General features: G+C 43.8%; 2 protein-coding genes across 3 annotated transcripts; both read right to left on the bottom strand.

Annotated features, from left to right (window-relative positions):
- Positions 1-1696: 1696 nt before the first annotated feature.
- LOC123765018 (zinc finger protein 85) lies at positions 1697-35902 on the bottom strand. 2 transcript variants are annotated; one of them, XM_069339362.1, is made up of 4 exons: positions 35763-35899; positions 28690-29069; positions 16428-16705; positions 1697-3171 (listed from the first exon to the last, which is right to left on the bottom strand). In XM_069339362.1, exons 2-4 carry the CDS (start codon positions 28713-28715, stop codon positions 2216-2218), a joined length of 1260 nt encoding a protein of 419 aa, XP_069195463.1. In that variant the 5' UTR covers positions 28716-29069; positions 35763-35899; the 3' UTR covers positions 1697-2215. The 2 variants fall into 2 exon arrangements, with proteins under 2 accessions (XP_069195463.1, XP_069195467.1); XM_069339366.1 differs by lacking the exon at positions 28690-29069 and having other exon boundaries at positions 35763-35902.
- A 16102-nt stretch (positions 35903-52004) lies between these two features.
- On the bottom strand, positions 52005-53808 carry LOC123766871 (mediator of DNA damage checkpoint protein 1-like). Its single transcript, XM_069337590.1, has 2 exons — positions 53720-53808; positions 52005-53571 (listed from the first exon to the last, which is right to left on the bottom strand). Exons 1-2 carry the CDS (start codon positions 53806-53808, stop codon positions 52005-52007), a joined length of 1656 nt encoding a protein of 551 aa, XP_069193691.1.
- Between the last annotated feature and the right edge of the window lie 7140 nt (positions 53809-60948).

Genomic DNA, 60948 nt, shown 5'->3' with positions numbered 1-60948 from the left:
GTGCACACAGGCAATGGAGAGAAGACTGTTCGGTGTAACGGAAGGAACTGTCCAGCAGCTCATTAATGGCTTCATTTAACACGCGCAGATCGTAAGGGAAATTTGCGGGAGAAATTGGACATTTGTCACATTGTTTTATGTAAGCTAGCTAGCCCACCTTAATTGTGGCATCTTTAGCCACAACTTTATGTATAAAATAAGCAAGTAACCATCCATAAGACTATCCAGCCTACAGATCCAGCAACATTTGCACAGGCTGTATACACAAATACCGTAGTATGGTTACCCCTCAAAAAAAAAAAAAAAAAAAAAAGTTGAATTATTGCACTAAAAAAATTACCATATAACAAATTTTGAAGACATACTGGTGACGAACATACGAACATTCTCTAGCACACATTACATAGGGTAAGAGAGTTTATGCCGTGCTATGTATATTCAGTGGTGCCTCGATTAACGAGTTTAATCTGTTCCGGCACCGAGCTCATCATGCAGAAAACTTGTCTTGTGAAACAACAACAAAACTGTCGTCGGAGATGTCCGAGAACCAGCAGGAACGCTCGTTAATCGAGGGAAAGCTCGTCAGTCGAGACATATTTTCTGCGAGTGGCTTGCTCGTCAGTCGAGACATATTTTCTGCGAGTGGCTTGCTCGTTACTCGAGGTTCCACTGTATACTGTATTATATTTATATATTACTGTATATATATTACTGTATATATATATATATATATATATATATATATATATATATATATATATATATATATATATATATATATATATATACATACACACACACACATATACACACACACAGGTATATGTATTTATTTATAATTTTATGTATTTATTTATTCATTTGAGAATGAAGTGCAACAGCGCACTAATCGATGAAAATATTAACCCACATTTTGAAAACACGAGGAAATGTAGTGGTTATATTTGGAGCTCAAGCCAGGATGCTCTTCAACAGTCACGGCTCAAGAGAATCCCGGCTTGGGATAGAAAAATAGTCTACATTTCCTCATATTTTCAAAATAGTTGGTTATTATTTCCATATATTTATTTATTTATTTGACACACACTATATGCCTATCAAAGGCATATTCCCAAGACATATTGCGAGCTGAAACATTTTACCTTAAGATATGGTACTAATATACTTCAGCACCGAAGCATCCTATAGTGGCCGAACATTAGCATCACAGTTCTCCACAAAACGTTGCTTCTGGCAAAAGGTAAATTCAATGGGCTGTCCAATACATCTGGCAATGAATAAAATCCTTCACCCCGAGACCACAGACCATAGCTGTAGGAGATAATCGTAAGTGTAGGAGATAGTGTGTGTAGTATGGGAGATGATAAAATGTAAAATAATGATAATCTCCTCCAGCTGTCTGTGCTCTCGGGAAAAATTCTTTCACCTCAAGACCACGGACCATAGCTGTAGGAGATAATCATTATTCATTGTACAATATTTAACCGATATGAAATGATTTTACATTTTATACACTTGTCCTTCAATTTAAAAACATATTATATTTCTTTCTTCAACCAGAACACAATGTATACACCAGGATATTTTTGTGAAAAGTAATTTATTACAATATTTTTAAACTACCCTTCTCATTCTATTCTCACTTCTTAAGTCTATTCTAATGCACTTTTCAAGTCTATTCTTATTCACTTTGCAATTTTTTTTCTAAACTTTGCAATTTTTTTTTAATTATTCAACATCAGGTAAAGAAGGTCCATGTCGCCCTTATTTCAATGAAGAGAACGAACCAGAGTCACTCGACACGTCTATTTCACTGAACCGTATCAAAATATTAACCTTTGTTTTAACAATGCTACTAGTACTTATAAAATGCAATAGCAGATTTATGTTAAGAAAGGTTTATAAATATGCATGCATATAAATTATTACACTTATATTTTTAATTAAAAGCTAACAGAGACGCATACACTATAGTTCCACTGTTGTTTTTCTCAAGCAACACGCTTACAATGGTCAGGCTTCTGTATGTATTATTGGCCTATGTTAAATATGAAATTATAAAAATATTTCTGATTATTCTAATCTGGACTTCCCCCTCCATGGCAATTGCAACAAATTCATTTTATGTATTACAATTTAATGCAAAACTTGAGTTTGTGCTCATGCTAATCACAAAATGAACTCCTCAAAACTGAATGGATAAGGAGCAAAACATTCACTTGGTGTGGATTTTCCGGTGTTTTTTCATATGGTCCCTCCTTGCAAAAGCTTTGCCGCAAAAATCACAAACATAAGGCTTCTCTCCGGTGTGGTATCTCAAGTGGACGGTGAGCTTGTATCCAGCCTTGAACTCCTTGGCACAATACTCGCATGTATAAATTCCATCCGATTTCATAATTTTTGGCTTCTTAACCTTCGGTTTTGGAGCAGCCGGTGCCGCCTGCTGGACCTCGGTACTGGCAGGGTGCTCATAAACCTCCGTACAATAAGGTATGTGTTTGGACTTTTGATGGATGCGAAGAACATCAGAGCGGCTGAACCGATCTCCACAGAAACACACATACGGCTTTTCTCCCGTGTGAGTACGCAAGTGTCGAGAGAGCTTGTAGATGGACCCAAACACTTTCTGGCATATATTACACTCTTGCTTGTTAGGATCTTCGAAGCCTTGCACATTGAGCTGCTCGGCACTGTCCATTGGCTCTTCTTTCACATTAAGACCCTCTTCCACTTTCACTTGAATTGCTGCGTCAACACACTGTTTTTCAAAAAAGTTAGGTTCCTCACTAATTATTACTGGAGTACCCATCTGCTTATTATTTTTGGCTTCCAACAACATTGCCCGGCGAACGTCTGGGTTAATCTTGTGCTTCATAGAGTGAATTTTCAAGTGATCACTTCTTGCAAATCTCTTACCACAAAAGCAGGCATACGGTTTTTCCCCCGTGTGTGTGCGTCGATGAAGAGTCAGTTTATCAGAGCGCGAGAAGGATTTTGTGCATATCTCACACACATGACGCTTTCCCTGGTCTTGGGCCACAGGGCGTTTCACGGGGTCTTGTATTACTTTAATGGTCGGCAAAATTTTCGGCACTGTCGGTGTGCGTGCTGGTACCTGTACTGTAGCGAGGGGAGCAGCCATTGGATATGTCTTGAACACCTGTGGTTCACCTGTGCGGGGGAAAAAAAAAAAGGTGATAAAACTAAGGTTTTCACTTCTTAGTTTGATGGGTACAAAAGATACATTTTTAAAGCTTACATCCAAAACATTCACACAATACCTCATATCTCCTTCACTGCCAGTCAATTACTTCAAGCTGACACTTTTCTTTTTTTTTTTTTTTAGATATATACAAGAGTTGTTACATTCTTGTACAGCCACTAGTACGCGTAGCGTTTCGGGCAGGTCCCTGGAATACGATCCCCTGCCGCGAAGAATCGTTTTTTCATCCAAGTACACATTTTACTGTTGCGTTAAACAGAGGCTACAGTTAAGGAATTGCGCCCAGTAAATCCTCCCCGGCCAGGATACGAACCCATGAGATAGCGCTCGCGGAACGCCAGGCGAGTGTCTTACCACTACACCACGGAGACTTCAACCCGAGCCTAGTCTATTCCAGTCAAAACCCGTTTTTGGCATGCATCAAGAACAACCACATTTTCTTTCGGTCTTCTCCCCTCCAGGGGATACCTGCTTGATACCTGCTTGATGGGGTTCTGGGAGTTCTTCTACTCCCAAAGCCCAGCCCAAGGTCAGACTTGACTTGTGAGAGTTCGGTCCACCAGGCTGTTGCTTGGAGCGGCCCACAGGCCCACATACCCACCACAGCCCGGTTGGTCCGGAACTTCTTTCAGAAAACAGTCTAGTTTTCTCTTAAAGATGTCCATGGTTGTTTCGGCAATATTTCTTATAGTCGCTGGTGATCCCAACAATGAAAAAAAAATGAACTACTCTCAGCCCTAATGAAGGGAACCCCCACGAACACACACAGGGTAAATCCCTACACCTTAGGCAATGACAGAGACCGAAGAGCGTACACGCCTACCAACGTAACAAGACCCGAAGACAAAACTAAGCTACAACAATCCCCATGGAAAGACAAAAGATGTGCCGTGTTACCTCAAAAATACCGAAGGCCGTGTTTTTGTAAGTGGCAGGTTACATAAACGCACATTTTCAAGACCTACGAAATCGGTCAAGAAGACACTCCAACAAGGTAAGTCAAAGTTTCTGTTTTAAACTATATTTTGGAGTATGTTCACATTTGGACTTTACAGGTAAGCATTCCCACTTATCCGGATGTCCAGCATATCCGGTGAGGGCTCCTTCCCCTATAGTCCAGATAAACGAGAGTATTGTAGGCAGTAGTGTTCCGGCACTGTGAGGGGCAGTAGTGTTCCGGCACTGTGAGGGGCAGTAGTGTTCCGGCACTGTGAGGGGCAGTAGTGTTCAGGCACTGTGAGGGGCAGTAGTGTTCAGGCACTGTGAGGGGCAGTAGTGTTCAGGCACTGTGAGGGGCAGTAGTGTTCAGGCACTGTGAGGGGCAGTAGTGTTCAGGCACTGTGAGGGGCAGTAGTGTTCAGGCACTGTGAGGGGCAGTAGTGTTCAGGCACTGTGAGGGGCAGTAGTGTTCAGGCACTGTGAGGGGCAGTAGTGCTGCACAATGACAACCCCCTCACAAAGCTGGAGAAATTGATGACCTGGAGAGCATGCAGATCCTTTACTGCTAGAATCTACTCGTTAAAAGATCTAAACTATTGGGACTGACTAAAATGCCTAAATCTGTATTCTCTGGAGCACAGGTGGGAGAGATACATAATAATTTACATGTGGAAAATAGTAGAGGGGGCTGGTCCAAAACCTGCACACAGAAATAACACCATACGATATTGTCGCATTAACAGAGACGAAACTTGAAAAAATAGTTTAAATGAGGTCGTATTCCCAAGGGGCTACTCAGTTTGGAGACGTGACAGGAAAACTAGGAAGGGGGTAGGAGTGGCTGTGCTGATGAAATAACACCTGAAATAAGAGAATTAATACCCTTGAGATATTGACATAATGGCGTTGCAGGTCTGGAATCAAGATGATCAGCCGATAATTTTAAATTACAGCCCACCTACAAACAACATATGGACAAAAGAAGAACCGGATGACAAACGAGAGGGCCTCACAATGGTCATGAGAGAATTATTGTATGAGCTGACAAAGATAAATCCGAATTGCTGGTACTGGGGTACTTCAACTTTAAGGCAATAGACTGGGAGGCCTACGAGGCAAGAACAGAGGACATTTGGACAGGCAGATTTGTAAACCTCATCTTGGAGACATTCATGTATCAACACGTCAAGCAGGCCACAAGAATGAGGGAAGGGGATGTTCCGTCAGTACTGGATCTAGTATTAATCAGGAAAGAAGAGGTATTTGACATCCAGTACCTTCCTCCCTTGGGAAAGAGTGATCACGTCCTCTTGGACATTAAATACGCTATGCGATATAATCTGGTAGAGAATGGGGGACAGTGAAACAGTTGTTAAACTCTATTTCAAGAGAGAACGCTATGGGGAACTTAAAAAAAATTTTCATGGGTATAATTGGACAGACTTGTTGCTAGGCAAGGACGTAAATGAGATGTATGCATAATTTTGCAAAATATACAATGAAGGCACACAAACATTCATAGCAAAACAAACATGCAGAACTAGGAAACAGGGTTGGTTCAACCGAAATTGCGAGAGGGCCAGAGATCAAAAGACAAAGGCATGGAATCATTATAGGAAGAGGCCAAACCTAAAAACATACCAGCGATACAAAGATGCGAGAAACAACTACACGTCAGTAAGGAGAGAGGCAGAGAGGAAATTTGAGAACAGTATAGCAGACATAACATAGATCCAGGCCTTTTCTATAAATTCATTAAAAGCAAGCCACAGGTAAAGGATAATATTCAGAGGTTGAAAATGGGGGGACAGATACACAGAAAATGAAAAGGAAATGTGTGAAACATTAAACGAAAAGTTTCAAAGTGTGTTTGTACAAAATGAGATCTTCAGAGAACCAGACACATTAAGAATTCCAGAGAACAACATAGAGCACATAGAGGTGTCTAGAGATGAAGTGAAACAAATGGTCCTGGAGCTAAGTAAGAACAAAGCAGTTGGCCCAGATGGAGTTTCATCATGGGTTCTGAGAGAATATGCACCTGAGCTTAGCATTCCACTTCAGCTGATTTTTCAGACATCCCTGTGTACAGAAGTCGTAGCAAATGTGTGGAAACAGGCTAACATAATTCCAATCTACAAAAGTGGCAGCAGGGAAAGACCCCCACAATTATAGACCTGTATCATTGACAAGTGTAATAGTCAAAATATTGGAAAAAATAATCAAAACTAAATGGGTAGAACACCTGGAGAAAAATGATATAATATCAGACAGACAGTATGGTTTTCCATCAGGAAGAATCTGTGTATCGAATTTACTCAGTTTCTATGAGCGAGCCACAGAGATATTACAGGAAAGAGATGGTTGGGTTGACTGCATCTATCTGGACCTAAAAAAGGCTTTCGACAGAGGTCCACAGAAGAGGTTGTTCTGGAAATTGGAACATATTGGAGGGGTGACAGGTACGCTTCTAACATGGTTGAACAATTTTCTGACTGATAGAAAAATGAGGGTAGTAATTAGAGGCAATGTATCGGACTGGAGAAATGTCACAAGTGGAGTACCACAGGGTTCAGTTCTTGCACCAGTGATGTTCAGTGTCTACATAAAGGATCTACCAGATGGAATACAGAATTGTATGAACAAGTTTGCTGATGATGCTAAGATAATAGGAAGGATAAGAAACTTAGATGATTGTCATATCCTTCAAGAAGACCTGGACAAAATAAGTATATGGAGCACCACTTGGCAAATGGAATTTAATGTGAATAAGTGCAATGTTATGGAATGTGGAATAGGTGAACATAGATCCCACACAACCTATAAATTATGTGAGGAATCTTTAAAGAATTCTGATAAAGAAAGAGATCTAGGGGTGGTTCTAGATAGAAAACTTATCACCTGAGGACCACATAAAGAACGTTGTGTGAGGAGCCTATAACACGCTTTCTATCTTCAGAATTACTTTTAAATACATGGATGGCGATATACTAAAGAAATTGTTTACGACTTCTGTTAGGCCAAAGCTAGAATATGCAGCAGTAGTGTGGTGCCCATATCTTAACACTTTCGTCCGGTGATGACGCAGCATTGCATCATCCGTTTACTGTCGGTAATCTCGGTGATGACGCAATGCTGCGTCGTCCACTAAAATAATTGCCAAAAATCAGGTTTTTATCCGATTTTTTGGGGACTGGTTTTAAAATGCGCGCCTATCGTGATGGAACAACCTCAGTGCAGCTGGTAGCTGTCAACAAGCCGAATGCAATCTGTGACTACAATACAAACATGAAAGGTGTTGATCACTTTGACCAAATGATCAAATATTATCACTTCACAAGGAAAACTCACAAATGGGCGAAGAAAATGACCTTCTATTTTGTGCAAATGGCTATCTACAATGCTTATGTGATGTACAACTACTACACAACAGATAGAAGGAAACTGACATTACTCCATTTCCATGAACAAGTCATTGCTGCACTATTGTTCTATAAGTCTAGTAACTGGCCTGAGGAAGATGATGACATCCCACATGCTGCTGATGTCAATGCCACCGGAGCCAATGTTGCAACACCAGTACCATCAATACCCAGACCTTCAACAGCAGGACCTTCAGGTGTGAGGCGCCCACTATTCACTTCACCTGAACCACTATTCACTTCATCGTCTGAGTCAGAAGACAAGGCTGTGATTATCCCTAGTGGTGCTTCTGCTGCAACAAGACCCCGTATTGTGGATAATCCAGACCGCCTCAACAAAAACTTGTCCCATACCCAAGTAAAGATACAGAAGCGTCTGAGGTGTCGTGTGTGCAAAATGTCGGGTAAAAGGAAGGACACACACTATAAGTGCAAGACGTGTGATGTGGCATTGTGTCCTGCACCGTGCTACACCAGATACCATCGAGAGAGAAAATTCTGGGCCGATAAGCAGTAATGCTTGCCCACCATCCACTCCACCTATACAAATACATCTGTGGGCAGGAATTGGGAGTGTGGCTGGAAGGCGTCTGGGCGCTCGCTCGCGGCTAACGCGTGGCCCGTCTTCAACAAGTCGGCAGGTGGAGCATGACCAGGTTTTTTATTTTATATGCTAATATCCCTCTAGAGAATTCTATTGCAAACCCATTGATACCAAAATGAAAGACCTAGGACGAAAATTGAGGTGACCACAGTGAAAAGAGTGGACACATTTTATCGCTTTTGCACGCTCCTGGGTAACTCGTTCACACTTTCTGTTTGTTGCGGGTAATTAGCCAGGCTTTTGGAGTTTAAATGCACTTAGTGCTGTAGAGAATTCTATTGCGAACACAATGATACCAAATTTAATCTCGTAGGATGAGAACTGAGGTGACAAAGTTGGAGAGTATACACTTTTCAGAATTAACGCGCGCTCCCGTGAAACGCTGGGACCCACTACGCACAGTTGAGGGGTGGCGCGCTGGGTGCACGAAAGTGTTAAGACGCACATCAACAAACTGAAAAAGGTGCAAAGACATGCTACTAAGTGGCTCCCAGAACTGAAGGGCAAGAGCTGCGAGGAGAGGTTAGAGGCATTAAATATGCCAAAACTAGAAGACAGAAGAAAAAGAGGTGATATGATCACTACGTACAAAATAGTATCAGGAATTGATAAAATTGATAGGGAAGATTTCCTGAAACCCAGAACTTCAAGAAGAAGAGGTAATAGATTTAAAATAGCTAAACACAGATGCCGAAGAAATATCAGAAAATTCACTTTCCCAAACAGCGTGGTAGACAGTTGGAACAAGTTAGGTGCGAAGGTGGTGGAGGCCAAGACCGTCAGTAGTTTCAAAGCGTTATATGACAAAGAGTGCTGGGAAGACGGGACACCACCAGCATAGCTCTCATCCTGTAACTACATTTAGGTAATTGCGAGAACAGAAGGCATGGCAGGATGTGCAGAATACCCCTGTTGAAAAGCAGAGGTGCAATAGGTACTCTGAGAGAGAACTCTATCAACATCAGAGGCCCGAGACTGTTCAACTCGCTTCCACTACACATAAGGGAGCATAACTGGCCAATCCCACACAGTGTTCAAGAGAGAACTCGATAAACACTTCCAAAGGATACCTGATCAACCAGGCTGTGACTCGTACGTCAGGCAGCGAGCAGCTGCGCCCAACAGCCTGGTTGACCAGTGCAGTAGCAAGTAGGCCTGGGCGATGACCGGGCTGCGGGGACGCTAAGCCCCGAAACCTACTCAAGGTAGGTAAGGTAGGTACATGTACTGTGATGGTCGAGTAGAATATACAATGCACTTAGGTTTGACTAAACAGTCTTACATTGTCTCAGTCAATCAAAGATTCAATGGCGTCAGATTCCATTAATTCCTCCTGTTGCATGATTTTTCAGTGAAATACGCAATCCATGAATGATCTATTCTACATATTAGTTTTTGTTTTTTGCAGCACTGTGGAGTTAACCAACGCAGCTTCAGTGACCAAGTGCAGTACTTGTACCAGTTAATTTTTTTTAATTCAAAGAACACATAGAGCATAAGTGATTCAGATTATGTCACCTGTACAACCTGTCCTCCCACTTCATACATTACAATTCTTGGAGGGGCTGCAGGTGGCTCCCTGCAGCTGGGATAGTCTACCAGAAACCAGTTTTTATTATTATTATTATTATTATTTTCTACCACAGACGTGGCCACACATTTACAATGCTAAGCAGCATATACAGTATATATTTTTTTCTGTCCTCCATGGACAGGGTTAGAAATGTGTTAAACATATAATTAAGGGATTTATTGAACAATCGACCACAGAAGGTGATTCGGTACATTTAAAATGCTAAGCTAACCTATATATGTAAATACATAGATACACAGATTTACGTATGCCCTACATACCGGTGCCAGAACCCAGTCCTGGAGGGCCTGCAGCTGGCTCCCTACAGCTGGCACTGCGATAGTCTACCAGAGACCAGAACCCAGTCCTGGAGGGCCTGCAGGTGGCTCCCTACAGCTGGCACTGCGATAGTCTACCAGAGACCAGAACCCAGTCCTGGAGGGCCTGCAGGTGGCTCCCTACAGCTGGCACTGCGATAGTCTCCCAGAGACCAGAACCCAGTCCTGGAGGGCCTGCAGGTGGCTCCCTACAGCTGGCACTGCGATAGTCTCCCAGAGACCAGAACCAGAACCCAGTCCTGGAGGGCCTGCAGGTGGCTCCCTACAGCTGGCACTGGGATAGTCTACCAGAGCCAGAACCCAGTCCTGGAGGGCCTGCAGGTGGCTCCCTGCAGCTGGCACTGGAATAGTCTACCAGAGACCAGAACCCAGTCCTGGAGGGCCTGCAGCTGGCTCCCTGCAGCTGGCACTGGGATAGTCTACCAGAGACCAGAACCCAGTCCTGGAGGGCCTGCAGGTGGCTCCCTGCAGCTGGCACTGGGATAGTCTACCAGAGACCAGAACCAGAACCCAGTCCTGGAGGGCCTGCAGGTGGCTCCCTGCAGCTGGCACTGGGATAGTCTACCAGAGACCAGAACCCAGTCCTGGAGGGCCTGCAGGTGGCTCCCTGCAGCTGGCACTGGGATAGTCTACCAGAGACCAGAACCAGAACCCAGTCCTGGAGGGCCTGCAGCTGGCACTGGGATAGTCTACCAGAGACCAGTCCACTCAAAGAGGCACAGGAAGCCAATGATTGTTACGATCTTCCTCACAAAAGAAACATAACATAAATTAGCGAAGCAAAACATACAGCTGCATGCTTCACAGAGAAACGAGAAGTGCAGCAGCGAATAACACTACACACACAGTGTTCAGTAGTCCGTTCAAATCCAATCTCGGCTGACCACCGGGACCTGCCAGCTCCCACGTCAACCCACCCCAATTGTTTTGTTGCTGCCTACCACTACCCGAGGAGGGGTCAGTGTCAGACCAGGAGGGGTCAGTGGCAGACCAGGAGGGGTCAGTGGCAGACCAGGAGGAGTCAGTGGCAGACCAGGAGGGGTCAGTGGCAGACCAGGAGGGGTCAGTGGCAGACCAGGAGGGGTCAGTGGCAGACCAGGAGGGGTCACTGGCAGACCAGGAGGGGTCAGTGGCAGACCAGGAGGGGTCAGTGGCAGACCAGGAGGGGTCAGTGGCAGACCAGGAGGGGTCACTGGCAGACCAGGAGGGGTCACTGGCAGACCAGGAGGGTCAGTGGCAGACCAGGAGGGTCAGTGGCAGACCAGGAGGGTCAGTGGCAGACCAGGAGGGTCAGTGGCAGACCAGGAGGGTCAGTGGCAGACCAGGAGGGGTCAGTGGCAGACCAGGAGGGTCACTGGCAGACCAGGAGGGGTCACTGGCAGACCAGGAGGGGTCACTGGCAGACCAGGAGGGGTCACTGGCAGACCAGGAGGGTCACTGGCAGACCAGGAGGGGTCAGTGGCAGACCAGGAGGGTCAGTGGCAGACCAGGAGGGGTCAGTGGCAGACCAGGAGGGGTCAGTGGCAGACCAGGAGGGGTCAGTGGCAGACCAGGAGGGGTCAGTGGCAGACCAGGAGGGGTCAGTGGCAGACCAGGAGGGGTCAGTGGCAGACCAGGAGGGGTCAGTGGCAGACCAGGAGGGGTCAGTGGCAGACCAGGAGGGGTCAGTGGCAGACCAGGAGGGGTCAGTGGCAGACCAGGAGGGGTCAGTGGCAGACCAGGAGGGGTCAGTGGCAGACCAGGAGGGGTCAGTGGCAGACCAGGAGGGGTCAGTGGCAGACCAGGAGGGGTCACTGGCAGACCAGGAGGGTCACTGGCAGACCAGGAGGGTCACTGGCAGACCAGGAGGGTCACTGGCAGACCAGGAGGGTCACTGGCAGACCAGGAGGGTCAGTGGCAGACCAGGAGGGTCAGTGGCAGACCAGGAGGGTCAGTGGCAGACCAGGAGGGGTCAGTGGCAGACCAGGAGGGGTCAGTGGCAGACCAGGAGGGTCAGTGGCAGACCAGGAGGGGTCAGTGGCAGACCAGGAGGGGTCAGTGGCAGACCAGGAGGGGTCAGTGGCAGACCAGGAGGGGTCAGTGGCAGACCAGGAGGGGTCAGTGGCAGACCAGGAGGGGTCAGTGGCAGACCAAGAGGGGTCAGTGGCAGACCAGGAGGGGTCAGTGGCAGACCAGGAGGGGTCAGTGGCAGACCAGGAGGGGTCAGTGGCAGACCAGGAGGGGTCATGTACTACTATATGAGTACTGGAACACTTGATGATATATTGGACTTGTACCCTAGACTGACCATGTAATGTATCAATTATAAAATGTATGTATGTGATGTAACTATATAACCTGAGCTTGTAAAAGCACCTTAATCACCTTCAGTGATTAAGTGCTTAATTGCACACCAGTTTATCAGCTATCTCACCCTGTCAGAGTAAGAGAGAGAAATGTATGTGTATGCATGTGTGTGTGTGTGTGTGTATATATATATGTATGTATACGTATGTGTGTGTGTACGTGTGTGTGTGTGTATATGTATAAAATATATGTGGAAGCTGATCAGAATTACATTTCACCTTTGTAAATGCACATTAATGACACTATGTAAAAGACACATCGAACACTTTATATAGGGCATACATAAATCTGTGTATTTATGTATTTGCATATGTAGCTTAGCCTAGCATTTTAAAAGCACTACAATCACATTCTGTTGTTGAGTGTTCAATAAACCCCTGAACTATATGTTTAACAAATCTCTAACCCTGTCCATGGAGGACAGAAGAAAATGTATACTCTATATGCTGGTTAGCATTGTAAATGTGTGGCCACGTCTGTGGTAGAAAATAATAATAATAAAAAAAAATACTTCCCGAGTCACCAGCTTTAGCGGGTCTCAAGCTTTTCTAGATCTGTCTTGGCCATCATTTGAACTCTCCTGTGGGGCCCATGTGTTGGTGTATTATTGTTTGTTGTTTCAAAGTTCATTGTTTGTTGTTTCAAAGTTAATTGTTTGTTGTTTCAAAGTTCATTGTTTGTTGTTTCAAAGTTAATTGTTTGCTTTATGTGCATGTGTTTACACTCCTCACTTGTAGTGTGGAATCTGGTAACTGTTCACTTCGAGCTGCATGCGCTTAGGGCATCCTGTCTGTAGGTACTTCTCTTGTACCCTGCCCTGATTTTGTGACTTTCCTGGTGGGTTCAGAGGTTTGTCCCATTGAGGCCAGACTTCTATGTAAGATGTCTCGCCCTAAGTAGTACAAGAGTTATTGACTCCTCTGCGAGGCACTGAGGTTGCAAAGTGTTCTTGGGGATAATTGCTTGAGAAGTGCACAAGGATCTCCTAAAGGCCTCGACCAGGTGGAAGGTGGCCGAGGCCACCTTCTTATGGACTGGGCTGCGAGGACGCTAAGCCCCAAAACCATCGCAAGGTAGGGTTTACATTCCTGTTCATACAGCTTGCAGCCGATGCACTTCGTAGCTGCGTTTCTCCTGAAGACCACATTTCGGGTCAATTCTTTTGCCGAGCAAAACATGGCAGGATGTGCAGAATACCCCCGTTGAAAAACAGAGGTGCAACTGGTACTCTGAGAGAGAACTCTATCAACATCAGAGGTCCGAGACTGTTCAATACGCTTCCACTACACATAAGGGGCATAACTGGCCGACCCCTCACAGTGTTCAAGAGAGAACTGGATAAGCACCTCCAAAGGAAACCTGATCAACCAGGCTGTGACTCATACGTCAGGCTGCGAGCAGCCGCGTCCAACAGCCTGGTTGATCAGTCCGGCAACCAGGAGGCCTGGTCGACGACCGGGCCGCGGGGACGCTAAGCCCCGGAAGCACCTCAAGGTAACCTCAAGGTAACCTCAAGAGCATTCCTAGTCCCTCCACCCAAGGCACAGTGCCTGGGTGTCCTAGTGCCTGGGTGTCCTAATGCTTAGGCATCCTGCTTCGCTCTAACCTTTAGGCCAATCCAATGCAAATCCAGCAGGTCTTTGGCGAGTCCTCAGGGCAGGTCATGGATCGATCCGCCAAGCTTGCATTCACTATTTATAAGTTTGAGGGATAGTCTGTAGGGGTTTACTACATACTGCTGGTCATCTGTACTCTCTTCCCTGCCTCTTGGGTCCTAGTTACCCCTCTTTCCTGAGGATTGCAACTTTAGGTTCTCTGGTCCTCTTGTTATAGGTCAAGCCTCTGTCTTTTGGCTCGTTGTGATGAGGCTCCACAGGTAGTGCCCACTTCTAGGTGTTTTGTCCATTTTTGTGGTGCTAATGGTTGCCATGGAGTCAACCTGCTGTGATCTTTGAGGTTTAGGGGTTAGAGTGGCTGGTATTTCTACTGGTGCTTTGTTCACAGCTTCTCCTCCTATTGTCTATCCGACTTTGTTGTACAGAACCCTTGTATATGCAAATCCTCAAACTCAAGCTTGGATATCTTTAGGGTTTTGGAGTCTGGGCTGCTCTTAGCTGTAAATGCCTTCAGCCTTCTGCCTCAGCCTTCTCTGGTGATGGCCTCTTCCATGTCGCCGCCAGAGACAGTCGAGCCATCATTTTCTCTGTGGAGTATTGAATTCTCTCAGAGTTTACAGATCCAACATGTATCCAATCTTTATGACATCAGGCACAGAACTTGGCTCTGCCCTGGGTTCTTCATTTCCAACTTCCAGGAATGGAGAAGAGCCCGAAGGCTGATCCCTGGCTGCCCTACAACCTTTCTTGGTTTCTGCTTCTCTTTCCCTGGGAGGGGAGGGGAGGGGTGGGTCAGCTCGGGTGGAGGATATTCTCTATCCTTTTTGAACTGGATTCCTTGGCTGCTCCTACCCAGGTTTGCTTCTGTGTACCATTAGCATCTTGAGACATCTTATGTTTCAGGGGAAAATTCCAATGAGGATTGGTGGGCATAGGTAAAGTTAGTAAATAAGAATGGGTCATAAGAGGCAAGGAAGAGAGCACCAGCAAACAGTCTGCCTAGAGAGAGAAGGCAGCCCACAGATTGATACCTGGAGAGGGTTTAGGGAGCTCTACTCCCCAAGACTAGCCTGGGGCCAGGCTCAACTCAACTTGTAATAACCTGGTCCAACAGGCTGTTGCTTGGAGCAGCCTGCAGGCCCCCATATCCACTACAACCCAGTTGGTTGTAGGTTTGTGATAGGGACACTAACCCCAGTGCCTGCTGGTTGCAAACCTGCCTGCCCTCCCTCCCTACTTGGCCCACAGCCATTGGGTAGCTCAACCACCAAATACAGGAATAATGGGGAACATACATGCCTCCATGCACAGCCAACGCACGGTTGGTGAAGCCACACGTGCGGATTTCACTTGTTATTACTCATTCACTTATTGTTGCAGCAAGCAGGAGAGTGAAACAGAAGCTTCCACCCATCTGCTCGTGGATGGCACAAGTGCCCCTCACCACATCAAGGAAGTACCCTTAAGGGGGTTTATAGAACAAGGAAAATAGGATACTGAGATTTCCATCCAGACGTATTACCAATAAGACGCCTTATGTTATTCTCTGCCTTTATCTTGTCCCTCCTTATATATAGGCACTGCAGCTTCGGCCATCTGGATAAACACTGATAATTGATTTTCAGAACAAATTAGTGTAACATAACAGATAACTAAAGATAGTCCAGAATGGACCGAAACTCTGTTAATTCTTCATTTAGAAATTTGTGTGTTGGGGTGTCTAATCTGCAGTCAGGTTATTACGACTCATTGTCTGCACGCAAGATTTCTGGAGGTTTAGAGCGAAGAATACACATACCATATACGAGGTGTTTATAATAATAAAGTAAACCACCAGATAACCTTTTGCAGTTTACTTTATTATTATCATCATCTTATGCCCTTGGAATTTTGTGCAAGTGTTCCACTCTCAAGATGTTATAGTTTCACCTCTTAGGTGTCAAAATTGAAATACAATACCATACTAGAAAGTCTTATAATAAGACTTCAGAAACAAATACAGTAATAGAGCCCTACATTAAGGCTTCAGAAACAAATACTGTAATAGAGCCCTACATTAAGACTTCAGAAACAAATACAGTAATAGAGCCCTACATTAAGACTTCAGAAACAAATACAGTAATAGAGCCCTACATTAAGACTTCAGAAACAAATACAGTAATAGAGCCCTACATTAAGACTTCAGAAACAAATACAGTAATAGAGCCATACATTAAGACTTCAGAAACAAATACAGTAATAGAGCCATACATTAAGACTTCAGAAACAAATACTGTAATAGAGCCCTACATTAAGACTTCAGAACCCAACGTGGTTTCAGTAATAACTTCAACTACTACTTGCGTCACAGTCCTGTATGATCTTACCCATTGTGTTATTGGGGTTATGCGACACTAAAGACATGATGCTGAAATCCGAATCCCTCGACGGTGCCGGTGCGGATTCGCCGGCACCGAAGACGCTGTGTTGCATCACCTGGCCTGCCGGAGTTGCCATCTGCCGCCCCTCCTGTAGTGCCAGGCTGTCCTCCTCCGACATGTATATACTGAGGAACTGCGCTATGTCTGGAAGCTCCGTCGAAGGTTGGGGCAGGGGCAGGGTCAGGGGTCCCAGATCGCCATCCATCTCGCCTACGAATAGGGGCCTGTAAGATCAAATATATATACACATAAAAATGGGGCTTCAGTTGCTCACATTTTGTCTTAATGGATGTGAATATAAGTGAAAGCCCAAATAAAAAAGAAGCTACAGTAAATACAATTAACACGACAGAGCAAGGGGTCTCGGACCGTCGTAAATCTTAACTATGAATAGGGGACGGGAGGGAGTAAGACCAAATAAGTATGTGAAAATAATGCTTCAGTTGCTGGCATTTTGTCTTGGGGGATTAATAATAATATGTTGTGTTGGGGACGGGACAGGCAGCCAGTATATACACACGGCCAGTATATATAACAGGAATTGATAAAATCGATAGGGAAGATTTCCCAAGACCTGGAACTTTAAGAACGAGAGGTCATACATTTAAACTAGCTAAACACAGATGCCGAAGAAATATAAGAACATTCACTTTTGCAAAGAGTGGTAGACGGTTGGAACAAGTTAGGTGAGAAGGTGGTGGAGGCCAAGACCGTCAGTAGTTTCAAAGCGTTATATGACAAAAAGTGCTGGGAAGACGGGACACCACGAGCGTAGCTCTCATCCTGTAACTACACTTAGGTAATTACACTGTACATGTTAGGCTTATATCCAGGTCTCCCCCCCCCCTTCTTCCCCAGGGAGAAACTACTGACCCTTCCCAGGATGCAACCCCACAACAGTGACTAGTCCGCGGTTGCAGTGTAAGCGCTCTTGGATATTGTGAAATTATGCTCAACTGCTACATTTGTACTGTACATCTGCGTGTAGGGGAAATGGCAGTGGCGGTCTGCTTCAGTGATGGACAATCCTGCACTGGGACTGTCGATTGTGAGAGCGAGGATTAATTTTCAAGTGCTGGATGGTGCCAGGCCTTACCAAGTTGCAATGTCCAAAAAGAAACGGCGTGCTTTTCACAGACAGCGAGATGGTGAGAGTGAGGATGAAATGAAAAAGAGACAGAAAAATTGCTGTGATCCACGATGGGAGAGTCTAATGATGCAAACTCCCAGGAATTGTCAACAGGAAACCCTAACCAGCAGGACGCAAGACACACACATTAATAGAAGAAAGTAGCTGTTATTCCCTACAACATGACAGCTGAACTTCCATCAAAAGCTGGAGTGGACGGTACGTCTGGCTAAGGAGTGTTTGGAATATGAACCACTATTCAAGGAGGGTCTTCACCGGCCCGACATAACAGTTGGGACAGAAAAGGCCGTGGAACACCTAACGACGGTGGGTTTTGAGAATATTGTGATGGTTACTCCAGAAGAAGGTATGATGCACACCAAGATCATAGTTTTTAAGTATCCAACTTATTTGGATCCTGATTATCTTCTTAACAATGATAGTATTTGGGCAAAGAGGAACAGTGTTCGTGGTGACAAACAAAGCCAGGTTGTTGCCTTGGTGAGGCTCCGGAAAGAATTTTTGTGCAAGGACTAGGCTACAGGAAAGTTGTAAAATATATTGAGGAGCCCATATTATGCATGAAATGTTCTCGTTGGGGACATATGGCATGGAAATGCCAATTTGACCCCAAGTGTCGGCATTGTGGCAAGAAACACGACTCGCAAGAGTGTAGTCAAGATTGAAAAAAAGTAAAAAAAATCGTCCCATTTTGTTGCAATTGTCGAGGCAGCCACACTGCTGGTTCCTATGTATGCCCCATGAAGCCTCATCTGAGAGACTCCAGGACGGGTCCTACAAGCAGGACAGATGTATCCTCGCAGCAAGGAAAGATTGTACAGCAGGAACATGGAGGAAACAGCTGGAAGCCAATGGCAGCGCCTATGAACAATGTGTGGGAGAAAGGAACGGAGATAATTAAGGCGAGCCTAGGGAAAGTAGGTAATGCAGTTGAAAAACTGAAACCTTGTGAGGACAAGGTTCAGGACAATATGGTGAACTTGGAGGTTGGTAATCAAATTTTGGAATATCTAAAAAAACTAGACAAGAGGATTGAGGCATTGGAAAAATTGGCTATGGAGGGTAGACGGGGTGAAGATGGTGCTGAAACAAGACATGTAATTGAAAGTGAAACAGGACGTGAAATGAAAAGTGAAACGTGCGTAGCAGAAAGTAAGGAAGCTCATGACGTATGGATGATAGAGGATAGTGTCAGGAAAATACACTTTCTAGTAGTGTTAGCGGTGTTCAACCATCTGTAGTGACAAATGTTGAAACAAAGGTTAAAGTAAAATGGTATACAGAAATAAAAAAAAATAGATATGAATAATATTACCTTCGATGTTAGTAGTAGTTGTGCAAGCGAGGAGAAAGCAAAAAATGTTACGATGTTGTGAGGAAGTCTCTAAGGTACTCTCGTATCTCATGGAATGTGACGGACAGGGCAAAGGTAGTTTTATAATTAATCATGGATGAAAGTAGATTGAAAACATTATCTTGGAATGTTAATGGATTAAAAATCTAGAGCGGTTAATGTGCACTATTATACTCTTAAGAGAGAATACTGACATAGTAGCACTCCAGGAAACTGGAGATGGTAGCATTCTGAGGCTAAATGGCTATACAGGTTTTCACTTATATGCTGATGGAGGAACTAGGGGGTCTCATGTTATGTCAAAAGTATCATACCTGCCGAGATAACTGGAATCCCTCAGAGATATGGAGGTATTGAAAGTATTAGCTTGTGGATACAATTACAAGAAAGAGTTAAATTTCATTAATCTATACATCTCTAATAGCTCCCTTCATTTAAGATACTTGCCAGATTCCTTCTTTTCTGAAGATACACTTGTGGTAGGGGATTTTAATGCCAGACATCCAGCTTTAGGATCAAGGGGTAAAGCAAATAGGAATGGTTGCAGATGGTACCAGTTTTTGCAGGAACATGAAGATGTTCAACTGCTAGGCGAGCCCTCTCCTACTCATTTGAGGGGAGGGAGATTAATTATGCTTGTTTGATAAATGCTGAGGACATAGAGGGGAATTGTCTTACTGCGGATGAAATGCTAAGTGATCATTTTGCATTACAAATACAGCTAGATAAAAAGAATGCCTGCCTTCAGAGGAAAAGGTTAGAGTTTAATGAGGGAGAATTAAGGGGTCTTGTTGGTCATATTAAGTCTTGGTATGATACTTATAAGCCAGTTTCGGCAGAAGCATTTTATGAAGATCTAATTACGGAGGTAGATGTATTTAATGCAACATTGAACCGGAAAATATCTAGTATAAAAAAGCATCCCCCCAGAAAAGAAAATTATACACATGACAAGATGTGACAGTGTCAGACCATCTTGTCTCCTTCTGAAGATGTATTAATATATGAAAGTACTTAAGGAAATTCCCGTTTCAATTTTCGATTAAAGCTGGGAAATCTACCGCCCCTGGGGAGGATGAGGTAACTTATGAAATACTTAATGAACTTGCCATTATGACAAAAAGCCCACTGTTAGACCTCTTTTAATATTAGTTATAAAGAGGGCAGTATTCCCAAAAAATGGAAAATAAAGCTATGATCATCCCTATCCCTAAAGCCAATGTTGAGTATAGACCTGTGTCCTTAACCTTGTGATTTTTGTAAAATGATGGAGAGGATCATTTTAAATAGACTTTTATATATAATAGGTGATCAGCTGTCTAGTAATTTGTTCGGGTTCCTCAGAGGCAAAAGCACCTCTGACTATATTATTAAATGTCTAGCTAATGATAATGATTATTTTAGAATTTTTATTGATTTACAAGGAGCCTTTGATGAAGCCAACAAAGAGGTTATCTTATATGAATTAGCTGGTTTTGATGTTTAAGGGAGATTATTGTGCTGGATAGGGGATTATCTTTACGAAAGGAAGGCTCAGGTGTGGTATCAAGGTTGTATGTCAGGTGAGAGATCTTTTGAACTTGGCACACCTCAGGGAGGAGTGTTGAGTCCCACCCTGTTTAATGTACTAATGAATAAGATAGCATCTGAGAGATACTCAAATGGGGTAACTCCGATCATATATGCCGATAATATTTTGTTTCAGGGCAAAGATATTTCAAAGGTTCAAACGGTGTTGGATAATTTCATAATTTCGAAAAACTGTGTCACCATATGGGACTGGTGGTTAATAAAGACAAAACTAAGTTTGAATGTAGTAGTCGGAGGCCCATTATATTGAAAATAAACGGTAAAAATAAAGAGAGTTAATATATATAAATATTTGGGCATATATGTTGGATATACCCATGAGAGTTTGGAAGCTGAGAAGAACAGACTGTTGTTCATCTCAGCCTCTGCCTCAGATTACAACCTCTGAAGGCCTTGGCATGCTGTGGAAAGGGAGTGGGAGTCCCTGTGCTACGAATGATATACTTGAGTACTGTAAGATCTCTTATTGATTATGCTGCACCTGTCATTTCTTGTTTTGGTAAAGGTAGGATGGGCAGGTTGGAGAAGGTACAAAATGAAGCCATGAGAATTATCTTAGGACGCCCAAGAAATGCTATGATTGAGATAATGAGGATGGAGTTGAATCTGAAGAGTATTAGGGATAGAATTTCAGAGATAAATGTAGCCTCTGCCATTAGATTAATGAGATGTGGGGGAGCTAATGAATTGATCCTCTTGGTTCAAAAGGTGGGAAGTAATGAACAATGTATGATAAAGAAGAGAGCATATATGAGTACCTTATGTTCTAATGTTATAAAGTATGATGTTATTACAGAGTGTATTGCTCTGCCTAAGAGACAATTCACACCACCATGGGAGGATTGTAATGTACATGTAGTAATTATTCCCTTGCAAAAGAAAAAAGTATGTATGAAATAGGAGAGCTGAGGGTAACATATGATTGTATAATTAGAAAATTACCTACAGAAAACACTCTACATGTATATTGTGATGGGTCAGTAGCTAGGGATGGGAAGGCAGGATGATCATCCAGGCAGGATGATCAGGTCTTGATCAGGAAGTACACCGACATCGATCGGCACTGTAGATACTGTTATTGGACGCCGCTCAACTGACTGTCTCTTCAACGCAGGCTGAACTCCAAGGTGTATTAGCAGGATTACAGGAAGTAGTCAAATGTGGTAAAAATGCTTGCTTCTTTATTGACAGCAGAGAAGCGTTAGAGTCTTTAAATAGCAGACGCCCAGTATATCAGAATATTGTGATAGAGTGTAAAGACAATGTTAAGAAATTAGATAAAAACTGGGTATAAAGTAAGATTCATGTGGATCCCTTCACATGTGGGAATACTGTTGAATGAGGTAGTTGATGAGATTGTGAAGAGAAAAAACTCTTGTTGATGTTGTATGTCAGATAACCTTGAAACAAATAAAAACAAGAATCAAGATGATCCAAGAGGGTGAAGAAATGGTAAAGAGAATGGCAATGGTGGACAGTAGTAACACACTTAAGAATTATTCAATAATAAATACAAATTCGTTCTTCACCTATGGTAGAGGGAAGTCTACTTGGAAGGATTCAATTTACATGAGATTAAGAATTAGGATACAAATATATCTGGCAATACAGTGTTGATGTCAGTGAAAAAGATAAGGAGTGTAAATTATGTAGTAGAAATATTGCCGGAACAACCGTGGACATCTTCAAGAGGAAACTAGATTTATTCCTGCAAGGAGTGCCGGACCAACCGAGCTGTGGTGGGTATGTGGGCCTGCGGGCCGCTTCAAGCAACAGCCTAGTGGACCAAACTCTCACAAGTCAAGCCTGGCCTCGGGCCGGGCTTGGGGAGTAGAAGAACTCCCAGAACCCCATCAACCAGGTATCGTATCATGCCGCACGCCCACACCTTAGAACATTATGTATTAGAGTGTCAACTTATTGATAACTACAGAAATAAGGAAATAAGTGGTGTACCACATCAAATTGTTTGGATGTGTGATAATGGTATGATAGACAGTATACTTAGGAGCTACAAGAATTTTGCCCCAAGAGTGTAACAATTATATGCTGTGCTTACTGTATTAACCTGCAATGTTAAATGGGATTCTTGTATTGTGATTTGTGTATTTGTACTCACTGAATTTGTGCGCCCCTTGAGGGACTTGAAGTAGAGGGAGGGGGGGGGGTAGAAATAGCCTAAGCTTATCTATCCTTTTGAGATGTATTTTTTCTTGACTCAATAAACATACTTGAACTTGAACCCCACAACAAGCTAACTCCTGAGTACCTATTTACTGCTAGGTGAACAGGAATATTAGGCGATAAGAAATGTGCCCAACCATTTCCTGTCCGGGATTCGAACCCAGAATTCTTAACCGAGTTGAGAACGAACCCGTCAGTACTATCGAGACCCTCTTTGAACGCGAACGGGAATATGAACACGAGTGAAAGCGTTCTTAAAAAAAAAAAAAAAAAAAAAAGGAAGATATTGTATATTAAGAAGATAAATTAGACTGGAACCTCCAAAAGGTATCCAAAAGCGGTCCGTCTAATTACCATAAGCTACACAAGCTTCAGAAAGCTTATGTTAGTAATGAATAAATATGATATATTTACTCATTATAATGTTGGTGCTGAATGTACAACACGAGAAAACATAATTTTAATCTGAAAAAGTATATTTTTATTAAGAAATTAGACGAAAATAAAGAGCTGATGACGCCAAATAAAGTCGACGATCCAAGTGTCGGTTAGGTTAGGTTAGGTTTGGTTAGGTTAGGTTAGGTTAGGTTAGGTTAGGTTAGGTTAGGTTAGGTTACGTCAGCCTAACCTAACATATCATATTTATTCATTACTAACGTAATGCCAGGAAGCTTTGTGAAGCTTGTGGTAATTAGACGGACCCTCCAAAAGGTAGGTAGGTCATCAGACATGATTATTCCCAGATCCTTCACATGTTGCTTTCCTAGTACATATGGCCAGATTTGAGTGTGTTTTATATCTGGAATTTTAAGGTCTTCATTTTTACTATTCCTAAATACAGTACCTGGAATTTATCACTGATAAATATCATGTTATTTTCTGCGGCCCAGTCAAAATCTTAATAATATCAGCTTGAAGTTTGTGAATGTTTTCTACACAAGTAATTTTCATGCTGATTTTTGTGTCATCTACAAAAGTTGGCCAATCACAATGCTCATTAAATATATGATAAAATACAAACAAAAGAGTGGTGCAAGGACTGTGGCCTGAGGTATAGAGTTTATCGCTGTGCTTGGACACTATTTTACCTGACTTTCCGTTACTCTTTGCATTCCGTTTGACAGAAAATCTAATATCCATTACCCACCTTTACCTGTTATTCCATTGACATTTTGTGGGCTCTCACTTCATGGTCACATTCATCAAATGTCTCTGCAAAGTCTGTGTATTCCACATCTGCATTCTGCAGTTCTTCTAATGCATCAGTGACCAAAACTATACATTAACCCTTGGAATGCGAGTACAGTATCGTCATAGCTTGATTAACTAGGTAATGCAGTTAGCATCCTACAACGATTTAAACAATTATTGTCTTTGTTTTATATTTATGATGCAAATAGGGATAAAATGATGCAAATATTGTATGGGATGTAATGGCATTTACCTTGTCTCATGAAAAAAAATCCTGCTACCATTTCATGGTTATATGTACAAGGTTGTTATCTTGAGATGATTTCGGGGCTTTAGTGTCCCCACGGCCCGGTCCTCGACCAGGCCTCCACCCCCAGGAAGCAGCCCGTGACAGCTGACTAACACCCAGGTACCTATTTTACTGCTAGGTGACAGGGGCATAGGTTGAAAGAAACTCTGCCCATTGTTTCTCGCCGGCGCCCGGGATCGAACCCGGGACCATAGGATCACAAGTCCAGCGTGCTGTCCGCTCGGCCGACCAGCTCCCTAGAGCCTGCTCGATACCTGCTTGATGGGGTTCTGCCATCATGTGTAGATGCACACTGGTGGATTATGCCTTTCTTTCAGTCTCATGCATATGGTGCCAATTAGGCTGTATGTCATCACCCAGACCCCAACATTACTGAATATAATGTTCATATCCTTTTCACTACTCTACGGTTGTAACACCCAGGTAATTCAATCATCAACTGAAACATGTGTTATCGAAACAATTGTGTTACGTGAATTATGTAATTTATAAAGTTATTTAACACACATACATAGAGAGAAATACAGAGAAACAAGTGTAAACAATCGGTGAAAATCCAAAGATAAAAGAGGAAGCGTCAGCAGAGACGGGCACCAGGTGTTGCCAGACATAGCCACCATGTAACCTTTCAGAGCCCCTCCACACGGTGAAACCATAAATATTCATTCATTTTCATGTTTTTCTTAAATTTTTGCATACAAATTAATAATTCTACAATGAAAAATTATTTTGTTGATTTTTTTTTATTTTTGGCTCACAGGCAGGTATGCCCATTTCTTCACAGCCGCTGTCCAGAATTTAAATAAATGACAAAAATCCCCATAAATTTTGAATATTGTCACCAAAAATTGTATGTTACTAATCCACTCATGTTCTCAAACATTTTGGTTGATAGACACAACACTAAATGAACAGTTGGAGTCTTGTGTAAGACATCAAGCATATTAATACTTTCATAGGGCGGTGACGCATGTTGCGTCCGTAAATAACTTTACGGATGTGCGGTACAGATGCTTCGGTGCGTCCAAAATTAAATTTTTTTGGTGAAATTCAAGTTTTTATCCGATCTTTATGAGACTGGTTTTAAAATGTGCTCCAACGTCTGTGTCCCCTCCTGTCCAAAACGTGTGTATGAGTCGGTGGCTGAGTGGACAGAACACTGGACGCGTGATCCTGTGGTCCCGGGTTCGATCCCGGGCGCCGGCGAGAAACAATGGGCAGAGTTTCTTTCACCCTGATGCCCCTGTTACCTAGCAGTAAATAGGTACCTGGGAGTTAGTCAGCTGTCACGGGCTGCTTCCTGGGGGTGGAGGCCTGGTCGAAGACCGGGCCACGAGGACACTAAGCCCCGAAATCATCTCAAGGTAACCTCAAGAAGATGTTCCGGCTATTTTCTTCGGCTATATTTGTTACTGTGGCTTTAAACACACTACATTTACTCCAAGATGGATAGTGATCAAGAACAGAGCCATTCAAGGACGAAAACAGTAAAAAAAAACACATCGGAGGGATAAGCCAAGTAGTGTTTGCGAAAAGTACAGCCGAGTTAGACTCGCATCCCTCAAATTCCAGGCTATACCTGACGAATTATCTGATCTTGAAAGTGCCAAAAGTGACAGTGATGTAGATAGTGAAGTCGTTGAAACAGAAACAGCAAGCGAGGTGAAATTGAAAGTGAGGAGAGTGATGATTCTGATGTTGATCCCGCCACACGTGCTGGGCATGGTATTGGAACTCGTACTGCACGTACCACTCGTACCCAACATATCCCGTGCAGAAGTTCTGGTGAAGCCTGGTCTACCACCAGGCATCAGGCCAACATGGTTTTCGAGCGGGAAGATCGTGCTTCTCACAGGTACTTGAGCACTACGACAAAGTCACTGAGGCATTACAAGAAAAACAGAATGCTGATGTGATATACACGGACTTCGCAAAGGCTTTCGATAAATGTGACCATGGCGTGATAGCACACAAAATGAAGTCAATGGGAATAACCGGTAAAGTAGGACGCTGGATACTCAGTTTTCTGTCAAACAGGACTCAGCGAGTAATGATCAACCACATAAAATCTAGTTCAAGTGCAGTTAAAAGCTCTGCACCTCAGGGTACAGTCCTTGCACCGCTGCTTTTCCTTATTCTCATATCAGATATAGACAAAAATACAAGTCACAGCTTCGTATCATCCTTTGCAGATGACACAAAAATCAGTATGAAAATTATCTCAGCTGAAGACACTGAAAAACTTCAAGCTGATATTAATAAAGTTTACAACTGGGCATCAGAAAATAACATGATGTTTAACAGTGATAAATTCCAGGTACTCAGGTACGGTAAAAATGAGGACCTTAAACATAATACAGAGTACAAAACACAATCAAATGTACCCATAGTAGGAAAACAGCATGTAAAGGATTTGGGAATAATAATGTCTGACGACCTAACGTTTAAGGAGCATAACCAAGGAAATATTGCGACAGCCAGAAAAATGATAGGATGGATTACGAGAACTTTCAAATCCAGGGATCCCATCACAATGGTTGTACTCTTCAAGTCACTTGTGTTGTCCGTCTTGAGTACTGCTCAGTACTCACTTCCCCCTTCAGAGCAGGAGAGATTGCTGAAATAGAGGGAATACAGAGAACATATACCGTACGCATAGACGCAATAAAGCACCTAAATTATTGGGATCGTCTCAAAGCCCTCCAAATGTACTCACTAGAAAGAAGACGAGAGAGATAAAATAATATACACCTGGAAGATACTGGAGGGCCAGGTCCCAAATCTACACAATAAAATAACAATGTACTGGAGTGAATGATATGGAAGAAAATGCAGAATAGAACCAGTGAAGAGCAGAGGTGCCATAGGCACAATCAGAGAACACTGTATAAACATCAGAGGTCCGCGGTTGTTCAACGTCCTCCCAGCAAGCATAAGAAATATTGCCTGAACAACCGTGGACATCTTCAAGAGGAAACTAGATTTATTCCTCCAAGGTGTGCCGGACCAACCGGGCTGTGGTGGGTATGTGGGCCTGCGGGCCGCTCCAAGCAACAGCCTAGTGGACCAAACTTTCACAAGTCAAGCCTGGCCTCGGGCCGAGCTTGGGGAGTAGAAGAACTCCCAGAACCCCATGAACCAGGTATCAACCAGGTAACTGACAACACTACAACATTTTTAGACAGTTTTACAGGAATACCAGGCTTGACTGTACCTGTACCTAGCACTCCTCTGGGATTTATACAGTTATTTCTGATGTGAAATAAGAGCTTGCCAGATATTTGGGACTGACAATGTTGATGGCCATTGCGAAGTTGCCAACGATGAGAATGTACTGGCAAACAGGTCAATTTTGGCATGTACTTTCTTTCAATACTTTTATGACTTCGAAACGACATAAATCGATTTCAAAACATTTTTATATTCATAACAATAATGCCATTTTCAAAGACAATCAAGACAGACTAATCAAAGTAAGAACATTCATGCAATATCTCTCACAAAAATTCAAAACATTATACATTCCTCAGAAACATTTGAGTTTGGATGAATGCACATGAAGGTCATCGTGTGGCCGTCTAGCTTTCAAGGTTTATAATCCAAATAAGCCTGATAAGTATGGATTAAAGCTCTACATTCTAGTTGAATCCCAGACTGGTTACATCTATGAGTTTGAGGTGTATGCCGGAATTGGGAAGACAACGATTCAAACGGTTATGGGCTTGATTGAACCACTGAAAAACAAAGGTTATTTATTATTTATATATGGTTTCGGTTCGACTGAGTGAAAACCTGCTTGAAGGTGGTATATACACCTGTGGTACTCTCAGATTGCAGTGTGGTGCACCTAAAGATCTTCAGCTCGAAGCAAAGGGTAAACTTGCAGTAGATAAAACTGTATTCCGACGGAAGGACAATACTTTTATACCTGTGAAGAAAGATAAGCGAGTTGTTTCACTCATCACAACTTGCCATAATGCAGATACACAACAAGTGCAACGAAGGACACGAGTACGCAAACCTGACGGAACATCTTCATTGCAACAGGTCACTGAACAAACCAAAGGCAATCTGTGCCTACAATAACCACATGAAAGGTGTTGATCACTTCAACCAACTGATCAAATACTGTACTATCAGTTCACACAGAAATGTCACAAGTGGACAAAGAAAATCACGTTCTACTTTCTGCAAATGGCTATCCATAATGCTTTTGTGTTATACAAGTACTACCTGGTTGATGGGGTTCTAGGAGTTCTTCTACTCCCAAAGCCCTTCCCAAGGCCAGGCTTGACTTGTGAGAGTTTGGTCCACCAGGCTGTTGCTTGGAGCGGCCCGCAGGCCCACATACCCACCACAGCCCGGTTGGTTCGTCACTCCTTGGAGGAAACAATCTAAATTTCCACACAACTGATACAAAGAAACTCACTTTACTCCATTCCACGAAGTAGTCATTTCATCACTATTGAACTTTGAGCCTAAGAATTGGTCTCAGCAAAATAATATCACACATGCTAGTGATGCATATGCGAGCGAGCACATCTACTGGCACATCATATGCGAGCACATCTACTAGCGATAATGTTGCAACACCCGGACCATCAGATGTGAGGCAGCCACTTTTCCCTTCTTCACCTCCAGTTGAAAATTCATCATCTGACTCAGAAGACGAGAGTCAGATTATTCCTTGTGGTGTATCTGCTTGAAAAAGCGCTCGCATTGTGGATAATCCAGAACATCTGAACAGGATCTTGCGCCATTCCTTAATTTGCATACAGAATCGTCTGGAGTGTCTTGCTTGCTTCAAGTCTGGTAAAAGGAAGGAGACCAGGTATAAGTGTAAGTTGTGTGGTGTGGCACTGTGTGCTGCACCGTGCAACAGCACGTACCATCGCAAGAGACAATAGGGTGGATAAGCAGTAATGCTTACCCACCATCCACTCCACCTATAAAACATGAGAAGCTTCAGAAAACTTTTTCCTGGAGGAGGTGGAGTGGATAAAACATAATGTTCAACTCATGCTCTACAAACATCATTGAGTTGTAGAGTATGAGTTTGTTTTATATATATATATATATATATATATATATATATATATATATATATATATATATATATATATATATATATATATATATATATATATATATATAACTGAAAACTCACACCCCAGAAGTGACTCGAACCCATACTCCCAGATGCCACGCAACTGGTATGTACAAGACGCCTTAATCCACTTGACCATCACGACCGGACATAATGAGGTGATAGCCGAGGCTATTTGAACCACCCCACCGCCGGCACTCGGATAGTAATCTTGGGCATAGCATTTTACCAAATCACCTCATTCTTTGGGGCACACGTGAGGAACACAAATGCGAACAAGCCTGAATGGTCCCCACGCAACTGGTCTTGTACATACCAGTTGCGTGGCATCTGGGAGTATGGGTTCGAGTCACTTCTGGGGTGTGAGTTTTCAGTTGCATATTGTCCTGGGGACCATTCAGGCTTGTTCGCATTTGTGTTCCTCACGTGTGCCCCAAAGAATGAGGTGATTTGGTAAAATGCTATGCCCAAGATTACTATCCGAGTGCCGGCGGTGGGGTGGTTCAAATAGCCTCGGCTATCACCTCATTATGTCCGGTCGTGATGGTCAAGTGGATTAAGGCGTCTTGTACATACCAGTTGCGTGGCATCTGGGAGTATGGGTTCGAGTCACTTCTGGGGTGTGAGTTTTCAGTTGCATATTGTCCTGGGGACCATTCAGGCTTGTTCGCATTTGTGTTCCTCACGTGTGCCCCAAAGAATGAGGTGATTTGGTAAAATGCTATGCCCAAGATTACTATCCGAGTGCCGGCGGTGGGGTGGTTCAAATAGCCTCGGCTATCACCTCATTATGTCCGGTCGTGATGGTCAAGTGGATTAAGGCGTCTTGTACATACCAGTTGCGTGGCATCTGGGAGTATGGGTTCGAGTCACTTCTGGGGTGTGAGTTTTCAGTTGCATATTGTCCTGGGGACCATTCAGGCTTGTTCGCATTTGTGTTCCTCACGTGTGCCCCAAAGAATGAGGTGATTTGGTAAAATGCTATGCCCAAGATTACTATCCGAGTGCCGGCGGTGGGGTGGTTCAAATAGCCTCGGCTATCACCTCATTATGTCCGGTCGTGATGGTCAAGTGGATTAAGGCGTCTTGTACATACCAGTTGCGTGGCATCTGGGAGTATGGGTTCGAGTCACTTCTGGGGTGTGAGTTTTCAGTTGCATATTGTCCTGGGGACCATTCAGGCTTGTTCGCATATATATATATATATATATAAACATAATTTTTTTTATACATTTGATATTGTGGTTTATACTTTATCTTATTGTATTTGCAATTTTCTTCCATTTGCCCTTATGTGCATATATCCCTTTAAAACAATCTATTACGAACTATTTGATACCAAAATGAACGCTGTAGCATGAAAATTTATGTTATCAACCTGAAAACAGTATAAACCTGTGTGAGCAGGTGTTGGGGGTGTTGCGGGTGTGCCAATGGGTGCCCACTCACTGGCAACGCATGGTCGGCTTTCAGCTTTGCTGCGGGTGGGGGCACGCCGGGCTTTTGGACCTAATATGTATATACAGCGGCACCTCGACTTACGATTGCCCCTACTAACGATAATTTCGAGTTACGGTGTAAATTTCATTGTAAAATGCGACTCGACATCCGATGGTGTCGTCGACTTACGATATTTGTTGGTAGATGTTCGGGTCAACCGAGCGCGTGGTTCCTGGTCACGCGGCCGACCTGCCTCAGTTTATTACAGCTGCCCGCTTAGCGACGATCGCGCCTATAAGAAATTTCGCTTTTGTGGTTAACGATATTCACCATACTGGCTAAGAAAAAGGACACTATGGGTGATGCATCATTACAGACAAATGTTAAAACGAAGGGAAAAAAATGTCTCTTGACAAATCTGTAGAGAGACAAACAAGCACTGACCCACAACCAGGTCCTAGTGGTATTCTGGCAAAACGTAGGAGAGAGAGTACCCCAGATAAAACATCACTGCCTGATGTGATAATGGAACGGGACTCCCCTTCCAAACAGTAACAACTCTCCTCCTCCCCCCCTCATCACCATCTTCCATATGCCATCAAGAGTCCTCCATAAAGGTAAGATAAACTTAGGTACTGTATTGTAGTTAGAAAAAAACATTGTATTCAGTATTAAATGTATTTGTATGTTAACACTTTCGCCCGGGCATGACGCAGCATTGCGTTATCCGTTTACTGTCGGTAATACCGGGGATGACGCAGCATTGCGTCATCCACTTTAAATAATCGCCAAAAATCAGGTTTTTATCCGATTTTTTGGGACTGGTTTTAAAATGTGCGCCGATGTCTTCCCATTTTCTTTGTTGAGCCTCGTGGCCCTCAGGTGGCTTGGCACACGCCGTGGGCCCATTGTTTTCGCTCCACTGTTGTGACCAATGTCGCCTCCCCTCGGCATCTCAAACGTGAGAACATTTCGGCTATTTTCCGTGGCTATATTTCTTACTGCGGCTTTAGAAACTATCTACGCTTACTCCACAATGGATAGTGATCATGAACAAGGCCCTTCCAGGAAGAAAATTGCGAAAGAAAGGCTTGAAAAGGGAGGGAATTGGGAGTGTAGCTGGAAGGCGTCTGAGAGCTCACTCGCGGCCAACGCGTGGCCCGTCTTCAACTCGTCGGCGGTTGGAGCATGACCAGGTTTTTTATTTTATATGCTAATGTTCCTCTAGAGAATTCTATTGCAAACCCATTGAGACCAAAATGAAAGACCTAGGACAAAAATTGAGGTGAGCAGAGTGAAAATAGTGAAAACATTTTATCGTGTTTGCGCGCTCCTGGGTAACTCGTTCGCACTTTCTCTGTTTGCTGCGGGTAATTAGCCGAGCTTTTGGAGTTTATATGCATTTAGTGTTGTAGAGAATTCTACTGCGAACACAATGATACCAAATTTAATCTCGTAGGACGAGAATTAAGGTGACAAAGTTGAAGAGAGTATACACTTTTCAGAATATACGCGCGCTCCCGTGACACCCTGGGTCCCATATCGCACAGTTGAGGGGTGGCGCGCGGGGTACGCCAAAGTGTTAATATTTTGGAGGGTGGGGAACGGATTAATTCAAATCCTTTTCTTTCTTATGAGAAAAATCGCTTCGACTTACGATATTTCGACTTACGATCTGTTTCTGGGAATGGATTAGCATAGTAAGTCGAGACCCCATTGTACTCCTGTAGGGAATTCGATTGTGAACATTTTCATACCAAAATGAATGACGTACAACGCAAATTGAGGCGATAAAACTGAAGAGTATACACATTTCAGTGTTGCCGCGTGCTCAGGGGAAATGCCCGGGCCACCTTGGGGTAGTCTGGCGCACGCACGCCCAGAACGCGAAAGTGTTAAAACAAAATTCTATGGTTAGCATTGGTGGTTCAAGGAAAAAGAGAATGGAGGGACCGAGCCATGTTGCCAGATGAAGCGCCGATAACTCCTACAATATCGCACAGCATGAAACCTCTATTTTTCTCATTTAAATTAAAATTATCAATATTCTGTTATAAATATATTGAAAATAACTGAAGACTTTTGTTACGACACATTTGTCTTGAAAAAGTTTCAAGGCTGGGACATGGGAAATAAAATTGACGTGGTGAAATTTGTGCACCAACATGTTCTCTTGCTTCTTGTCCATCATATGACTAGTTGAAACTTATAATTTTGCTCGGTGAAATCCTCCAACATAATGTCGGAAATATTACGGTATGTATGATGACTCCATTAATATGACAAATCTAGATTGAGTCCAGAAAGGTAATATGAATTTTGGCAATGCACCTCTATGACTCTACAGGATACAAGTCACGTCATACCCAAGATGGTTTGCCAACAAATTTTAAACTATACCTAATGCTACCTAATCTAGCCTAGTCTAACCCAACTTTGTCTAACCCAACCCAACCAACCCAAACACACATCCTAACCTAAGTTAATGCATCTTAACACTATCGTGTCCTGATGATGCATTATGCAGCATAAAACCAAAACACACAAAATAGGTGATGACACAAACGGCGTCATGCATACATTTTTGCAGTCTTGTTATTAAGTATAAAAGTGTAAGTGAAAGAGTTTGATATTGCCTACCTTCTGGTGCCATGCGGGTGGCCCGCCAGGCATGCGAAAGTGTTAACCTAACGATATACAGTACTGTACAGTACTGTGGTTTTGGAAGTCAGAAAATGTTCTTTGTCAAAACATCTTGTGTATGATTTGACCACATTACTTTCATCATGACATCTCTCAAAAACAAACTCACAAAACAAAGAGATGTGTATACCTAGTTGATGCCTGGTTGATGGGTTCTGGGAGTTCTTCTACTCCCCAAGCCCGGCCCAAGGCCAGGCTTGACTTGTGAAAGTTTGGTCCACCAGGCTGTTGCTTGGAGCGGCCCGCAGGGCCACATACCCACCACAGCCCGGTTGGTCCGGCACTCCTTGGAGGAATAAATCTAGTTTCCTCTTGAAAATGTCCACGGTTGTTCAGGCAATATTTCTTATGCTTGCTGGGAGGGTGTTGAACAACCGTGGACCTCTGATGTTTATAGTATTCTCTGATTGTGCCTATGGCACCCCTGCTCTTCACTGGTTCTATTCTGCATTTTCTTCCATATCGTTCACTCATTTCTGCACCAGTGAAGCATAACACAATAGTATGTCTATTTAATTTTCTGGGCTCATGTACTTGTATTAGGTTAACTAAGTTTAGTTAGGCCATATTTGAAACATTTTCCCCTCACTCACACACAACAAAAAAACCAGCGTTGAATGTAATGAAACGCCATTTTCTGGGCGAGACCCGGAGGCTCCCCGGAGCTTTACCGGCTGATATGCTAATGTCAGACTTTGGCATCAGTCATGTGTATGGAGTTCTAGGGCCTACCGGGGACCACGGCCAGAACCTGGCCCCCCTCAGAGAGGCAAGGGGAGCAATGGCCTATAGAAACCCCCGTGTGGTTGGAAGCATTCTATGTCTGCCATCGACCGGGTCAAGCATCCAGAAAGGTAAGCATTCCAAAACAAACCCCTATTCTGGTGAAAATTGCTACCTAAAGCCGAACTAGTGGATAGAACTCTTCAACAGAAAACAAGGAAACTAGTATGACGTCATACGTCACCGCGCCGCTGTCTGCGCAGCTCCCCCCTCCCCGGGAGGGGGAAGGGGGAGCCCCAGACCTCCCACGCCGGCTATCCGGCGTGGGAGGTCTTGGTTTGACTTAATTTAGTTATAAAATTATATTATTTCACAGTAAAAATATGTTTTTTTTTAATGTTATACATTCAGTAACAACATTATAGCGCATAACTATGTCATATTTCTTCTTTACTTACGTAATGCTAGGAAGCTTCAAGTAGCTTTGAGTAATTATATGAACCCCTACCGAGGCTTTAAAAGGAAAGTGAAGGACTCGGGATAATATTCTGAAGAGAAGGGATGGTTACTGGAGGCTTGAGGAAGCATATGTGAGCCACATGTATACCTGAAGCATACCTGGAGGGTTCTCAGAGTTCTTCTACTCCCCGAGCCCAACCTTCAACATGCGTACGAGTTTTGAATCTTATGATGTACCCCACGATCACTAAAAGCCATCATGTTGAGTGCGAGTGCCTTAAGGTATTGTGTTCTGCAGAGGTTAAGTAGTTGGGTACTTCCCCTTATCCTGTCCACAAATCCCAACTGTCTGTCCTCTATTCCTTAGAAGTTCATATAGTCACACCAACTTAGAACTTACTCCAGATAATTAACCTTACAATAATGGAGTAATAATTTGTCTTTACAAGTAGAGCTGAAGACCAAGAGAACTTCTACTGAAAATAGTAATATAATCAGACCCATATTATGCAGTATGGCTGTGAAAAATTAATATTTTGCTTGCCGATTATATTTAAGCTTAGGATTAACTCAGGACAAGTCATCATGGGTCTAGGTCATCTTGGGTCATGGTCAACTTTTGTTAAGCATATCTCAGGTCAAGGTCAGCTCAGGTCCAAGGTCAACATGGGTTAAGCTCAGCTCAGGACCAAGTTGAATAGGGATGAAAGTCAGTTTAGGAACCAAGGTCAACATGAGTCAAGGTCACTCCAGCTAAAGTTCAACGTCTGTTCGACTTGCAGTCAGGTGAAGGTCAGGTGCAGGTCAGGTCAAGAGTGTGCAGGTAGTCACATCACCCCACGCCCCCTCCCCCTTTACCATCCCAAGAGCACATCCCCCACCCCCTTCCCCCCACCACAAGGCCTACACACTACGGTTGTTTCCTGCCTCTCCCCCCGACCCACACCCCCGCCCCCAAGCCCGCCCATTTACATATCCCAAATTCCCGCAACCGCCGCCTCATTTAGATACCCACAAGCCCGCCAGCAAGCAAGATGAGCGCCCAACGGAGCCCTAGACTCCGCACTTACTCCTGCGAGATGACGGTATAGTGGGTAGAACTGGCAAGACAAGTGGAGCTCACAACCTGGCTGGCATCGACGCCATTGTTCCCTTGTAAACAAACTGCCGACGCTTGGCTCCCAGGGACCACTATGACAACTCTTCTCTCACCTCTACCTCACCCCGTACCTCACCTCCTACCTCACTCCTCACTCTTCTCCTCTCGTTCGCATTTTTTTATTACTTTCCTGCCTACTCGTTTCTCTTAATTACTCAGGCTATGGCAGACAAAGAGTTTATCGTGAGGATGCCTTTTAAAATTGTTATTTATAATTGAAATTAAAATTGAAATTGAAATAAGTTTATTGAGGTAAAATACACACAAAGGGATGAGGTAGCTCAAGCTATTCTCACCCCATTCAGTAGATATTTATAATTGTTTCATTATGTACAAATACCTTTATAGCTTAATTTTGTGTAAAACATCTCATTTATATAATAAATATTAAATGTATATGTATATATAATATATATATATATATATATATATATATATATATATTATTAAATATGACCGAAAAAGTAAGATTAATAATTCTAACACGAATTTTCTCAATCTTTCGTACATTTCTTTTCACTGTTGGAGGTAATTCAAAAATCAATTCTCCAAAATTCATTTTTATTTCTAGTCTGACGCGACACGAGCGCGTTTCGTAAAACTTATTACATTTTCAAAGACTTTAGTTTACAAATACACAACTGAATAGAACTTACACATCTCCGATTTTTGTTTATATCTACATTTGAGTGAGGTGGATGGGGTGAGGTGGCATTAATAGGGTATTAATCTCATCAACACAAGACAGAACAAGAGGTGGCATTAATAGGGTATTAATTTCATCAACACGAAACAATGGGTATTTAAATGGAAGTGATTGTAGAAAGCCTATTGGTCCATATTTCTTGATGCTTCTATATTGGAGCGGAGTCTTGAGGTGGGTAGAATATAGTTGTGCATTAATTGGCTGTTGATTGCTGGTGTTGACTTCTTAATGTGTAGTGCCTCGCAAACGTCAAGCCGCCTGCTATCGCTGTATCTATCGATGATTTCTTTGTTGTTTACTAGGATTTCTCTGGCGATGGTTTGGTTGTGGGAAGAGATTATATGTTCCTTAATGGAGCCCTGTTGTTTATGCATCGTTAAACGCCTAGAAAGAGATGTTGTTGTCTTGCCTATATACTGGGTTTTTTGGAGCTTACAGTCCCCAAGTGGGCATTTGAAGGCATAGACGACGTTGGTCTCTTTTAAAGCGTTCTGCTTTGTGTCTGGAGAGTTTCTCATGAGTAGGCTGGCCGTTTTTCTGGTTTTATAGTAAATCGTCTGTTGTATCCTCTGATTTTTGTCTGTAGGGATAACGTTTCTATTAACAATATCTTTCAGGACCCTTTCCTCTGTTTTATGAGCTGTGGAAAAGAAGTTCCTGTAAAATAGTCTAATAGGGGGTATAGGTGTTGTGTTAGTTGTCTCTTCAGAGGTTGCATGGCGTTTCACTTTCCTTTTTATGATGTCTTCGACGAAACCATTGGAGAAGCCGTTGTTGACTAGGACCTGCCTTACCCTACAGAGTTCTTCGTCGACTTGCTTCCATTCTGAGCTGTGGCTTAGAGCACGGTCGACATATGCGTTAACAACACTCCTCTTGTACCTGTCTGGGCAGTCGCTGTTGGCATTTAGGCACATTCCTATGTTCGTTTCCTTAGTGTAGACTGCAGTGTGGAAACCTCCGCTCTTTTCCATGACTGTTACATCTAGAAAGGGCAGCTTCCCATCCTTTTCCATCTCGTAAGTGAAACGCAGCACGGAACTCTGCTCAAATGCCTCCTTCAGCTCCTGCAGATGTCTGACATCAGGTGCCTGTGTAAAAATGTCGTCAACATACCTGCAGTATATGGCCGGTTTCAAGTTCATGTCGACTAAGACTTTTTGCTCGATGGTACCCATGTAGAAGTTTGCAAACAGGACACCTAGGGGAGAACCCATGGCGACCCCATCTACTTGCTTATACATGTGCCCATCCGGGCTCAAGAAGGGTGCCTCTTTAGTACAAGCTTGGAGTAGTTTCCTTAGAATATTTTCGGGTATGTCAAGAGGAGTACAGGCTGGATCACGATACACTCTGTCGGCTATCATCCCGATTGTCTCGTCCACAGGTACGTTGGTAAACAGCGATTCTACGTCCAACGAGGCTCTTATCCCTGTGGCCCGTGTGCCCCGCAGTAAGTCAACAAATTCCTTTGGAGACTTCAGGCTGAAGGCGCAAGGAACATAAGGAGTCAGCAGGCCGTTGAGTCGCTTCGCCAGTCTGTACGTGGGTGTGGGTATCTGGGTAATGATTGGCCGAAGGGGGTTTCCAGGCTTGTGTGTCTTGACATTTCCATACGCATATCCAGGTTTATATTCCCCAATGATCTTTGGCAGGTGGAGTCCGGATTTCTTGGCGTTCACACCAAAGTCCACCTGCCAAAGATCATTGGGGATTCTCAGGATAATTATACTTCTTACCAGCATATATACAGTATAGTACCTAGGAGGTTCTCTTCAATGATATCTAAGATAATTAAAAGAACCCAAGCAAACCACTGTGGAAATGTGCAGGACAAACATATCAATTGTGACACTAGCTCTCCACTTATGGCATTTGCTTAATTTAGAAACTGTACTTGTGGTCGATCTCGAACCCATGTTGTTGATGTGACGATGTGTTATGAATTTTGTGGCTAGCTCCTCAAGATTGTAACTTGCTTAGATAAATAAATTGTGTGTTCAGTCCCTGAACCCATTATGTGATAAATTAACTAAACTAAAAACTATAGTCTGGCGACGAAGCCTGAACTGCATAATGTAAATAGGGATTAACCAGAAAAAGATATAGGTGAAGAATAACATCAGGTAACTGCGTTAATTACAATATTAGATCAAACTAACATTGATTTTCAAAAGGTTGTAGATTTTCCATCAATGGAGAGCATCAGCCAAGAAGCCTTCTTTAAAATATGAATATCTTTCCTCACCCAATAAGATCTAATCTCTGAATAAAACGCAAAAAACGACTTGATTGTAACCTATCCACCGCTGCCCATTGGATGGGGGAGAGGGGGTTATGTGTAGGATAAACAAATCAATTGTGACACTAGCCCTCCATATGTCAGTTGCTTAAATTATAAACTGTACTTGTGGTCGGTCTCGAGCCCATTGTTGATTTGACAATGTGCATTGACTTTTGTAACTAGCTTACCAAGATTATAACTTCCTTGGCTATATGAATTGTGGGGCTCAGTCCCTGAGCCCATTATGCGCCTCTGTAACACTCCACTATCGCCCATAGGATGGGTATGGGGTGCATAATAAATGAACTAAAATAAGCTCTGTCTTTTTGATAACATATACAATTATAAGCTTTATTTGTGAATCTCAATTAATTAAGCAATATGTCACAGAGCCTGTAGGGTTCGGTGAGATGAGCGAAGAGACATGGGAGATTTCACATAAGTACAGTACATGGTAGTTTAAGTAGCGAACGCATGTCAACGAATAACGAGTATATATAACAACACAATTGTCCTATGAAGTCGATTTAACTTCCAAACATATATTTTTTTAATAAATGTTAAATGTTTTCTGGCTAGCTATGTTAGATTTTATTAAAAATACGTATTCTACTTGTTAACATTATAATTTAAATTTGTGATAATTTGTGCAGAGAAGTGCGACAACTGGATATGCCAACAAACACTTTCCAAACAACGATATATCTTGGATAAGTCGTTCCACAACATTGACGCTTGGACCGTCGACTTCCTTTGATGCTACTTATTTACTTATTTCATAATGAAATTATATTAGTTTGGAGTAAATATATGTTTTCTCATGTTCTGCATTCAGCACCCACATTATAGTAAATATACCATATTACTTCATTACTTAAATAATGCTAGGAGGGTTTGAGTAGCTTTGGGTCTTTAGTGGACAGAATCTCCAATAGATGGGGCGAGAGTCGCTCCCTCTCTCTCGCCCGAGCAAGAGTCGAAACTTAATTTAAAATTGATATATCTTTGTTCTCGAACATGATATATTTCATTTGGTGAAATCATAATAATGTTCATATCTCGGTCTTTCTGGAGGCATATAAGATTTTAGGCTTTATTAGCGTATCTTTGATAATTATACAATATATCGGCAAGTGCGTAGGCGTCTGCACTCCATGCCCGACAAGCTACTGAGCGCTACTATAAAAACATATGTATCTTCACTTGAGCTATAAATATGTCTATTGTAATGTATTGAAAATGAAGCTCTTATTTCTATCTTGCTTAAGACATATAAAACATTTGTGTTTATTAACGAATTTACGTGAAATAAACATTGATCTGAGAGAGAGTTGCTCTGTCGTTCAGTCTGTACGGGGTGGGAGCTCCGTAATTTTTAAAATACATGTATCTTCATTAGAACTTTAAATATGTCTATGGTAAAGTGTTTAAAGTGAAGCTTATATGTCTGCCTTTCTTGAGACATATAAAACATATATGTTTATTAACGAATTCACGTGAAATAAACATTGTTCTGAGAGAGAGTTGCTCGGTCGATCAATCTGTCCGGGGTTAAAGCTCGGCTATTATAAAAGTACACGTATCTTCGCTTTAAATTTAAATATGCCCATGGTAAGGTATTTAGAATGAAGCTTATATTTCTATCTTTCTTGTGACATATAAAACTCTTACGTTTATTAAGGAATCTGTGTGAAATAGGCATGGTTCTGAGATGAATGCTGCGGTTTTCGAGCTCGAAGCGCGGCAATGGACGCCTTAAACATCCAGTGGGTGTTATTGGACCCTATACCCATTTTATTTGTGGTTGGAGCCCCATACCCATTCTATGGGTGGTTGGAGCCCCATACCCATCCTGTGGGTTGTAGTGGACGCCATACTCATCCTGTGGGTGGTATTGGACCCTATACCCTTCCTGTGGGTGGATGTGATCCCCATACTCATCCTGTGGGTGGATGTGACCCTCATACCCATCCTGTGGGTGGTATTGGACCCCTTTCCCACCTAACAGGCGGTAGGTGACAATATACCCATCCTAGCTATAGTTGGTATAGTAGACATAATACCGTCCTGTTTGCAGTAGTTTACCCCATAGACATTCAAATGTAACATCGTTTTCTGTTAGCGTTCCTACAAAACATTCTTTAAAGATTTTTAAAGCCAAACTATGGTATATAATATTGATTGGTGAAGCACTGTTATTCTATGTAATAATTTATAGTGCTTATTATAATTTACTAAGAACAACTAATATTTCCCAAAACAAAACTACGAGCCTTCAATAGGATATAGCTGATCTGTAATATTATAAGAGCATGGACAACAGTAGGTAAATTTCACAACCCATGTGGGACCTGAAAACTACAATTTTCCTTATAATTGAACCAATCACGAATATTCTGCTATCTATGTTGACGGACGGGTACTGTGACACGTAAATTGGTACGTGAGGAAGAGTTTGGGCCTTGGTAAAAAAAGTAACTGGGAATATATCACATATTTACTAATTCATATTCAACATATTGACTTTAAGCATTAAGTCATATTCAGATTCAGATTCAGATGTTTATTCAGGTAAGGTATATACATACAAGTGATGTTACATTAATGGATTGATATATAGATAGAGCTAGTACATACAATGCCTAAAGCCACTATTACGCAATGCGTTTCGGGCAAGAAAACATTAATATCTAGAACTTAATACTAATTGAGCATAAAGAATAAAAAGTGTTGAGAACAAATACAAATAAAGATAAAAAAAGGGGGAACATGACTGAAAAAGCAGCACAAATACAATAGGTTGACAAACAGTGTTGATTAAAAAAAAAAGAAAATAACAGACATGGGTTGACAATAGAGGAGTGAGGTAGATTACAGGGAATTTATTAGGTAGTGTTTAGTTTTTATCTTAAACTGGTTGAGAGAGGTACAGTCTTTAACATGGTTGGGAAGGTCATTCCACATTCTGGGCCCCTTGATTTGCAGAGCATTTCTAGTTTGATTAAGACGTACTCTAGGAATATCAAAACTGTATTTATTTCTGGTGTGGTGCTCATGGGTTCTGTTACAACCTTCTATGAAGCTTTTAAGATCAGGATTGGCATTATAGTTTAGCGTTTTATATATGTATAATACACATGAGAGAATGTGCAGAGACTTAATATCTAACATATTCAGAGATTTGAGTAGGGGTACCGAGTGATGTCTGGGGCCAGAGTTGGATATTGTTCTAATAGCAGCTTTGTGTTGGGTAATTAGAGGACGTAAGTGATTTTGGGTAGTAGAACCCCAAGCACAAATACCATAGTTGAGATAAGGATAGATAAGGGAGTAATAGAGAGTCACCAGGGCAGGGCGTGGTACATAATATCTGATCTTAGAAAGAATGCCCACAGTTTTTGAAACTTTTTTTGATATATTTAGAATGTGTCCCTATAAATTCAGCTTGTGGTCAATGAGAATGCCAAGGAATTTGCCATCTAATTTGTTACAAATTTGGGTATTGTTTATTTTGAGATTTATATGACTAGAGGGTTTATTGCCAAACAGAATATAGAAAGTTTTGTCAATGTTAAGGGTGAGTTTGTTGGCAGTTAGCCAAAGATGGACTTTATTTAGCTCAGTATTTACTGTGGCATTTAGAGCAAGAGGATCAGGACTGGAGTAAATGAAGGTTGTGTCGTCAGCAAATAGAATTGGTTTGAGGTGTTGGGAGGCATTTGGAAGGTCATTAATGTAGATGAGAAAGAGGAGAGGGCCAAGTATGCTGCCCTGAGGAACACCAATGTTGATGGGTAGGGTGGGAGAAATTGTATTATTCACAGAAACATATTGGAGCCTATCAGTAAGGTAGGACTCGAGGTATTGTAGGGAGTGTCCTCTGACTCCATAATGATGTAATTTAAGAAGAAGGTTATGGTGGTTGACAGTATCAAAAGCTTTACGCAGGTCCACAAATAACCCAACAGGGAACTCCTTTTTATCAAGAGCTGTATGAATCGAGTTAAGCATACTAATAAGTGCATCGTTAGTGCTTTTTTTGGGTCTGAAGCCATATTGGCAAGGGCTAAGTATATTGAGTTTGGCTAGATATGAGTAAAGCTGTTTATATATAAGTTTTTCAAAAATTTTTGACAAGTTTGGCAGGATTGATATAGGTTTGTAGTTGTTAACATCTGTGGGGTCACCACATTTGTGGACAGGCGTTACTCTCGCTTTTTTTAGAATACCTGGAAAGGTTTGGAGTTCAAGTGACTTGTTGAAGAGCAAAGCAATAGCAGGGGCTAAAGATCTGGAGGCTTTTTTGTAAATTAAAGTTGGTATCTCCTCAAGGGCACTAGACTTGGTTTTAAGGGAAAGGATTATCTCATTGACGTCAGTGGAGTTAATAGGCTTTAGGTACAGAGACTGTGGACAGTTACCTGTAAGATAGTCCTTAATGTCAGTACTGGAAGATGGAATATCATTTGCAAGGGATGAACCAATGGAAGAGAAGAACCTATTGAACTCAATAGCAGAATCAGAGGCTGAAAGCTGACCATCGTTATTAGACAGGAGAGTCGGTTTGTTATTTAAAGATTTCTTTGATCCCAATATTTGTGAAATTGTGCTCCAAGTTTGTTTAATGTTGCTCTTTATTTGAGTAAATTTATCTTCGTAGTATTTAGTTTTGGCTCGTCTAATTATCTTAGATAGCAATAATGAGTAATTCTTTGAGAATTCTTTGGAGACAATTCCTAACCTATACTTCTTCTCAAGGTCGTGTTTTTTGTTAATGGATTTCAGTATTCCCTTTGTAAGCCAAGGATTGTTAAGCCTTTTGCTTGTGACTTGTTTTGTAAGCCTAGGACAGTGGGTGTTATAAAGGCTAAGAGTTGTTTGAAGAAAAGATTGCACAGCTAGGTTGATGTCCCCTATGTTACCTAACTCGGACTCCCAGTTGACATTATCAGCAGCAGTTATAAAATTGTTTATAGCAGTTTCATTGTGCAGCCTAAAGCTTAACTCCCTTGTTTCTAGAGGTGGTTTGCTAATGTTAGTTAAGAGAAATGTGGGGTAGTGGTCTGTAGTGCTATCGGTGATTATACCTGAAGTAAGCGGAGAGGTTATGTTGGTCCAGATGTGATCTAGAGTCGTGGCAGTGCTATCCGTGATTCTAGTAGGTCTAGTGATTAAGGGTATGAGGAAGCAGGAATTCATACAGTTGAGGAAGCTAACAGCAGTAGGGTGTTCAGGCTCGCAGAGGTCAATATTAAAGTCCCCTGCGATTATTAGATGGTTTTTGTTCAGTCTGTTATCAAGTATTAGATTTCTAAGGTTTGAGTTGAATACAGACACATCAGTGTTGGGAATTCTATAGACTGCACCCACAGACAGGACAGACTCGGCACCCTTGACTCTGAAGCTGGCGAAGATATACTCCCCATAGCAGTCTCTAGTTCTAAATTCTTTTAAGCATGTTAGTTCTTGGTGGTAGTAAAGAGCAGTGCCACCACCTCTCTGAAGTTGACGACAGTTGTGAATTGCTGAGTAGTTAGGCATGTTAAAGAGTTGAGTAGTATCCTCTTTCAACCATGTTTCAGTAAGTATAATAAAAGAGAATTTGTTGCCAATAGTTTCAATCAAGGCACTAACATCATCGAAGTGTTTACCTAGGGATCTAACGTTCAAATTGATTACAGAGATATTGTGATTATGAGTTAATACATTGTTTACATCATGTGCTGCAAAATATCTGCAATTTAGATCATTAAAGTGATTATTGTCATAGATAGTGGATAAGAGGTTAAGTTCTGGGTCTATACTTGACTGCATAAAAGAAGCTGATTGTAGAATCAGAAATAAGTAGAAATAAGCTATAAAATAGGGAAAAATATATACACAATACTGTACAAAACAAACACAAAAGGGGCTTACAGGGGTACAATGGAGTATGGGAGTATGGCTAGGCTAGGCAACCTAGGCAATTAATGAGATTAAAGAAAAAACATGTAAACATGGACTATACAAAACACAAGATATAGAAATACAAAACAAAAAATATAAGCAAGACTAAGCAATACAAAAAAAAAACAAATTGAGCAAAAATGAAAAAAAAAGAAAAAATGAGGTAGATTGCTTACGAGTACTCTCAGGTACACTGTAAGTAACAATTCGCAATTTGAGATGCAGGCAAAGCCAGGGGTACAATGGAGTAAGGGAGCATGGCGAGGCTAGGCAACCTAGGTAATAAATGAAATCAAAGAAAAGTTGAATAATAAACATAGGCAAATTTAAGATAATGATTAATAACTATAGATAGTTCAGCAATGACTGTATAATTAAAAAGACCTGAAGAACTACTTAATAACTCAATTAAATAATTTCGGTAAATGACTAGGTAAGAGTAAGTTAAAAATTAAGTCAGAAAATGAACCAAGGAGACTTAGGATACCTAGCCCCACTAGTTGACAGGGGGTTAATTAAGTTAATTCATTGGGAGTGATAAGGTGAGACAAACCACATTGGGAGAGGAAAGTGTTGAGGTTTTCTTCTCTAGTAATAGTAAACATTTTGCCCTCTGCGGTTTTTCTCACCTTTATCAGACCATCTCTAACGAAGCACTGATGAATCGCATCTGGGTTTTGTTGCCGGATTTGACGCAGGCGGTAGAGGAGGTGCTGTCTGTTCCTGGTCAAGCACTCGTTGATGTATAATCCCTTCCGTTGGGATGCAGCTGTCCGGACTAGATTGGATTTCGTGAACTGGGAAGACAACGGGTTGATGAGAGTCAAAACACCCATTTCACTTATGGTAAAAGGAGAAATGCTTGGAGTGACTCTGTGTACATGCGGCTCAGGCTTGGGTACAAATATTACTGGGAATATGGGATAGGTGTTCATGATAATGACACGAAGTGTAAACTATGTGGTATGTTAAGGTCTCACACCCTTGCCCATTATGTTCTTGATTGTCCGTTGATTAATGTATATAGAAACACTGAGATAAGGACTGTTCCTGAACAAATAGCCTGGATGTGTCACAACGGAAAGGTTGATGATATTCTAGAGAGATATAAGAATTTTGCACCAAGACTGTAATATTTTGTTGAATTATCTGCATGTCTCTTGCAAATTGTCTATACAGTATAACTAGGTCATAAAAGTATTTGTGTGTATGTCTGATACCATACTACTTGTGAAGGAGGAAATGTATATGTTTATCTCTCAGAATGTTTGGTAACATGTTTATTGTTTGTGATGTGTGTCTATGTATGTATTAACACGATGTACTGAACGGGGTGAGATTAGCTTGAGCTACCTCATCCCTTTGTGTGTATTTTACCTCAATAAACTTATTTCAATTTCAATTTCAGTATCAAGAGCTGATACTGGAGATCTGTGGAGGCGCGACTGCACCCTGCGTGACGGGAGATGTCTCCCTTGTGAATGTATTAAGATGAAGATGAAGCCACCCAAAATGTGGCACGGGCATGAATAGCCCGTAAGTGGTGGCCCTTTTGAGCCATTACCAGTATCAATAGATGATACTGGAGATCTGTGGAGGTGCAACTGCACCCTGCGTGACGGGAGATGTGAATGTGTCCAAGATGAAGATGAAGCCACCCAAAATGTGGCACGGGCATGAATAGCCCGTAAGTGGTGGCCCTTTTGAGCCATTACCAGTATCAATAGATGATACTGGAGATCTGTGGAGGTGCAACTGCACCCTGCGTGACGGGAGATGTCTCCCATGAATGTGTCCAAGATGAAGATTAAGCCACCCAAAATGTGGCACGGGCATGAATAACCCGTAAGTGGTGGCCCTTTTGAGCCATTACCAGTATCAAGAGCAGTAGCTGTATTGAGTGATCCGTCAGTGTATCATGTTTCTAGTAATCCTTGTTTCTTTATTGTGCATGCCCGAAACGCTTTGCGTAATAGTGGCTTTAGGCATTGTATGTACTAGCTCTACCTATAAGTCAAACAATCCTTGTAAATATTTATTGTATGTATGTACCTTACCTAAATAAAATTGTATTGTATTGTATTGTGTATTGTTATTATTGTGTATTATTCTCATCTGCTTTTGTGTCAAAATTTCTTCAGATTACCTGTAAACATTTTTTGTAAATTTTACTGTAATTATTCTTCTTAAAATTATCTGTACCTGTAAAGAAAAGCTGTAAAATACCTGTTAACTTTTTTTATCAATTTTACTGTTAATTTATAAAAAAAAAAATTGTTAGTTTAAGGACTTGCTCGAAACGCTATGCCTGCTAGTGGCTTTATAAGAATGTTAATTCAACTTATTTTCTATATTTCTTGTTAATCCCCAATGTAACTTCTTGTATATAAATAAATAAATAATAATAAAAATATATAACAACCTTAGAAAAAATGCTTAAATAAATTAGTTTACCCTATAAAATTAAGTTTTATTAGAAAACTTTGATATTTTCGCAATTTTGTTTTTCTAATTTTCTTACACACATAAAAAATATATGTTAAACACACATAATTAAATATTAGCCCCAAAAGTAGAGAGAGTTATACACAGTAACCTTAAGGTCAGCCCGGAGCTCTGTTCCTGATTACTGACTTCATAACTCTTCCATTATAACACTCTAAGACGAGTCTGTTATTATATTAAATAGCATGTTTTTATATAACTATTTATTAAATGCTTTATAAGATTAAATTTATTATATGAATTGACATAAGAGGGACACAAATATTTTATATATTTTAAAAATCAACAAAGATATAATATAAAAAATTTAAGGTATATTTAAAAATTAAAAAAGGAATAAGCACATCATCGAATCTAATAATATAAAACAGACATAACTTTAACAATAAGGTAATTTTGAAATGCTATATTAGCATTATAATCTTGTAAATGCTGTACTGTAAATAGTGACGAGGGCGACCATATGTAACAATGTGGTTGTGGGAGAGGAAGCCCTAAAGGCCACCAACACCAGTCATGCCCCAGCTGCTGTGGGAGACGGACGTGCGTCGGGAGCTCTCCTGGAGGTTGTCAACTTGTGCTAATCGCTATAGTGAACCAGTACTCTTTAGCTTTTTAGCTTTGATGTCCAGAGAGCTTGGAGAGGATGTGGGAGGAAGAAGGATGAAATGAAATGAAAATGTCCATAGAGTTGGCAAGCAGGGGATGGAAGAACGGGGCGAGGTTGCAGAAATCTTGAGCAAGGATCTGGAGATGAGGTGAAGAGGGGAGATGAAAGATCGGTGGCCCAACCACCGTGGATTAGAACTTGAGTAGATGGAAGTAGAATTGAGTAGGGCGTCATTTGCAGTCCACACAGGGGCCAGGAACGTAAGCAGCTGGCAGTTGAAGGTTGATTACTTCATTGGTTTACTTCTTTCTTGATGGTGGGAGCAAGCTCTGATCTTTGGTCTTCGTTTTCGGCTTGTCTTTCTTGGCGGTCCGACTTCGTGTTGACATTGCTGTGGGATCAATAGAGTCATAAAGAAAATCGGCAGATGAATAGTTGTATTTCTGTGAAGGTGGAGATGTCGTTCCCACAGAGACATCCTCATCTGATGAGTCAGATGAGTACATACCAGGAGATGTGGGTCTTGGAAGTAATGTTCCTGATGGTTTAGTAGCAGCAGTAGGACTTATTGCAGATGTAGAAGGTTCAGTTGATGTATGTACTGTGGGTGGAGATGTAACAGGAGATGGTGGATGAGAAGTCGTCGGCTTCTGGGTTGCTACCATACCAGGAGCAGATGTTGCAGCTGCAGTGGGTTCAGTATCGTTCACAGTAATGTCCGAGGCCGGACCAGGAGCTGGAGTATCATCCGACAATGGGTTTGAAGGGTCGGGGACTAGTACAGTGGTCCCTGAAGGCTTGGTATGAAGAGGTGCTGGGTGGCTCTGCTGTGTTGAAGGTTCATTGCCAGTTCGTTCTTGAATTTCTTTCTTTATCATAGCGGCGTGTTTCGGATATTTCACGTAGTACTGAGGGTCAATAATGGCAGGGTGGAGCATGGTAACATCAGTGCAGTAACGAACTGTGTCAGCATCAACGTACCAAAACTCTCTGCGGGTTCCGTCATCGTTCAGTCCGTTTTCGTAGTCGATGTTCCACTCCCGAGCTAGGGCGGTGAAATTCTTGTAAGAAAATCTGGATGTGGAGAGAGAGGAGGCTTGAAAGTTCGGTGGCCTGTCCACCGCGGGTTGGAGATATTTTGCGGTCTAAGCCTGTTTGTTGTTGTTTTAGATTTAGCTACTCAGAACGAAGTGTCCATGTAGCACGGGCTATGAGCCCGTGCTACATGGGTGAGCCCGTAACCTCTAAGCCTGCAGCTTGAGGTCTTCTTAAGCGGCAGGAGGCTAGTGGTGAGGCGGTGTGATGTCGACCTGGTTCACTTGAGGTGTTCTGTCTGGCTTGCAGGAGGTGTTTTCCCTACGATGTTGTTGGACCTGTTCGTTCTTTTAACTTGGGTTCGATTTTGACAGTGGTGGTACGATGTTGTAGTTTCGCCTGAAATATCCGAGCGCCAGCTTCGGTATCGGCGCTCCTTCTGGGTCCTCGGCTGCGGTAGAGAAGTCGTTTTGGTCCATCTTTTCTGCCCTGAAGACTGGGTCCTTGTAATTTATGTTCAGGATGGAAAGGTCTATGTATCGCTCCACTGTGGAATAGTGGACGAACATTATGTGAGGTAATTCGCTTTGATGTCCAAAGGGATTGGAAAGGATGGGGGAGGTAGAGGGATGGGGAGATGAAATTCAGGAAGAGGATGCGGGTGTAGAGAGAGAGGAGGTTTGAAAGTTCGGTGGCCTGTCCACCATGGGTTGACATATGTGTATGTGTTGTTTGTTTGCGTGTGTGTTATGTTGGGTTGTCAGTACATTGGCTGGGGGGGCTAGTGTTTGTGACCTTGTTGGTGTCCTAAAGCACTAGAGCCGATGGAGTTGGCTGAAGGAGGTTGATCTTAGCAACATCAGGCTATCACTTCTGATAGCACGACAAAGGGTTTTTTGGTTTTATATTTTTTGTAGTAGTTTTATTTATTTATTTATTTTGTTATTATTTTTTTTTATTTATTTTCTTTATTCTTCATTTGGTGTAGATGGGGTCCGGGATGGGCCACTCATCTGGGTCGTCTGGCAGGCCGCTTAGTATCTGAGGTCTTGGGAAGGCCTCATCATGGATGTGTCTGATCACTTTTTGTTGGAGAGTGATTCTTCTGGTTCTGTGTGGTGGTTCGTGGCTCTCGTAGTCGCTGGTGGTGTTTACTGCTTCGTTGGGATCTTCGGGGTCTGGGACATACATGTTCTTCATGCGGTACAGCTGTCTTCTGGCCAGGTAGCTGAGCCTGATGTTCATTGGCTTCATGTTGAGCGTCTCATGGATTTGGTCAGTTCTTACCCTGTCCCTCAGAGTCAGGTCCTCCGCAAAGCGAAGTGCTTTATTTTATACCCTTTGGATCTTCAGCATGTTGGATTTGTTGGTAAGGTTCAGTTTGGTTTTGTTCCTGTTGGAGATGCGCCGGTTGCATTCTATGGCCAGGGTTGTTCTAGTATTGCTGTTGCCATTGAAGACATCCTCCTGAGGGATATAGAGGCAGTAACAAGGTTTGCTTCTGTCTGTTTTGCCTGGTATGACTGCGGGCACTGAGTGGATGTAGGTGACTTCAAGCTCTTCGTTCTCTTCAATTTCAGTGTCCGGTGCAGATGCTTGCTGTGGTAACTGAGGCCTGTGTCATTGGAATGGGTGCCTGAGACACCCGTGTTCCGGATTCTGCTGGTGTTGAGGTTTGTTCTGGTTCCGTGGTCGGTGTTGCCGCCGTTCAGCGTTGCTGGAGTGCTGTCCATGAATGAGGACTGTCTCTTATCCTTTGTTTTTTTAGATGGAGGGGCCTGGGGTGATGTCGTCTGGTGGCCTGTCAGTTTCTTGTTGATACAGAAGGAAACGGTAGCAGGTGATCGAGGTGCAGTTCTTGTAGTGGGTTCTGAGGCTGTAGTAGGTCCGCTGGGACCGACATCGTAGGTAGGTTGTTCTGGGCAAGCAGCATGTTCAGTACTCGCACGTATTTGGCGACGTCTGTTCCTGCCATCTTCTCAGCTACACTGATCAGGGCTGGGATGAGAGCGGTGGCGGCCGAGACCGCTGATTGGTTGACTGGAGAGTTGGCTGGCGGGACTGCAGTCGCCTGTGTGCTGGGTCCTATAAATGAATTAAATATAGGACAAGATACCCTTCGTTACGGGCTCACCATAGCCCGTGCTACATGGACACTTCGTTCTGAGTAGCTAAATCTGAAACAACAACAAGCTTCGGGTGAGCTTTGAAGTGAGTATGGTTGAAGAGTAGCCGGTGAGAGGAAACGTCGAAGTTGGAGAGACAGAGCCAGGGTTAAACTCAGCTGCACGGCGTAGATGAGGCTTTCCAAACACCAGGCTGGCTTAGGCTGGGAGGCAGGGTCCCGATGCAGGCGATGAGTCACATCGCCTGGACCTACTGAAGGTCCAGGACGGACCGAAACGTCGTCGTCCCTTCACCTTCTAGTGTGTGGTCTGGTCAGCAGGGTCTCGAGTTAAGGGCGGCGAAGCGAGGACTGCTTTCATCTTGAGATGTGGAGTCTTCTTTCTTCTCTGAAGCTGAAGTCTTCTTTCTTCGTTTGAAGCTGGAGTCTTCATTCCGCTGTCTTCCACGTCGGTCTGCTCCGGAGCTTACAGGGATTCCACCACCTCTAAACGAGCAAAATTAGGTCCCCATCCCCCTAAAGAGGGGGAAGAAGACAGCTGCCATCAGTAGGTCACAATACTGCAGTTCGTTTGATCAGGAGTCATTTCCTCTTGGTCTTTTTGTATGATGGTGTTCCTTGTCTGTTGTTGGTATGTTGACGTCACCTTCAGAGGGGCGCCATACTCGGGTCCATATTATATGCTTTAATTAAGGCTTTTTGGTCTACTCTGGTTACAGTCTCCTTGCCGTTTGTGTGTGATCGTCAGGTCTATCACATCGAGAACATCCAATGGAGAGGCTGGGTACCACATGTTGAACAGGATGAATCTGCGAGGGGTAGACAAGTCTTCTGTGTTCACTTCTCTGAACGAGTCTTGGTGTAGCTGTATCGGTAAAGCCATCTGAGCTTTCTATGATTTAGTCACGAACTGGTACTTGGAATTCCGCCAGTCTGGGATCTTCATTTCACGTAGCCATCTTGAGGGACACATAGGGGGTTGAATAATTTCCCTTTGGTCACGTAGGGGTTGAGAAATTTCGGGGTTGCTGGTCTATCAATTTCTTCAGGTTCCTTTGCTGTCGTCAGGACTGGGTCAGTCATTTGTGTGACTGGTGGTGGTGGTTGACTTGCAGGTTCGGTGACAGGTGTTATGATCGGTGGGGAAGCTGCCGAAGTGCTGGTGCTTGCCGGGTCCGGGTTGACAGGTGCTGCAGGTGTAGGGTCGGCCTCTGGTTGAGTAGAGCGGTCGGTAAACATTGCCTCTGGTATCACAAAGGTCGGAAGTTTGTTCACCTTGTACAGGTCATTCAGTATTCTGTACCGTCGTTTGAGGTCTTCCTCTGAGAGTTCCGTGGCGAAGTGTATCAGAGCTACAACAGTGCTGTCAGGGGTGGCTGGTGGCGGCGTGAGTGACGACGGCTGCTGGTGGCGGCGTGAGTGACGACGGCTGGCTGGTGGCGGCGTGAGTGACGATGGCTGGCTGGTGGCGGCATGAGTGGCGACGGCTGGCTGGTGGCGGCGTGAGTGGCGACGGCTGGCTGGTGGCGGCGTGAGTGACGACGGCTGGCTGGTGGCGGCGTGAGTGGCGACGGCTGGCTGGTGGCGGCGTGAGTGGCGACGGCTGGCTGGTGGCGGCGTGAGTGGCGACGGCTGGCTGGTGGCGGCGTGAGTGACGACGGCTGCTGGTGGCGGCGTGAGTGACGACGGCTGGCTGGTGGCGGCGTGAGTGACGACGGCTGGCTGGTGGCGGCGTGAGTGACGACGGCTGGCTGGTGGCGGCGTGAGTGACGACGGCTGGCTGGTGGCGGCGTGAGTGACGACGGCTGGCTGGTGGCGGCGTGAGTGACGACGGCTGGCTGGTGGCGGCGTGAGTGACGACGGCTGGCTGGTGGCGGCGTGAGTGACGACAGCTGGCTGGTGGCGGCGTGAGTGACGACGGCTGGCTGGTGGCGGCGTGAGTGACGACGGCTGGCTGGTGGCGGCGTGAGTGACGACGGCTGGCTGGTGGCGGCGTGAGTGACGACGGCTGGCTGGTGGCGGCGTGAGTGACGACGGCTCGCTGGTGGCGGCGTGAGTGACGACGGCTGGCTGGTGGCGGCGTGAGTGACGACGGCTGGCTGGTGGCGGCGTGAGTGACGACGGCTGCTGGTGGCGGCGTGAGTGACGACGGCTGGCTGGTGGCGGCGTGAGTGACGACGGCTGGCTGGTGGCGGCGTGAGTGACGACGGCTGGCTGGTGGCGGCGTGAGTGACGACGGCTGGCTGGTGGCGGCGTGAGTGACGACGGCTGGCTGGTGGCGGCGTGAGTGACGACGGCTGGCTGGTGGCGGCGTGAGTGGCGACGGCTGGCTGGTGGTGGCGTGAGTGGCGACGGCTGGCTGGTGGCGGCGTGAGTGACGACGGCTGGCTGGTGGCGGCGTGAGTGGCGACGGCTGGCTGGTGGTGGCGTGAGTGGCGACGGCTGGCTGGTGGCGGCGTGAGTGGCGACGGCTGGCTGGCTTGGTTGAGTGGTGTCGTCTGGCAACCCGCTCTCGCACAAGACAGCACATATATGACTTAACGCTTATATGACTTAACGCTTATATTCATTATTTTGCTTATGAATTAGTACATATGTGGTATATTCCCAGTTATATTTTTCTCAAGAGCCAAACTCTTCCTCACGTACCAATTTACGTCTCACAGTTCCCGTCCATTGCTGTAGACAGCAGAATAGTCGTGATTGGTTCAATTATAATGAAAATTGTAGTTTTCAGGTCCCCCATGGGTTGAGAAATTTACCTACTATTGTCCATACTCTTAGAATATTACAGATCAGCTATATCCTATTGAAGGTTCGTAGTTTTGTTTTGAGAAATAGTAGTTGTTCTTAATAAATTATAATAAGCACTATAAATTATTACATAGAATAATATTTTGTAGGAACGTCTACAGAAAACGATGTTACGTTGGAATGTCTATGGGGGTAAACTACTGCAAATAGGATAGTATGTTTTTTTTTTTTTTTTTTTTTTTTTACCTACTGTAGGATGGTATAGGGTCCACTCAACCTGCTCTCGCACAAGACAGCACATATATGACTTAATGCGGGAGCGGGTTACAAGTAAGGTGGGATTCGTCACGGTAGGTGGGGGTCGTCACGGTATTTGGGGGTCGTCACGGTATTTGGGGGTCGTCACGGTAGGTGGGGGTCGTCACGGTATTTGGGGGTCGTCACGGTATTTGGGGGTCGTCATGGTAGGTGGGGGTCGTCACGGTAGGTGGGAGTCGTCATGGTAGGTGGGGGTCGTCACGGTATTTGGGGGTCGTCATGGCAGGTGGGGGTCGTCACGGTAGGTGGGGGTCGTCACGGTAGGTGGGGGTCGTCACGGTATTTGGGGGTCGTCACGGTAGGTGGGGGTCGTCACGGTATTTGGGGGTCGTCACGGTAGATGGGGGTCGTCATGGTAGGTGGGGGTCGTCACGGTAGGTGGGGGTCGTCATGGTAGGTGGGGGTCGTCATGGTAGGTGAGGGTAGTGACGATAGGTGGGGGTCGTCACGGTATTTGAGGGTCGTCACGGTAGGTGGGGGTCGTCACGGTATTTGGGGGTCGTCATGGTAGGTGGGGGTCGTCACGGTAGGTGGGGGTCGTCACGGTATTTGGGGGTCGTCACGGTAGGTGGGGGTCGTCACGGTATTTGGGGGTCGTCACGGTATTTGGGGGTCGTCATGGTAGGTGGGGGTCGTCACGGTAGGTGGGGGTCGTCACGGTATTTGGGGGTCGTCATGGTAGGTGGGGGTCGTCACGGTAGGTGGGGGTCGTCACGGTAGGTGGGGGTCGTCACGGTATTTGGGGGTTGTCACGGTAGGTGGGGGTCGTCACGGTATTTGGGGGTCGTCACGGTAGGTGGGGGTCGTCACGGTAGGTGGGGGTCGTCACGGTATTTGGGGGTAGTCACGGTAGGTGGGGGTCGTCATGGTAGGTGGGGGTCGTCACGGTAGGTGGGGGTCGTCATGGTAGGTGAGGGTCGTCACAGAAGGTGGGGGTCGTCATGGTAGGTGGGGGTCGTCATGGTAGGTGGGGGTCGTCACGGTATTTGGGGGTCGTCACGGTAGGTGGGGGTCGTCACGGTAGGTGGGGGTCGTCACGGTATTTGGGGGTCGTCATGGTAGGTGGGGTCGTCACGGTATTTGGGGGTCGTCACGGTAGGTGGGGGTCGTCACGGTAGGTGGGGGTCGTCATGGTAGGTGGGGGTCGTCATGGTAGGTGGGGGTCGTCATGGTAGGTGGGGGTCGTCATGGTAGGTGGGGGTCGTCATGGTAGGTGGGGGTCGTCACGGTATTTGGGGGTCGTCAAGGTAGGTGGGGGTCGTCATGGTAGGTGGGGGTCGTCACGGTACTTGGGGGTCGTCATGGTAGGTGGGGTCGTCACGGTATTTGGGGGTCGTCATGGTAGGTGGGGGTCGTCACGGTAGGTGAGGGTCGTCACGGTATTTGGGGGTCGTCACGGTAGGTGGGGGTCCTCACGGTAGGTGGGGGTCGTCACGGTATTTGGGGGTCGTCATGGTAGGTGGGGGGTCGTCACGGTATTTGGGGGTCGTCATGGTAGGTGGGGGTCGTCACGGTAGGTGGGGGTCGTCACGGTAGGTGGGGGTCGTCACGATAGGTGGGAGTCGTCATGGTAGGTGGGGGTCGTCATGGTAGGTGGGGGTCGTCATGGTAGGTGGGGGTCGTCATGTTAGGTAGGGGTCGTCACGATAGGTGGGGGTCGACACAGTAGGTGGGGGTCGACACAGTAGGTGGGGGTCGTCATGGTAGGTGGGGGGTCGTCATGGTAGGTGGGGGTCGTCATGGTAGGTGGGGGTCGACACAGTAGGTGGGGGTCGACACAGTAGGTGGGGGTCGACACAGTAGGTGGGGGTCGTCATGGTATGTGGGGGTCGTCATGGTAGGTGGGGGTCGACACAGTAGGTGGGGGTCGACATGGTAGGTGGGGGTCGACACAGTAGGTGGGGGTCGACACAGTAGGTGGGGGTCGTCATGGTAGGTGGGGTTCGACACAGTAGGTGGGGGTCGACACAGTAGGTGGGGGTCGTCATGGTAGGTGGTTGTCGTCATGGTAGGTGGGGGTCGACACAGTAGGTGGGGGTCGACACAGTAGGTGGGGGTCGTCACGATAGGTGGGGGTCGACACAGTAGGTGGGGGTCGACACAGTAGGTGGGGGTCGTCATGGTAGGTGGGGGTCGTCATGGTAGGTGGGGGTCGACACAGTAGGTGGGGGTCGTCATGGTAGGTGGGGGTCGTCATGGTAGGTGGGGGTCGACACAGTAGGTGGGGGTCGTCATGGTAGGTGGGGGTCGTCATGGTAGGTGGGGGTCGTCATGGTAGGTGGGGGTCGACACATTAGGTGGGGGTCGTCACGGTAGGTGGGGGTCGTCACGGTATTTGGGGGTCGTCTTGGTAGGTGGGGTCGTCATGGTTTTTGGGGGGCGTCATGGTAGGTGGGGGTCGTCACAATAGGTGGGGGTCGTCACGGTATTTGGGGGTCGTCACGGTAGGTGGGGGTCGTCACGGTAGGTGGGGGTCGTCACGGTATTTGGGGGTCGTCATGGTAGATGGGGCCGTCACGGTAGGTGGGGGTCGTCACGGTATTTGGGGGTTGTCACGGTAGGTGGGGGTCGTCACGGTATTTGGGGGTCGTCATGGTAGGTGGGGGTCACTCCCGGTGGGGGAGTCACACACTGCAGGATTGAGTTTAGTAGTGTGGACTGGGTCTTCTCCTCTCCCCCTTGGGTTCTAGGTCAAGTGGTGACCGGTCTTGAGGCATGACTAGGAGAGCTCCCTGAGGTGATGTGTGATACCCTAGTGGAGGGAGTGAAGTCCCACGGCGTGAGGTTATAGGATCAGTGACACGATCCCTCGCTGTTTAACTGTAACCTCATGTAACACTAGGCCAAGGTGAGCGGCGCGTGACACTATATATATCCCAATGCTACACCATCAGACCCTACAAAAGAAGTAGAGACTTCGAGATATATATACATCTCAAATATCTCCACTTCCCGAGGGCACCAGATAAGTGTGAGGTTAGTCTGCGTTTTTCATCAAGCCACTGTCAATGTGAGAGAACTCGTGTCCATGCTATAAGCCTATACTTGCATAAACCACAAGTGAAGATTAACAATCTTTGGACAACACCCACCAGTGGGACTCGAACCCAGAAAGCACAACTACCTTCCAGTAGCTGCCATAACTAGTATGCTTTAACCCACTACACCATCAGACCCTACAAAAGAAGTAGAGACTTCGAGATATATATATACATCTCAAATATCTCCACTTCCCGAGGGCACCAGATAAGTGTGAGGTTAGTCTGCGTTTTTCATCAAGCCACTGTCAATGTGAGAGAACTCGTGTCCATGCTATAAGCCTATACTTACATAAACCACAAGTGAAGATTAACAATCTTTGGACAACACCCACCAGTGGGACTCGAACCCATAAAGCACAACTACCTTCCAGTAGCTGCCATAACTAGTACGCTTTAACCCACTACACCATCAGACCCTACAAAAGAAGTAGAGACTTCGAGATATATATATACATCTCAAATATCTCCACTTCCCGAGGGCACCAGATAAGTGTGAGGTTAGTCTGCGTTTTTCATCAAGCCACTGTCAATGTGAGAGAACTCGTGTCCATGCTATAAGCCTATACTTGCATAAACCACAAGTGAAGATTAACAATCTTTGGACAACACTCACCAGTGGGACTCGAACCCAGAAAGCACAACTACCTTCCAGTAGCTGCCATAACTAGTATGCTTTAACCCACTACACCATCAGACCCTACAAAAGAAGTAGAGACTTCGAGATATATATACATCTCAAATATCTCCACTTCCCGAGGGCACCAGATAAATGTGAGGTTAGTCTGCGTTTTTCATCAAGCCACTGTCAATGTGAGAGAACTCGTGTCCATGCTATAAGCCTATACTTGCATAAACCACAAGTGAAGATTAACAATCTTTGGACAACACCCACCAGTGGGACTCGAACCCAGAAAGCACAACTACCTTCCAGTAGCTGCCATAACTAGTACGCTTTAACCCACTACACCATCAGACCCTACAAAAGAAGTAGAGACTTCGAGATATATATATACATCTCAAATATCTCCACTTCCCGAGGGCACCAGATAAGTGTGAGGTTAGTCTGCGTTTTTCATCAAGCCACTGTCAATGTGAGAGAACTCGTGTCCATGCTATAAGCCTATACTTGCATAAACCACAAGTGAAGATTAACAATCTTTGGACAACACCCACCAGTGGGACTCGAACCCAGAAAGCACAACTACCTTCCAGTAGCTGCCATAACTAGTACGCTTTAACCCACTACACCATCAGACCCTACAAAAGAAGTAGAGACTTCGAGATATATATATACATCTCATATATCTCCACTTCCCGAGGGCACCAGATAAATGTGAGGTTAGTCTGCGTTTTTCATCAAGCCACTGTCAATGTGAGAGAACTCGTGTCCATGCTATAAGCCTATACTTGCATAAACCACAAGTGAAGATTAACAATCTTTGGACAACACCCACCAGTGGGACTCGAACCCAGAAAGCACAACTACCTCCCAGTAGCTGCCATAACTTGTACGCTTTAACCCACTACACCATCAGACCCTACAAAAGAAGTAGAGACTTCGAGATATATATACATCTCAAATATCTCCACTTCCCGAGGGCACCAGATAAGTGTGAGGTTAGTCTGCGTTTTTCATCAAGCCACTGTCAATGTGAGAGAACTCGTGTCCATGCTATAAGCCTATACTTGCATAAACCACAAGTGAAGATTAACAATCTTTGGACAACACCCACCAGTGGGACTCGAACCCAGAAAGCACAACTACCTTCCAGTAGCTGCCATAACTAGTACGCTTTAACCCACTACACCATCAGACCCTACAAAAGAAGTAGAGACTTCGAGATATATATATACATCTCAAATATCTCCACTTCCCGAGGGCACCAGATAAGTGTGAGGTTAGTCTGCGTTTTTCATCAAGCCACTGTCAATGTGAGAGAACTCGTGTCCATGCTATAAGCCTATACTTGCATAAACCACAAGTGAAGATTAACAATCTTTGGACAACACCCACCAGTGGGACTCGAACCCAGAAAGCACAACTACCTTCCAGTAGCTGCCATAACTAGTACGCTTTAACCCACTACACCATCAGACCCTACAAAAGAAGTAGAGACTTCGAGATATATATATACATCTCAAATATCTCCACTTCCCGAGGGCATCAGATAAGAGTGAGGTTAGTCTGCGTTTTTCGTCAAGCCACTGTCAATGTGAGAGAACTCGTGTCCATGCTATAAGCCTATACTTGCATAAACCACAAGTGAAGATTAACAATCTCTGGACAACACCCACCAGTGGGACTCGAACCCAGAAAGCACAACTACCTTCCAGTAGCTGCCATAACTAGTACGCTTTAACCCACTACACCATCAGACCCTACAAAAGAAGTAGAGACTTCGAGATATATATATACATCTCAAATATCTCCACTTCCCGAGGGCACCAGATAAGTGTGAGGTTAGTCTGCGTTTTTCATCAAGCCACTGTCAATGTGAGAGAACTCGTGTCCATGCTATAAGCCTATACTTGCATAAACCACAAGTGAAGATTAACAATCTTTGGACAACACCCACCAGTGGGACTCGAACCCAGAAAGCACAACTACCTTCCAGTAGCTGCCATAACTAGTATGCTTTAACCCCCTACACCATCAGACCCTACAAAAGAAGTAGAGACTTCGAGATATATATATACATCTCAAATATCTCCACTTCCCGAGGGCACCAGATAAGTGTGAGGTTAGTCTGCGTTTTTCATCAAGCCACTGTCAATGTGAGAGAACTCGTGTCCATGCTATAAGCCTATACTTGCATAAACCACAAGTGAAGATTAACAATCTTTGGACAACACCCACCAGTGGGACTCAAACCCAGAAAGCACAACTACCTTCCAGTAGCTGCCATAACTAGTACGCTTTAACCCACTACACCATCAGACCCTACAAAAGAAGTAGAGACTTCGAGATATATATATACATCTCAAATATCTCCACTTCCTGAGGGCACCAGATAAGTGTGAGGTTAGTCTGCGTTTTTCATCAAGCCACTGTCAATGTGAGAGAACTCGTGTCCATGCAATAAGCCTATACTTGCATAAACCACAAGTGAAGATTAACAATCTTTGGACAACACCCACCAGTGGGACTCGAACCCAGAAAGCACAACTATCTTCCAGTAGATATATATATATATATATATATATATATATATATATATATATATATATATATATATATATATATATATATATATATTATATATATATATATATATATATGTATATATATATATATATATATATATATATATATATATATATATATATATATATATATATATATATATATATATATATATATATATATATTAGTATATTTTAGTAGCAGTCTTTCCTGTAGACATTTATTATTAAATATGACCGAAAAAGTAAGATTAATAATTCTAACACAAATTTTCTCAATCTTTCGTACATTTCTTTTCAATGTTGGAGGTAAATCAAAAATCAATTCTCCAAAATTAATTTTTATTTTTATTTTTATTTTTAGTCTATTCATTAAAATAAAAATGAATTTTGGAGAATTGATTTTTGATTTACCTCCAACAGTGAAAAGAAATGTAAGAAAGATTGAGAAAATTCGTGTTAGAATTATTAATCTTACTTTTTCGGTCATATTTAATAAAATATATATATATATATATATATATATATATATATATATATATATATATATATATATATATATATATATATATATATATATATATATTTAT

Source organism: Procambarus clarkii, chromosome 5 (genome assembly GCF_040958095.1).
Source record: "Procambarus clarkii isolate CNS0578487 chromosome 5, FALCON_Pclarkii_2.0, whole genome shotgun sequence".
NCBI classification, from domain to species: domain Eukaryota; kingdom Metazoa; phylum Arthropoda; class Malacostraca; order Decapoda; family Cambaridae; genus Procambarus; species Procambarus clarkii.
The sequence above is the reverse complement of the archived record's forward strand: the minus strand, read 5'-3'. Positions and strand labels throughout refer to the sequence as shown.

What these genes read in the sequence shown, in the direction of transcription:
- LOC123765018 (XM_069339362.1), bottom strand. Translation starts at nt 28,715, where the DNA reads ATGACTACTTCGTGGAATGGAGTAAA. An exon ending in ACTTCGTGGAATGGAGTAAA is followed by an intron (nt 16,706 to 28,689) that starts GTGAGTTTCTTT and finishes TTGATCTTACAG; the next exon opens with GCCCCTATTCGTAGGCGAGA. An exon ending in TAACCCCAATAACACAATGG is followed by an intron (nt 3,172 to 16,427) that starts GTAAGATCATAC and finishes TCCCCCGCACAG; the next exon opens with GTGAACCACAGGTGTTCAAG.
- LOC123766871 (XM_069337590.1), bottom strand. Translation starts at nt 53,808, where the DNA reads ATGGGGGACCTGAAAACTACAATTTTCATTATAATTGAACCAATCACG. An exon ending in ATGGACGGGAACTGTGAGAC is followed by an intron (nt 53,572 to 53,719) that starts GTAAATTGGTAC and finishes CTTGTGCGAGAG; the next exon opens with CGGGTTGCCAGACGACACCA.